We start from the raw sequence: 72,089 nt of genomic DNA, 5'->3' as shown, positions 1-72,089 counted from the left end.
ATCGGTAAATTCGGAAGTTTGGATGAGTCGAAATCTTTACGTGGTCCTGAGCTTTGTTCCATACAAATATATGTATTTCGACTCAGTCTCATGATGAGTCGGAATGGATGAGTTGAATTTTTGGTTGTTTTGAACCAAAAGTTGAGTTCTCAAGTATAACAAAAGCATATACACTGCATTTGTTCTGTCAAAATGATACACATATGTTAATTCATGACACCAGATATTTAAATGGATAACACAGTGTTATAATATCTGTCAAAACACTTGTAATCAAATTTCCGGACATTAACAACGGTTTAAATTTATGACGTTCATTTTCCGAGATTGTTTACATTTGATTTCTTGATCACCATAATAAATTATTAGTGATACATTGTCATAGACTATAAAAAGATATATAAAACGTTTTATAAAGTATAACCCGGAGTTAATGAACTTGGTTGTGCTAATTTTTTTTTTAATTGTCGGTTTATTGAAATGATAATTAGTTCAGCTACGAGTGGAGCTTTCAGATTGTTTGAAAGAAGAGGCATAATTTCCTACTGACATTTCAAACTACATTACGTCCAGATTGGACGAGTGATCTTTAACATTTATGTTTTTAAAAGGGCTTGGTCATTTTTCCATAATTCTTGAATATCATCAGAAATAGTGGATCAACATTATCACTGTTATCAACTTTCAACTGTTGGTTAATTGAAGTGATATCTAGTTTAGCTACGATTGGAACTTTGATTGTTTGACATAAGAAACATTCTTTCTTTCTGTTGTTTTAGACTAAATGTAAAATTAATTTACAGAATCATATTTTAAATAATTGAAATTAATTTGTTTTCCAACTGTTTTATCCTCCTTGTTATATATCGAATATATCGTACAGGTTCTTCAATTTTTCTGTACACATCACAGACATTAAATAGAGATGAATATGTAATATAGATACAATGAATAAGCGTTGATTCTTTGTTTTTCATGAATCAACGCTTATCCACTGTATCAATAACTTAAACTATTGTGTTAATGTCTTTTCAAAATTAAAGCCTTTTCTTAATTAGAAGGTATTGTAAGTGAGTTTAAATAACCATGGTGGTATGTTCAACTATGCATTACTAAATATAAGATCACAACTAATTGGTTAGAAAAATACAAATATAACACGTCTGCCTTTAAATTATCAGGCATCTGAATATTATCTGTTTTCACAAAATAAGACATATTCGAACTTATTTCTAATAAAATTGAGAATGGAAATGGGGAATGTGTGAAAGAGACAACATGCATGTTCATGACGAGAACAAATTAACAATAAATACACTAGGTAGATCCTGTAAAAGAAGCCGTTCGGGATGATTGTCGGGTTAATTTCGACTGCAACTCGAACATGGGGGTATTTTGGATAGGGACTAATTTAACTTTGTAACCGGTATCCTACGGACCCGCCAAAGAGTTCTTTGCAAGGTTTATATACATAAGAACTGGCACTACCTATACACGAGTGTCGGATTTAACGTCCTAATTCTGACCGAACTTCGCTGCAATTTTATACATTCTGCACAACCAAACGGACGCCCCATTTTGACAGTTGTTTTCAGTTCCTTCCGTTGGTTGATTACCTATGATTTTGTCAGTTTTGTATGGATAACTACCTATGATTTTGTCAGTTTTGTATGGATAACTACCTATGATTTGTCAGTTTTGTATGGATAACTACCTATGATTTTGTCAGTTTTGTATGGATAACTACCTATGATTTGTCAGTTTTGTATGGATAACTACCTATGATTTTGTCAGTTTTGTATGGATAACTACCTATGATTTGTCAGTTTTGTATGGATAACTACCTATGATTTGTCAGTTTTGTATGGATTTTTTTTATAATTTGAAGTTCGGTTTTTTTTGTTATACCTTTTATATGACATATATCACAGGCTCAGAAAGCAATTGATGTCGGTAAAAAAAATTACCAAAATTAATAAAAGCACACTGCTTATCATGCTTATTAACTGGAAAAAAATAGTCGACAGATACATGTACCAATGACACATCAAAATAGTAAACGTATGTGTATATTCATGAATATAATGTATTACATTTAAATGTTTACATAGATATAAGAAGATGTGGTATGAGTGCCGATGAGACAACTCTCCATCCAAGTCAAAATTTATAAAAGTAGACCATTATAGGTCACAGTACGGAGCCTTGGTTCACACCGAACAGTAAGCTATAAAGGGCCCCAAAAATTACTAGTGTAAAACCATTCAAACGGGAAAACCAACGGTCTAATCTATATAAAAAACGAGAAACACATATGAACCACATCAACAAACGACAACTACTGAACATCAGATTCCTGACTTAGGACAGGTGCAAACAAATGCAGCGGGTTTTAATGGTACCAAATCTACTTACTAGCTCTTGGTACTGTTGACATGCCGGCTTGATTAGCTATAGGAAATAGAAACGGAAATGAGATGTACAATTAAAAATGAAGAAAGTACAAAACACAGAAAGATGACTTATACCGGAAACAAAAACATGACCCGTAGCAAAAATTTATAAAACAAACACATCGAATTCTAAGGAAAATTCAAAACGGAAAGTCCCTTATCAAATGGTAAAATCAAAAGCTCAAATACATCAAACTATTTGGAAAAAAAGGCCAAATTTCTGTCCCTATCCAATTTCCCCTCATTTTCAGGTGGTAGTCACAATTTGATAGCTTACACATAGTGTTGCGGTTTTGTTGCAGGGTTTACGTATAGTGCTTGCTGTAATTTTTATACTCCCAAAGGGTGAATGGGGAACAGAAATATTACTCTTAGTCGTCCTCCGACCGACAGTAAAACACTTGCCAAAGCGTCCTTTATTAGTATATTAAACTCATTTGGTGAGCTATGGCTTATTTGGCCCAATGAAATTGTGAAAAGACGTAAAATCCGATACCTCAAGCATGCATGAAATGATTGCCACTGCACGTTTAGCAAACGACAATCAAATCAATATGTATTAACCTACTAACAAATCAGATTACATTTGTTTTTTTCACAGACGATCATGCATCGAATAATCTCCCTTTGACTGCTCAATCGGTAAAGTCATACTCATAAATGTAATGAAGGATGTTAACCAATACATTTTATTAAGTATGTTAAACTATATATTTTCAACAACCAATTTATATATATTTTCTATTTTTGGTTTTTGTGTTTATGTCCAATACGTTAATGTTCACAAGCAATATCAAACCACATTATATCAGGCCTATACTGTTGAACGCCAGACGTGCGTTTCGTCCTGACCATGCAGGAAATATTTTCCACTGGACGTTAAAGCAACCAACAATTAATCAATCTGCACAATACGTATAGGGAGCGCACGATTCAAAAATGATATTCCGAGGTTTCGTAGTATCTCCAGGATACAAATCCTGCCGTTATCCAATGCACCCTAGTTTTCTAGTGACCGTCTACAGTTCATGTCCTTCATCACTTTTCGCTGGCTTTGTCGCATTTCGAGTAGAATCTACTTGCTCTTCCGGAACACATGAGATGATCATCCCCGGATTTGTTATGTTGAAACTGTTTACTCCCGTAGTGGTATGAACCATATTTGGATTCACTTTGAAACTCAACATATTCCCTAATGACACTTACCAAGGAGGAAATCCTGGATAATCATAGGTTCCTTTGGAATTTCAACCATAGATGAATAACTGGATCTTCACTGTATTGGATACTTAAGCTACATAACTGTCCTTACAAACAACGTTATATTGCTGGGTCTTCCAAGTGATCCACGAAACCTCTTATCAAAATATTAACATCAATTTGATCAGCATTCAAAGCGGGGCTTCAAAGATATTGCCCCCAAGGGTGACTGGGGAATAGAAGTATGGTCACCATTGGTCTTCCTCCGACCGGCAGTAAAACCCGTGCTAAAGTGGGGCGTCCGTTTGGCTGTGCGGGATGTACAAATTTGCAGCCACGTCCGGTCAGAATGGGGACGTTAAATCCGATGCTTCGTGTAAAAAGAGAGCCACGCTCTTTGCACGTTAAGAACCCTTGCAACAACTCTTTGAGGGGTCCGTAGGTGACCTGTTGCACGGCTAAATTTCTGTCCCTATCCAATATACCCTCATTTCCCATGGCAGTCTAAATTTCTCCGACCTTAATCCCTTAATCTATTACATAACCTACCCATTGTATTTATTGTGAACTTGTTCTCGTCCTGAATATGCATGAAATATTTGCCACTGGACGTTAAGCAACCAACAATCAATCAATCAATCAAAGATATTGTGAAACTACCTATTCTAGAGGTGGTGTGAATCATATGTAAATTCAGAATTTATTAAGGTGAATAATGCGACTGATTGAGTATCGCAATGTTGAGAACTCGCATTCTGGTAACTGACACTTTTATTTGTATGCAGATTTTCCTGAAATAGCAATAATTAATCTCGCATCTTTGTGTATTCCTCAAAAATCGCAATAATAAATGCACGCAATAATTTCTGAATTCCGCTATATAGATCATGTTCAAAGATTCCAAAGATCTTTTAGAGTATATACAATCTAAGACTCTTTCATCTTGCAATAGTATTAAAACATTTGACTTTTCTACACTTTAAACAAGTCTATCCAATTCAAGGACAAATTGAAAGAGTTGGTCCTGTTTTGTTTCATTAAAAAGAATGGCCAACGTAGGTACAAGTATCTTGTCTAAGAGAAGGGATAAATTGTTCTGCGTAAAAAATTCCTCAAGCAAAAAATTCTCTGAAACTGACATTATCAAGATGCTTTATTTCTTGATTGACAACATATTTGTTACATTTCGAGGACGTGTTTTTTAATAAACAATCGGCAATCCCATGTGAAGTAACTGTGCTCCTCATCATGCCGACTTCATACAGGAACTTCATAGAAAGAAAGAAATGAAATAAGAAGTATCCTTTAACTTCATTTTCCGCTATATAGATCATGTTCTCTCACTAAATAATTCAAAAGTTGGTGACTATGTTCAACTCATCTATCCCATCGAACTTGAATTAAAGGATACAACAGATACAGTTAAGTCTGTCTCGTATCTTGACTTACATCTAGAAATTGACAATGAGGTTCGGTTGAAAACAAAATTTTACGACAAAAGAGATGATTTCAGCTTCCCAATTGTGAACATTTCTATGCAGCAACATTCCAAGGCTTGTATTTCCTATCATGATTTCTGCTCACAAGGAATCTATTAAACCAAGTGTTCCAAGTTGCAATCATCCCTTAGTAAATCTTGTGGACGCCATCACGCATTGGTTGACCGTTATAGAATATATGTTTCACAAATGACGACAGATATGTTCCAATTGTATTAACTACAATCTCTTTCCCGAATGTGACCTATCGAGTTAGACTTATATAACCGGGTTTGTACTTGCATGAGCTAACACGACGGGTGCTACATGTGGAGTAGGATCTGCTTATCCTTCCGAAGCACCTGAGATCACCTCCACCTTTTTGATGGTGTTCGTTTTGCTCCGTTTTAAGTTATCTGTGTTATGATTTGTGTACTGTTGTCTTTTTCTTTTTAGGCATGGTTTTGTCAGTTTATTTTCGACTTATGAGTTTGAATGTCCTTTTGGTTTCTTTCGCCCCTCTTGAATACGCATGAAATGCTCGCCATTAGACATTAAGCAAACAGTTACTCGCTCTATTTATTTATGAATAATGGAAAAAATAACAAGAAATAAATATTAAATATAAAACCCTAATCCAAGAAAAAACTAACCAAAATTTACGAAACAATTCCTTCTTTCAATTGGTTATTAAAATTGCACTTCTGTGTTACATACATTTATACTTTGAAATTTCATTAAAAACGGATCATATGGAATGGAAAGTTCACTTGCAATACTTTTTTTGTAAATGTGCAGCATTTGTTTTCACCTATTTTATGCCTCGAAGTTCCTAAAGTTTGGGTTTTACTCAAACTTTGTATACCGTTCCCAATACTTTGAATCTTTCTGAGAATTCAGTTATACCGCTATCGTACTGTATTTATACGGATAAAATCCCCATTGTATGACGTCCATTTTCACACAATTTGATTAGGGGCCAATCCCCAAGGGTGACTGGGGAATAGAAATATGGTCACCATTAGTCTTCCTCCGACCGGCGGTAAAACCCTCGCTAAAGTGGGGCGTCCGTTTGGCTGTGCAAATGTACAAGTTCGCAGTCACGTCCGGTCAGAATGGGGACGTTAAATCCGATGCCTCGCGTAAAGAGAGTGCCACGTTCGTCGCACGTTAAGAACCCTTGAAACAACTCTTTGAGGGGTTCGTAGGTGGCCTGTTGCAAGACTAAACTTCTGTCCTTATCCAATATACCCTCATTTTCCCGTGGCAGTCCAAATTTCCTCGACCTTCATCCCGGACGGCCTCTATTAAAGTACCTACCTATTGTATTTATTGTTGACTTGTTCTCGTCCTGAACATGCATGAAATATTTGCCACTAGACGTTAAGCAACCAACAATCAATTAATCAATATTTAGGGGCCAGCTGAGGACCATCTCCGGTTGCGGGATTTTCTCGCTGCGTTGAAGACCCATTAGTGGCTTTCGGCTGTTGTCTGCTTTTTGGTCGGGTTGTTGTCTCTTTGACATATTCCCCATTTCCATTTCTCAATTTTACCAATCAAGGTGTCGACCCTGTGGAAGTTATGGCATTAATCGGTACCAAATGTACTGAACAAGATGCAGTTTATGTCTTTTCAGCGAAGCTCGGGGCCTAAATATATGAAAACTGAAACCTAAAAAGAAGCATTGAAGTTAATATTACCAAAAAAATGCCAATTATCTCTAAGACGAATCAGAATCATTGATGGAAATTATGCATTCGTAAATCGCGTAAGATTTCCTTCATTACCGTTGTGTTGAACTGTTAAAAAACTTTTAGTTTTTATTAACCACATAATAGATTACCTTGGCAGTATGCGGGACAATTTTTTTTATATGCGATCAAAAGAAAATGGCCATCACGTTTTCCTTTAAACATTCATTGTCTTTCACAGGTATCATGTTCGATACTGTGTCTTAAAATTGGTTTAGCTTTGATTTATCGCTAACAAAGTTCAACCAAACCACGATTTAGATTTATGAACTATGAATTACAAACATTCATTTGTTTAAATAAACTTGTGTTTGTGGGGGCTCGTGTTGCTCAATTTAAGTTTTCTTTGTCATGTTTTTTTATTTGTTGGTTTTTTTGGTCGGGTTTAGTTTTGACCTTTGTGTTGTCTGTTTTACTGGACTTGTTTGGTCGACCCTCATCATCTTCTCTAATATATATTAATGTTCTTTGAATATTAAGCTTGCAGTTTCTACTACACCTTTTTTGTTTTTGTCGTCTTTGGAACGTTATTTTGTATGTGTGTTTGAATTTTTTATTCAGTTGTTTTGTATGTCTGATGTAAGTTTACACATTTTTGGCTGCTGGGTCCCAATTTATGTCACATTGACATATCATGTCTGGATTGCTCACCCAATTTTGTCAATATAACGGGATGTATAAATCCGTAACCGCGTTCGTTCTGAATATGGATGTTAATTCCGATGCACGATAAAAACACTTACGAAACTCTTTGAGGTGTCTATAGGTAGCCTGTTGGAAGGCACAGTTTCTACCTCTATCCATTATACCATTGTTTAACAGTGACAATCTAAATTTCTCATCTTCCAACCCGATCGACACTTATTACAGGACCTACTTATATTATTTATAAGTAATTTGATCTTGTACGGAACATACATGACATATTTGCCGCTACACTTAAATCAAACATTATCATGCTGATTTCTTGATAATATCTAACTTCAGTTAGAACCACTTTAAATTATTTATGAAATGTTCTTAATAGCCTTCCAATATTGACGTCAACATTGTTCTGTGGCGAACTACTTCAATAAATTATAGACAGAAAGTAAGTTATAGAAAATAACTTGGTGTTATCGTATCATTACTAATATTTCCAATAATTGTGAAATGCACTAGTTACAATGCAGTTGCAGTTTAATTTTTCAGAGGATAGAATATCAAAAAATATTTTACCATCTTCCATATTTTCTTCTACTCCCGTAGCCGTATAAACGATATTTACGTACATTATAACTAAATGCAAAGAAGGAGTTTTAGTAAAACCTGTATAAACCAGCCGGCTACTTGACTATGAAAAAGGGCCAGTTTGGACAGTGGGTAGGTTTATTCAGGTTTCCGTATTGATAGGAAGGTATTGACTTGTGATGTTACCTATTTTACATGCAAAAAGTAAAATAACAAAATTACCGAACTCCGAGGAAAACTCAAAACAGAAATTCCCTTATTAAATGGCAAAATCAAAAGCTCAAACACACCAAACGAATGGAAAACAACTGTATCATGTTCGATACTGTATTTTAAAATTGGTTTAGCTTTGATTTATCGCTATTGTAAAAGTTCTGTCTCATTGTGAAGTGTAAACTTATAAAAAACAAATACTGTAATAATCTATTTATTAAAAGTTATTTCACAATATATGTGAGACTACTGTGACAAGAATATTACAAGTGTTACCTTTTTTTTCACAATTTTACTTCACACGATAGTGTCTTTAGTCATCGTATTCATTGGCTTTGTAAAGGAGTAGGTTCGATAAGGCCCTAAAACGGCCTCTATTTCTAACTAAAATTTAAAATTAGAATTTATTGACCAATATGACAATGAATCATAGCTAATACAATATTAAAAATTAATATGTTAATTATCCATTTTTAGATGGTGACGTTCCCTTGTCACCATCATATGGTGTATATATCTTAACTTGTTCGATTCGCTTGTGTATGTAACAACGTAATTGATTTTAACGAAAGAAATCTCTGTATTACTGATGAATTATTACACCAGGGTTTTCGATATCACAAACTAGTCACAACATTTGCTAAATTTTATCATCGGTACAAGGACATCATTCGTAAATATAAATCAACATGCAGACATCTTATACGTTCAGGTATTTCACATCCAATATTTTATGGTAATATTCTTTACAAAGCACAAAAATGTCGGCATTCACCTCAAAAGCTAACCAAACCTTTAAACAGACTGATTCAGAAGGGATATAGTTACGATACTGTTGTCAGGTCATTAAGGATTGCATATTTTGGTATTGATATTGATTCACTCATAGGGTCTTTGCATCGGAAATAAACACATTTATTCTAAAACCAGTTGTTGGCATGATCCGGGTTATGTTTTTCTCATATATTTTACTATGGTATGATATTAAACCCCTGACGGGAGGGATTGTGCTTGATTTTCATATGATGAAGACATAATCTTTCAATTAGTATAATCGAGGTTTGGAGCTGGCATGTCAGCAACTGCTAGTAGTCCTTTGTTTATTTGTGTATCATTGTCATATTGCCTAGTTTCTTTTGTTACCTTTTCTGTCATCGGACTCGGACTTCTTTTAAACTGAGTTTTACTGTGCGTATTGCTGTGTGTTTCTTTATTCTACATTGGCTAGAGGTATTGGGGTGGGGGGTTGAGATCTCACAAAACATGTTTAACCCCGCCGCATTTTTGCGCCTGTCCTAAGTCAGGAGCTTCTGGCCTTTGTTAGTCTTGCATGTTTTTAAATTTTAGTTCATTTATATGTTTTGGAGTTTAGTATGACGTCCATTTTCACTGAACTAGTACACAATTTTTTTTAGGGGCCAGCTGAGGACCATCTCCAGGTGCGGGATTTTCTCGCTGCGTTGAAGACCCATTGGTGGCCTTCGACTGTTTTCTGCTATTTGGTCGGGTTGTTGTCTCTTTGACATATTCCCCATTTCTATTCTCAATTTTAATGACTAGATAGCAAATATGTCTTTTTGTTGAAAATTTACGTACTTTCGTTCTATTCATGACGTCACAAATAGCACTCATTTTGATTTTCCGCGAAAATTCAATGAAAACGGGTAAATTTCCATTGATTTCTTAGACAGGAAACAGAGCGCAGGTGTCGACAACAGAGACCTTTTAACATAATCTTTGTTATGACATTTTACATATCGGACTTAAATATTTAGTTTGTCGAAGCCTGCACTCTTTGTTTCCTAGGCCTAAATTTGGTTGAAATCAGTACGATATTGTCATCTTTCCCAAAAATCTCTATTTTTGATCTATTTAGGATGTGCAAATCAACGCTTCAAAACAAAACTTTGACAAGAAAAGTTCTTTTTAACTTTCTCACATGTCTTTTCGTCAATTTACCACATTTTTTATCTTGAAACATTGAACTTAATTATCGCGGCCAAATTTGGCCCTTACCGAACTTTTACCTTTCAGAAATCGAATTAAATAATATGATTACATTTGTAATTCTAGTTTTTTATTTAAGCCTATATGATTCGTCTATAGAATTTCTTTATGCCTTTGAGTTTTTCTTTGTTGACATAGTTGTTTGTTTTATAGTGAATAAGACAATGTTGACTGCTGTACCCCAATGTTTGACATTTTTAACTATTGTATCTGTTTGTTTTGTTCACACATTGTTGTCAATATAATGGAATTTTATGCGATTTTCATACATGTGAGAGGTTTAGCTAGCTATACAACAAGGTTTAATCCACCATTTTCTACATAAGGAAATGTCTGTACAAAGTCCGGAAATATGACAGTTGTTTTCCATTCGTTTGAGTTTGATTTTGCCGTTTGATAAGGGACTTTCCGTTTTGAATTTCCCTTGGTGTTCGGTATTTTTGTAATTTTACTTTTTTTTACAAATCCTCGTATGTAAATTCTGCCTCGATTGCATCAGTTTCCGACTCGTCCGTTTCACTTTCACTTTGACTTCATTGTTTCATTTGAATCAGAATCTGTGCTCTGTTTGAATTGTTCAGCGAGGTTTTTCTTTTTACTTCTATCGTTCATTTCCTACGGTGGTATAGCCGATTAGAAATAAGAATTTTATCAAAGGAAATGTCATCATGATCGTAAATTTCTCACACCGCGATTTAAAAATTGTATCTATGATACAACGTAATTTTTATACGAGATATATTCGGGGATGATGTTTTCAATTGTTTCTTTTAATGAAATCTTATCAGTGATTCAAGAAAAACAGATAACTACGGTTATGTCACATGGTTAAACACCTTGCTAACAGATTATAAAAAAACAACACTTTTTGTGTAATCAATTTTGTTTTGGTTGAATATCGATATTGTTATACATGTTGAATTAATTAAACAAATCGGTTTTGACAGATAATGATGATGATGACGGATGGCTGCTTTATGTTCAGCGGCATATTGTAATAATTTCTGTAATTAAGAGTAAAAGAACTTTTTAATTAGATCGGAATACACAGAGTCCGGTTTACAGAGGGTGTTTTTATAGAAACTTTTAAAGGGGAAAATGGAACTTCAATTTGCGGCCATAATGGAAAGGAAAGCGGTTTATTTAGGGTTCAGTTTACCCAGGTTTGACTGTATTAGGCTTACCTCATTTAGCGATGTATTTGCCAATAGACGTGGAAGTGGAAATTAAACTAGTATACGAAGCTGGACTATTATAATGTAAAGGGGTTGCATTAGTTGGAAATCGAGAAAGTTCATTTTACTTACGAATTGTGCGTGCAAGATACATACCGATTTTGTTAGCTTATATAATAAAATTCAAAGTTTCTTATTTGAATGACCCAATTTTTCAGGTAGAGAAATAAACGCAAAGTGCATGCAGACAAAAGAACGAGAAAACACAAGGATCCGGCTATAGCCTTCTTTAGTAAGTTGAAGAATAATTACATGCTTCCATGAGCTGTAATCACACTACACGTTATACTTATGACGGAATGTTCTGGACATGCTAAAAATATTTATCTTTAATTGTCTCCGGCTTAAAGGGGCATTAGCTACGAGATATTAAAAATAAAATATTTTTGTTCAATCATTTATGAAAGTGAAATAATAATTCGCTCTTAACAACCAGTTTTGTCAAAATAAGCAAAGAAACATCGCTAATGAATTATTCACTTGCAAGTGAATAATTCGACCTCATAGAATCCGTATTCATGTAAACTTTAATTGATCCCTATAGTTAGAGATGGATTACGCATGAACTAGGCGTGTTCAGTTATTAAATGGAAAAGAATGTAAACATTTGAAGTGAAACAAGGGTAAACCATTTGTTTTACTGATTCAATCTAGAAAAACTCATTCCTATACAGGTAAAACGATTATTAATATATTTTTTAACCTATAATATGAAATCAAACAGACCTAGAAAAATCCATTTGCACCAGTTCGCTATCTGTTTATATCTATGTTTATGTTTTTATCGGGTTATATGACCGTCGACAGTCTTCGGAAGTCACCTCGATGGTTAATTAGATGGCGTATTGACTAAAAAAAACACGAAATGCTGATACATAAAATCAAGTCTATGCATATTAAAATGTTTATTTTAGACTTTTTATAATTTGGATGTGCGTGTTAGTATGTTACAAGTCGAATGTAAGAATTTGAGTCAAATCGGTGAATATGGATTTGACAGCTAATGCCCCTTTAAGAAAGATTATAATAACGGTTAATAAACGATTTGTTTTGTACTAGTATTCTCGAGTCCAAAAGTCAGGAACTGCAAACCTTTAAACCATTGGAGAACATAGAAAACTTTAGATCTAAATAAAACCCCATTAAGGTTCAGTTAGCCTAAGAGTGTTGGGATTTTAGCTTTAGAGCAATATTATCGATTATTGAAGATTTAGAGTATTCTGTACTATGTTAATCTTGTCAGAACCGAGACACTGACTTATCAGCAGTAAATGAATGATACGTAGGCAATTTGTAAGTAAAATTACATACTGGAACTTTGGCGTGGCTCGGAACGTATGCATCCCGCCAATGTGTTGTGCTGTGGTAATTTTTTGTCTTCCTATCTTGCATTTTTGCTTATATATGTGCTTTGTCTATTTATCATTTTGCTTTTCTTTCTTGACATATTTGTTTGTTTTTATAGTGAACAAGACTATAACACAATGTTGACTGCTGTACCCCTATTTTTGACATATTTACCTATTATGTTTGTTTGTTTTGTTCACACATTTTTGTGAATATAATGGAAAGTTATGCTACTGTCATACAAGTGAGGTTAGACTATCTATAAAATCAGGTTTAGTCCACCATTTTCTACATAAGGAAAATGCCTGTACAAAGTCAGAAATATGACAGTTGTTTTCCGTTCGTTTGAGCTACTGATTTTGCCGTTTGATAAGGGACTTTCCGATTTGATTTTTCCTTGGAGCTCGGTATTTTTGTTATTTTTCTTTTTTTGTTCAACGACATTCCTCAATTTCAGGAGGAAAAATTTCACCTTTTGTAATAAACTTTAAATTTCTATAGAATAAGTAGAATATGATGATGATTATGATGAGTGGCTGTTTAAAGGTCAATATTCAGGACAAAACCAGATGGGTTCTTTATGAATCCTGCTTTGTACTAGACCGACGCACTTAGACAGATTTTGAATATTCTAGATAACAACCTACAGAAAGACATGTTGTCCTATCTGTTTGCACTAGCTAATTAATGTCACGTGCTTAGCGGAGAAGCAGCCAACTCTAATTTTTAAAGACTATGGTTTTATCAAGCCTAAGATCAAATCTACTAACTCCCACATTGAAAGCTAGCCGAGACCGCCTTCTTAAATGGATATATAGATCATTATCAATGTAACAGTAACCTAACAGCACAACAATAGGAAATTATTATACAATTATTGACTTTTGACGAGGCTGTTACAATGATTTATCAAATTAGGGATATGATATACACCGAGGGTAAATGTTTTATCTATGAGGTTGATAAATCATTGTTTCAACTGATACCCAAAGTCAACAATTGTTGTATTATCATATTTTTTATCCATCTCCAATTTCTAGTATTTGCTGAAGATATTTCACTGCTCCTTTTTTTACTAAATTTAGTATCTGCTTAAGCAGTTGCAAAACTTTTGTAAGTATGAAATATTTGATAGGATTTATTACAAAATAATAACATTGACATAAAGAGGAAGACAAACGAGATTGTGCATGACGTAATAAGCCTACGTTATTGACGTTGCCTAGGAAGCAAACTATTTATAGATACACGTTAGCTGTTCCAAATCTTATATTAACCTCTCGTGATTTTTCTCTCGGTGAATATAATGTTTTATCAAAGATTACCTAGGTTTTCAGCCAATGAGAAAAGATAATTTTTATAATCATATAATAAATCAGGTTATTCATTGTTGTTTATTGGTTATTCAAATATACACTTTACCATCCTCCCTGTTAATGTTGTATATTCTACTTTTGAATGCATTTTCTCCTCCTTAAACATACTTAGATCGTAATAAAAGAAACATTAATTAAAGTTATGATAATCATAATCTGCTGAGGTTACATAGTATTTTCGATATTTAAGATTCAGTTTTTTCCTTCTCATTCTGTGATCCTATGTCCTCTGTTAGCTCTGAAGGGAGGAGACTCTGTTAGCTCTTAAGGGAGGAAACTACAACTTCTTATCACTTTATTGGTGTCCTTTCTTGGTCATTTATTTCATAAAGAACAACTTCTTGGTCGTCTATTTCACTTTCTGTGCTGTGTCGTATTCCATATATAAAATAAACAATTATTCCTGAAAGAGAACCATCATGATTTTAATAAATGGAAAGAATCCAAGTCAGAGGCTTGCTATTTGGTGGATATTGTTTATTGCAGATTTCCTATTTATTTTTCGTTTCTTGTCTTGTACATAAATCAGGCCTTTAGATTTCTCGTTTAAATTGTTTTACATTTTCCATTTCGGGGCCTTTTATATCTCACTATTCGGTATGAGTTTATATCATTATTGAAGGTCGTATAGTGACCTATATTTGCTAACTTCTTCGTCATTTGCCCATTGGTGGAGAGTTAGATGAGTTTAATAACCTTTTTTTTCCAATGATATACATATCAAAAATTGTTTTTAAAGTATTTAATCAATTGGTTTTGATCAATATAGATGGCTTCACGTAATACTTTATAATTCAGTGATTTCGATTTAATAACCTAATGCAGGATTTTCGTCTTTTTTTTCTTCTTCAGACTGTTTGAAAAACGCAATGTTCATTTGCTAAAACGTAAATTCTGAGAAAACAATGTTCATGAGTGAAAAAGCAATATGCATTATTTATATCACAATGTACAAAGGTTAGAACGCGATGTTCATTAGTTAGAACGAAATGTTCATTATCCAGAACGCAATGTACATTAACTAAAACACAATGTTCATTTGCTAGAATTATTGTTGACTAATTAAAATAAAATAGCTAGAATGTAATATTCACTGTTCTTTATTTAAACCACAATGTCCATTAGCTAGAACGTAATGTTAACAAGTTTGAACGCTACACCGCAATGTTCATTAGATAGAGTGCCATGTTCACTAGTAAAAACGCAATGATTATTAGCTATAACGCAATATTCGCTAGTTAGAACTATATGTTCACTAGTTAGATCATAATATTCATTAGCTAAAACATGAGGTTTAATAGTTGGAACACAATATTCACTCGATAGAACACAATATGCACTCGTTAGAACACAATGTTTACTCGTTAGAACGTTATTTACCTGATTAATACGCAGTACTTAGAACACATTTTATACGTTACAACGCAATGTTATTCCTTTATATATTTATTTAGAATTGAACTTACCAATGAATAGCCATATACTGAATCGTAACCATGCTTTATATGATAATGATGACATCATTAACAAATTTATGAATATAAGAAGCAGCGGTACGAACGGCACATATGGAGTTTTAAACAGTAAACTGGTTTGATTCTGAGGCTGCTTTACAATGACTACAGTTGTTACTATTAATGTTATCACAGAAATTAAAAAACAAGCCGTAGCCCACCACGAACCAGTAAACAACGAATCACTGGCAAATATTACTATGAAGGAGAAAACAGTTGTTGCTATAATGAATATAATTAGTGCTATTGATGACGTCATTGACGTTGCATTTGAAGGTTCTATTGCAATTCCTGGAGGAATTTGAAACAAACTACTCTGACTTCCACTTGGTGTATCGTTTATTACACTATCCATTTTGTGATACGTGGTATCACGTGGTTTGTCCGGCATAATTAAATGATTTTTTGGATCTTTTGACAATCTGTTGAAAAATCCAATATTGTTTTTCTCAACAAAAGTCTTACTTAAATCGTTATTATTTTTGGGGTTTCGTGTAAATAAAGATGGATATACAAGTTCTGTGCTCTGAATAAATTTATCCTCATTTAAGTCTTCATATTCCTGGAAAAGTCCAACGTGTGTTGGTTGATAACGGACATGTAAAACACATACTGCTACGCAAGTGTATGAAATCAATGATCCTAATGCCAACATTTGAATTAACATATTCAGCGTCACAAACACAGATAATAGACTTGCTATCAACAAAGGAAATATAGTTAACTTAAAAACTCCTCCAGTGTCGGGATTCAGTAAGCAGCAAGGATATAATAACCGGTCCATTTTCATAGAAAACAACAACCTTGGTATTCCGTGTATGCTGCTGACCAAAGCAGCGGTTAGTCCTATTAATCCACCAATTGCAAAAACATAAAATGATCCATTTACTCCTTTATTTTGATAGACAGTAGGAATAGCCATAATGTCGTGTAGATTATACCAGGGATATGATAGTGTTACAGCCAAAGTCACACACATTATTATAACAAACGTTAGAATGTTGGAAGTTATGATTGCACGTGGGACAATTTTGATTGGTTCTCTTGTTTCTTCGCTCAAAGAACAAATACAGTCTATTCCAGTAAATATACAGAAAAGTGTTCCAGCACCAGCTATTATCTATCAATACAAAAATAATTAAATAAATAAATAATAATGATTGAAATTTATTGAAAAATAATTCAACAAGAATGTTTCCATAGTACACGGATGCCCACTCGCACTATCATTTTCTATGTTCATTGGACCGTAAAATTGGGGACAAAACTCTAATTTGGCATTAAAATTAGAAAGATCATATCTTAGGAAACATGTGTACTAAGTTTCAAGTTGATTGGACTTCAACTTCATCAAAAACTACCTTGACCAAAAACTTTAACCTGAAGCGGGACAGACGGACGGACGAACGAACGAACAAACGGACGCACAGACCGAAAAACATAATGCCCCCTTCTATCGTAGATAGGGCATAAAAACAGATTTACATTTAAAGTAATCCCCGCTTACGAAAATTATAAAAACGAGGGGAAAAATTGACGTGCTAAAAATTGCTTACGTCACAACAAAAATTATCTTCTATTGAGTCATGATATCGATTCACTTATTTCCCAAACAAAAAATATACGCAGTTCCGGAGCCTATGTTACTGTACAGATAGACTCCTGACAGCTATATAGTGTCCTAAATGCAGCTACAATTATATGTGTTATAGCTCCTCATGGGGTTCGTTTGCTCAGGAACGGTTGATATTTCATGGGGTTCGTGGTGCTCAGGAACGGCTGATATTTCATGTTCATCATGGGGTTCGTGGTGTTCAGGAACGGTTGATATTTCATGAGGTTCGTGGTGCTCAGGAACGGCTGATATTTCATGTTCATCATGGGGTTCGTGGTGTTCAGGGACGGTTGAAATTTCATGTTCATAATAGGGATGGTGTTGCTCAGTATTAAGATTTGTTTTTGTTGTGATGTTGCTTTTCTGTCTTTTTACTATTAATGGTTTGTATTGCTCCTTTTGTATTATATTCCTTTTTAAAAAAAATCATGAAATACGTTTGAAAGCAAGAATGGTTTATCTTAGTCAAACACACTAGCGTATAATTGTGAAGTCACGTGATATTTCATCAGTTATTACGTATGCCATCTTTCATTTGAGCTTTGTTATAAACTGAACCTATTTAGGTATCGATTGACGTCTCTAAATCTGTCATTATACTGACATTATGTTTAAGTGATAAATGCGTTCATTAATTATCTCTCGCAAATATAGAAATAATGAAAGCAGGGCAATGGACAGCTATTTCTTATCTTCAGAACAGCAACTATAAATCTTGACCAAATTATGACATGATCTAACCTTACTAGAATCGTTTAACTGATTCCGGCATTATCTCCTTGTAAATGTCAGTCCGTAATTGAATTAGTAGTAATGGATTTATTACTGACTCTCATGAACAGAACAACAGAAAAGGGTGTGTATCCAGTTTATATAACATTTAATATCTTTTAAAAATATTAATGAAATAAATAACTATGTAATACTAAAATGATTAATTGTAAGAACATAAAATAGACAGTAAGAAACGGAATTATTCTAAGTTATAAAAAAAAATATACGATTTCATTTTCCGAGAAATGCATTTCAATTTTTAGCGTAGGGTATACATGATTATTTGCCTTGCATCCTGTTTTCCTTTGTCTTGGAACCTATTTACCTTCCTTAGTTTAACGTCCTTTTTTGCTTTGTTGTACATCCTATTTATCTTTTGTTTTGCATCCTTCGTCTTGCATTCTATTTTCCTTTGTTTTGTAACTTTTTTTTGTTTTCCGTTCTATTTTCCGTTGTCTTCTGTCCTATTTACATTTGTCTTATGTCCTATTTACCTTTGTCTTTTGTCCTAGTTACCTTTGTCTTGTGTCCTATTTACCTTTGCCTTGTATCCTTGTTACCTATGTCTTGTGTCTTATTTACATTTGTCTTTTGTTTTATTTACCTTTGTCTTGTGTCCTATTTACCTTTGTCTTGTGTCCTATTAACCTTTGTCTTGTGTCCTATTTACCTTTGTCTTGTGTCCTATTTACTTTTGTCTTTTGTCCTTGTTCCCTTTGTCTTGTGTCATATTTACCTTTGTCTTGTGTCCTATTTACCTTTGTCTTGTGTACTATTCACCTTTGTCTAGTGTCCTTTTTACCTTTGTCTAGTGTCCTTTTTACCTTTGGTCTTGTGTCCTATTTACATTTATCTTGTGTCTTTCACTTTTGTCTGTGTCATAGTTACCTATGTCTTGTGCCCTATTTACCTTTGTCTTATGTCCTATTTACTTTTGTCTTTTGCCCTTGTTCCCTTACTCTTGTGTAATATTTACCTTTGTCTGTGTCCTATTTACCTTTGTCTGTGTCCTATTTACCTTTGTCTGTGTCCTATTTACCTTTGTCTTGTGTCCTATTTACCTTTGTCTTTAGTAAGTTACCTATGTCTTGTGTCCTAGTTTCCTATGTTTTGTGTCCTAGTTACCTTTGTCTTGTGTCCCATTTACCTTTGTCTTGTGTCCTATTTACCTTTGTCTTGTGCCTTATTTACCTTTGTCTATGTCCTATTTACATTTGTCTTCTGTCTTATTTACTTTTGTCTTGTGTCATATTTGCATTTGTCTTATGTCCTATTTACCTTTGCCTTGTGTTCTATGTACCTTTGTTTTGTGTCTTATTAACCTTTGTCTTGTGTACTATTTACCTTTGTCTTGTGTTCTTTTTACCATTGTCTTGTTTTCTAGTTACCTTTGTCTTCTGTTCTATTTACCTTTGTATTGTGTCATATTTACCTTGTATTGTGTTCTAGTTACCTTTGTCTTTTGTCCTATTTACCTTTGTCTTGTGTCCTATTTACCTTTGTCTTGTGTCATATCACCCCCAAGGGTGACTGGGGAATAGAAGTATGGTCACCATTGGTCTTCCTCCGACCGGCAGTAAAACCCTTGCTAAAATGGGGCGTCCGTTTGGTTGTGCGGGATGTACAAATTTGCAGCCACGTCCGGTCAGAATGGGGACGTTAAATCCGATGCCTCGTGTAAAAAGAGTGACACGCTCTTTGCACGTTAAGAACCCTTGCAACAACTCTTTGAGGGGTCCGTAGGTGACCTGTTGCAAGGCTAAATCTCTGTCCCTATCCAATATACCCTCATTTCCCGTGGCAGTCTAAATTTCTCCGACCTTCATCCCGGACCCCCCTATTACAGAACCTACCTATTGTATTTATTGTTAATTTGTTCTCGTCCTGAATATGCATGAAATATTTGCCACTGGACGTTTAGCAACCAACAATCAATCAATCAATCTTGTGTCATATCTACCTTTGTCTTGCGATATTCTTACCTTTTTTCTTGTGTCTTATCTACCTTTGTCTTGGGTTCTACTTATCTTTGTCTTGTGTCCTAGTTACCAATGTCTTGTGTCCTATTTACCTTTGTCTTGTGTCCTATTTACCTTTTTCTTATGTCATATCTACTTTTCTCTTGCGTTCTACTTACCTTTGTCTTGTAACTATTTACCTGTGTCTCATTTCCTACTTAGTTTTACGTCCTGTATATTTGTTTCACGTTATGTTTATCTTTGTTTTGCATTCTGTTGAACTTTATCTGACTTCTTCATTACATTTTTTATGCAATCTTTTTAACCTTTGTCACACTTCATTGTTTAAATTCTTGTCTTGATTCCTATTTATATTAGTTTTGTCTCACTTCCTATTTGCACTACCTTTGTTTTCTTTCTCCTGATTACTTTTAATTTGTATCCTGTTTTTTACTTTTGTTATAAGACCTGGTTATCGTTGTCTCGCGTCCTGTTAAAAAATGTCATGTTGATCTTTGTCTCACGTCCTGTTTACATATGTCACGTTGATCTTTGTCACACGTCCTGTTTACATATGTCATGTTGATCTTTGTCTCACGTCCTGTTTGCATATGTCATGTTGATCTTTGTCTCACGTCCTATTTACTAGTACATATGTCATGTTGATTTTGTCTCAAGTCTTGTGTACATTTGTCATGTTGATCTTTATTACACGTCCTGTTTACATGTCATGTTGATCTTTGTCTCACGTCCTGTTCACCTTTTATATCCAGCAAAATAGTATTGTAACACTGATTCAAACCCCAAAGGGTGATTGAGGAATAGAAATATGGTCTTCCTCCGACCGGCAGTAAACCACTTGGAAAACCGGGGCGTCCGTCTGGCTGTGCTGGATGTACAAGTACGCAGCAAGGTCCAGTCAGGAAAGGGACGTTAAATCAGATTCCTCGTGTAGAGAAAATGCCACGCCCTCTGCACTTGAAGAACCTTGTAACAACTCCGAGGGGTCCGTTGGTGGCCTGTTAAACATGCCTACCCAATATACCCTCAGTTTATAATGGTAGTCTACATTTCCCGACCTTTATCCCGGATGGACTTTTTTACTTGTTCTACCTAATGAATTTATTGTTCATTTGTTTTCGTGATGAACATGCATGAAATATTTGCCACTGTATGTTGAGCAAACAGCAATCAACCAATCAATCACTGACTCGAAAACGGTATGAACAAATGATTTTATACCTTGTCATGGCTATATCTAGATGTAACTGGTATCATCAAATAAGGCTTCATTATCTCCATTTCGAATTGGTTTCCTTCAATGTACCTTTGTTTCATAATCATTTATCCATTGCTGTATGTTTCAGTGTTCTGGCTTTAGAATAAAACGATAACCACCAAAAGCAGCGCAATTTCCTTATCTTGAATTTCTGTCAGAGACTTGAGCTTAGAATTATTAAAAGTTGAATTTTTGTTTTGAAGAGGATGGATTGTAAATATAAGATACATACCCCTGTCATACCGAACGGAAAAAAGCCTGGTGGATCCGTCCAATTCTCATGACGAACATGAAAGATACCATATAAGATACATACCCCTGTCATACCGAACGGAAAAAAGCCTGGTGGATCCGTCCTATTCTCATGACGAACATGGAAGATACCAAATAAGATACATACCCCTGTCATACCGAACGGAAAAAAGCCTGGTGGATCCGTCCAATTCTCATGAAGAACATGGAAGATACCAAATAAGATACATACCCCTGTCATACCGAACGGAAAAAAGCCTGGTGGATCCGTCCAATTCTCATGACGAACATGGAAGATACCAAATAAGATACATACCCCTGTCATACCGAACGGAAAAAAGCCTGGTGGATCCGTCCAATTCTCATGACGAACATGGAAGATACCAAATAAGATACATACCCCTGTCATACCGAACGGAAAAAAGCCTGGTGGATCCGTCCAATTCTCATGACGAACATGGAAGATACCAACACATATAATGCAGATAATTACTAATCCATTCAGCGTAGTCAGAATAAACGAAATCAGTGTGGACGCCTAAAATAATACAATAATTACTAATCCATTCATTGTCGTCAGGATAAACGAAATCAGTGTGGACGCCTAAAATAATACAATAATTACTAATCCATTCAGTGTAGTCAGAATAAACGAAATCAGTGTGGACGCCTAAAATAATACAATAATTACTTATCCATTCAGTGTAGTCCGGATAAACGAAATCAGTGTGGACGCCTAAAATAATACAATAATTACTGATCCATTCATTGTAGTCAGAATAAACGAAATCAGTGTGGACGCCTAAAATAATGCAATAATTACTAATTCATTCATTGTAGTCAGAATACACGAAATCAGTGTGGACGCCTAAATTAATACAATAATTACTTATCCATTCATTGTAGTCAGGATAAACGAAATCAGTGTGGACGCCTCAAATAATACTATAATTACTGATCCATTCATTGTAGTCAGAATAAACGAAATCAGTGTGGACGCCTGAAATAATACAATAATTACTAATCCAATCATTGTAGTCAGGATAAACGAAATCAGTGTGGACGCCTAAAATAATACAATAAATACTAACCCATTCATTGAAGTCAGGATAAACGAAATCAGTGTGGACGCCTAAAATAATACAATAAATACAAATCCATACATTGTAGTCAGGATAAACGAAATCAGTGTGGACGACTGAAATAATACAATAATTACTTATCCATTCATTGTAGTCAGGATAAACGAAATCAGTGTGGACGCCTAAAATAATACAATAATAACTAATCCATTCATTGTAGTCAGGATAAACGAAATCAGCGTGGACGCCTAAAAAAATACAATAATTACTGATCCATTCATTGTAGTCAGAATAAACGAAATCAGTGTGGACGCCTGAAATAATACAATAAATACTAATCCATTCATTGTAGTCAGGATAAACGAAATCAGTGTGGACGCCTCAAATAATACAATAAATACTAATCCATTCATTGTAGTCAGGATAAACGAAATCAGTGTGGACGCCTAAAATAATACAATAATTACTAATCCATGCATTGTAGTCAGGATAAACGAAATCAGTGTGGACGCCTAAAATAATACAATAATTACTAATCCATTCATTGTAGTCAGGATAAACGAAATCAGTGTGGACACCTAAAATAATACAATAAATGATTATAATACAGTTGATATAAAATGTGGTATGATTGCCAATGAGACAACTCTCCAAAAGAGGCGACGAAGTTAACAACTGCTTTTATAGGTCACCGTTCTCTGTGTCTTCATAAAACAGTTTTGTTGATCTGATTGTTGAGAAATATGTTTTTTTTTTGTATATGTAAGATAATGATACTCACACTCCTCATAATTAAGTACGAGCGTTAAAGAGTGAGGAAAGGTATTATCATTATTTTACAAACTTAGAGTATTAGAAAGTTCTATAGGATATTAAATGACTTCTTGGTTAGTTTTAATCAACAATTGTTTTCATGATCAGTGCAATGTTTAGAATTAATGGGTGACTTCCCTTTTATCCATTTTATTTATTGATTAGTCTACTTGATTTAAAAATTTCATACATTGTGTTTTATACATTAGATGACATAACAGTTCGACGAAATGGCAGGATTGTATAAGTTTTTTTAATTATGAGTATGAATGTAAGTCATGAAATCTTTTAGTGAGGAATTATCTTTTTGTTTATTTACAGTCGTTAAAATTTAAAATATAAGATACAACTATATTGTTTTCCACACTAGCACAGCCTATGCCCCTATTTACATAAAAATATTTTATTTTTAAATCAAAAACTTTTTTATTATTTGAGGTCATTAACTTAAATCTAAATGTTCAAATAAAAAAAGGTAATAATCGCCTTATGATAATATAAGAAATTCAAAAGTTAATATTGTAGAGATAATTCATGTTTTAATTGTATGATAATCAAAATGTTTTTTTTACCAAGCGTATTAGCTAAAGATTTAGGTTACTTTATTTAATTTACTATATTTTCCCGGTTTTTTTTTGCTTTGGTGATGTTTAATTTTTTGAATTATTGATATTCATATAATAACATTAACAGTGTCAATATGACTGAACCTGTTGAATTCAACTTTATATTCCGATATTTTGTTTTAAGTTCAATTTTTAATAATTATAAATCATATATTCTGCCAAGCTGACAAATGTGCTTTGGGACAAAAATTCATCAAATATGTCATGTTTATAACATTGTAATTCATTTATTGAAATTATTTGTTTTGAATAAAAGGATAATCCCTTATTAGAAACATGTTTTACCATTCATTATCCACAATTAAACACCAAAATCCTACAATTTCATTGGACGAAATCACTTTGTTACATTATAATGTGGTCTTACTATTTAGTTAACAGGCTGTGACATTTAATTGGGGGATTTTTGCTCATTAATTCAAAAATTGTCCAGTAGATCTTTCAAAAAATTATCGTGTAATATATAGAACGAACATGACCGTTACGGCAACTGTTCTGGAGGTATAATTAAAATTCTTTACATTACAATTCAATATGAAATAGATCGTAATGGTCAAATGTATGTCACTTGTATTTCAATGAGGGATACTGTTCGTGACATTAGCATGGCTGTTGTAATATGAAAACATTGAAATATATGTATCCAGCTTCAAAATTATGTTTACTGTGACTTTAATAGCCCATTTGTGAAGAATTATTGAAACGGACTATATATCGTGTAAATGCACAGGACAAAGCACTGAAAACAAAAAAAAATGTAGTTCCTGAGTGTTAAGGTTTCATTCTAGGACAAAGCATTGAAAACAACTGAATTGTAGTTCCTGAGTGTAAGGTTTCATTCTAGGACAAAGCACTGAAAACAAAGATATTGTAGTTCCTGAGTGTAAGGTTTCATTCTAGGACAAAGCGCTGAAAACAAATATATTGTAGTTCCTGAGTGTAAGGTTTCATTCTAGGACAAAGCGCTGAAAACAAATATATTGTAGTTCCTGTTTGTCAGGTTTCATTCTAGGACAAAGCACTGAAAACAAATATATTGTAGTTCTTGATTGTCAGGTTTCATTCTAGGACAAACCACTGAAAACAAATATATTGTAGTTCTTGATTGTAAGGTTTCATTAAAACAAATATATTTTCGTTCCTGATTGTAAGGTTTTATTCTAGGACAAAGCACTGAAAACAAATATATTGTAGTTCCTGATTGTAAGGTTTCATTTCATTATAACTATGATTAGATATAACATTTCTTCTTTATACAAGAAAGGCATTCTATTACATTTAGAATACTAGTATTATTTGTTTAAATAAATCATGGGTTTTGTTGTTTATTGCGTATGTTATTCACTAGATGTCATGAAGTATTTTTTAAATCGTTGTATAACTGTCTTATTGACTGCATCTTTTTTTAATCATAATTTTAATACCTTTCCTGATTAATTGAATAAGAAAAATTAAAAGTTTGTGATCATATTGATAACATATAACAATTTCATTATATTGATTACTATGAAAAGTTTTCCAGAAATAAATTGTATAAAATATCAACGAACTGTGAATTAAAACACTTTACCTTTGCGTTACATACGAACAGGAGAGAAGTTATAAACAAGATACCACACGATACAATATCTGGACAGTCGGTAAAAAATCCATCTCCCGTCCATTGTAAATAAGTACGGGTATAGCTGAAAGAAACAAAATAAATTATATATTTGATAAAAAACAAACTATGCGGAAACTCGTTCCTTTAAAATTGGTCTCTGTTTGAAATGATTGTACCAATTGCGTGATTCCGTGTTTTGTTAGATTTCTAATAAAGGAAGTAACAACACAAAAAACTCTGGTTATACACTTGTAATAATGTAATTGCACAATTTAGAACGTGTAGTAAAACACGTTATATGTTCGCCCGTGTGTGTTTGTTTGTGTGCAACTTTCATCATTTTGATTTTTTATGTACTATACTGGTTATACTGTTGTGAATTTTTGTAATTGTAAAATTTTTGACATGTTATTGAACGCATTTTCATCTTTCTGAAAGACTTTCATTTGAAACTTTCGTTTACGGAATAAGCAACATACTTATTTTCAAATAGATGGCTAGCCGATTGCACATGTAGATGATTTCTAGTGGATGTATGGTTCGACCTGCAAATGATGTCATGTGCAAGTATGATTCGACCTGCAGACGATGTAATGTGGAAAAATGATTTGACCGGCAGAATATGTCTTGGGAAGTATGATTCGTCCTGCAGACGAAGTAATGTGGAAAAATGATTTGACCGGCAGAATATGTCTTGGGAAGTATGATTCGTCCTGCAGACGATGTAATGTTGAAAAATGATTATGACCGGCAGAATATGTCTTGGGAAGTATGATTTTTCCTGCAGACAATTTAATGTTGAAAAATGATTTGACCGGCAGAATATGTCTTGGGAAGTATGATTCGTCCTGCAGACGATGTAATGTTGAAAAACGATTTGACCGGCAGAATATGTCTTGGGAAGTATGATTCGTCCTGCAGACGATGTAATGTTGAAAAATGATTTGACCGGCAGAATATGTCTTGGGAAGTATGATTCGTCCTGCAGACGATGTAATGTGGAAAAATGATTTGACCGGCAAAATATGTCTTAGTCCTGCAGACGATGTAATGTTGGAAAATGATTTGACCGGCAGAATATGTCTTGGGAAGTATGATTCGTCCTGCAGACGATGTAATGTGGAAAAATGATTTGACCGGCAGAATATGTCTTGGAAAGTATGATTTGTCCTGCAGACGATTTCTTGTGGAAGTATTTTTCAACTGAAGACTATTGCTTGTGAAGTATTTATTCGACCTGAAGACGATTGTTTGTGGAAGTATTGTTCGACCTGAAGACGATTTCTTGTTGAAGTATGATTCAACATGTAAACCTTTAAACGAAAAAGAATGATTCCACCTGTAGAACTTTAAACGAAGAAGGATATTTCAATCGCAGCTTTAAATTGTTTTATAATGTATAAACAAACAGGAAGAAACAGAGAAAGATAAAAAATGTACAACAAAAACACAACAAAAAACCAAACAGGCTGCGAATGTCTGTCTCACAATATAGAATAGGTATGTTTGGTATGATTGTCAATGAGACAACTATGCACTAGAGCCCAAATGCTGTACATGTTTCAAAGCCCATTAGTTGAATTAATCATGTTGAAGTTGGGGTTTCAAAATAGAAGTATCGGATCAGCTAAGATATATGAGTGCATATGATGATGCTGCTGTTATTTTCACTGTGTAGCATCACGACCGAATATAAGTACCCCCGAAGCGATGGAAAACACAAAAGTGAAGTCAGGAAAGGTCAAATTCTTCTAATTTTAATTATATTCTACGTTTTACTGACAAATAAAGTTGTATGAAACTAATTCCTAATAATATAGCTACTATTAAAGGCTGATTATGATACCCAGTTGGCTTTCTCTCTCTTCAGAGTCTGACCGGGTGGTACCTTTTAAACGAAGCGTATGACGAGTTCAAACTTGTAAAAACACAATCATCCTTCAACTAAAGTACTCACCTGTGTATTGTACCATTCAGCAGACCATCAAAATATTGACTCCATGCTTTTGCAGCAGCTGCAGCTAAGATAATGTTCTCTAGTATCATACTCCAACCAATGACAAAGGCTGATAGCTCCCCCAAAGAGGCGTATACAAAAACATACGATGACCCGGCTTGTGGGAGGCGTGTGGTGAATTCTGAGTAACAGAAACCTGAAATGGAAGAAGCAATTTCTTTAATTGTTTATATAGCAGCCACAAAATTACAATAGTCGCATGCTTTCATAGATGCATGTTTTGTATTATAAAGCTATGCATGTTTTGTATTATACGGCTATGCGTATTTTTTATTACCCAGCTATGCATGTTTTGTGGTATACAGACCATGTTTTTTATTAAACAGCTATGAATGTTTTGTACTATACAGAGAATTTTTGTACTATGGTCGCACGGTCAATTTTATTTTAAGCGTACTGAATGATGCCTTGTAGTAGCAGAGTAGACAGATGGCCAACATACACGAAGAGATATATTGTAAATAGCAAAAAAATAGTTGTAGTGTTTGAACTTTATTTTGTCAATATAACTAGTAGAAAAAAGTATGATTACGATGAAAGAATGATAACATCAAATTCTAAGTTGAAATGATTGTTCACGGACCCTTTAAAAAGACGTTTTATATTTTTGAACTGCCAAGTAAGTCGTGAAGATAAATTCATTGTAATACTTTACCCTGTATGTTTGATGTTAAACAGTCCCCCATCTGATAATATTATACAAGAATATACTATTAACCTGATTGAAGTTTTATGCAATATTTCACTACTCATGTTGTTGCAGCCGGAGATGACTTGACATATAACTATAATATATTAATCGATGGGATGCTTCATTTATTACTTTACACAGTCTGACTGGCGTTTCTTCACCTTAAAATTTATCAAAATTCTGCAAAAGCATGCATATGTTTGTAATGTATCTTCGTGAGGGAAAACCTGTTTGGCTTTTCAAAAATTACCACAAAAAATTGAAATAAAAACATATATTTTGAATATAATGCATATTCGTATCTGCAGATTTTTAATCAACGGATAAAACTAAGGTAATTTTTAGTGTACTGTGTGGACATGTTTTAAACAATCAATGAAAAGTAATTAAAACGATTTTTTTCGGTTATAAGAAAAAAGAAAATTATGGAAGAACAGTTTAAAAATCTTTTCTTTTTTTTTTGTCGTAATGCGAATTTAAGGGTACCGGGTAAATTATCTGTTTATATATATTTGCTTGTTATTTTTGTAAAAATTCTGATAGCAACTTGTGTTGTTGCATTAAAATAGTATCAATATATTACTCAACATTAAACAACATATTTCGAAATAACGGTAAAAGGACAATTTTGGTATACATCAACGATACAGCAATCCGACAACACATTTAGATAATAAAAATAAATCTTTATTTATAGAAAATGTGGAAGAATATAGCAAGGGAAATAAACAATATATAATAGGAAAGAATAGGAAGAAATATGAATAAATTGAGATCTTGTGCACATATCTTAACATTAACGGTACCAGTTTTATTGCTCCAGATGAGCATTTTGACAATAGATACCATAAGGGACTTACAGAACAACAGACGCAGCACTTGAAATTGGCTACTTCTAGGATGTACCATTAATAATTTAATTTCAGCAGCATAAGCACCGAGGTACTTGTTCCTCCTGATCAGATAGTGGAATAAAGAACCTAGGGTTCACAGAAGTAGCACGAAAACACTGACTACTGGTCAGATTATGGTATTAAGGTCCTACGGTCCACAGAAGTAGCACGCATACACATGCTCCTGATCAGATATTGGAATAAAGAACCTATGGTTCACAGAAATAGCACGAAAACACTAGTCCCTGTTCAGATAGTGATATAAAGGACATATGGTTCACAGAAATAGCACGAAAACACTAGCCCCTGTTCAGATAGTGATATGAAGGACATACGGTTTAGAGAAGTAGCACGAAAACACTAGCCCCTGTTCAGATAGTGATATGAAGGACATACGGTTTAGAGAAGTAGCACGAAAACACTAGCCCCTGTTCAGATAGTGATATGAAGGACATACGGTTTAGAGAAGTAGCACGAAAACACTAGCCCCTGTTCAGATAGTGATATGAAGGACATATGGTTTAGAGAAGTAGCACGAAAACACTAGCCCTTGTTCAGATAGTGATATGAAGGACATATGGTCTAGAGAAGTAGCACGAAAACACTAGCCCCTGTTCAGATAGTGATATGAAGGACATACGGTTCAGAGTAGTATTACGATAACACTGGCTCTTGATCAGATTTTAGCATTAAGGACCTACGGTCCACAGAAGTAGCACGCATACACAGGCTCCTGATCAGATAATGGAATAAAGAACCTATGGTTCACAGAAGTAGCACGAAAACACTACCTCCTGTTCAGATTATGGTATTAAGGACCTACGAAAAGTAGCATGATTACACAGACTCTTGATCAGAAATTGGCATTTAAGGACCTACGGTTCACATAAGCTGCACCGAGACACTGTCTCTTGGTTAAATGTTTATATTTATAACTGGCATCAGCGACACTGACAAAGATGTATTGATATAACGATATTAATGTCGATAAATATATTGATCACCAGCATTATCTATAACCATACATATTGTTACGGTTTTGTTGATTAATGGACAGATTCAATTATTACGCTAATAAAATTTATTATTGCCTTTTATCAGGATACTTTATACGGACAATGCCTTTCTCTGTTTTTAAGCTATTTGTTTTTAAAAGGTTTTTAATAAATAGAATGTTGTTACCGTAATCAGAAATGATAAATTTTTTAAACAAGTTTCAATACATGATCGTATCTAGTCAAACAAAATGGCGGATGATAATGTTCGACTTTTTACTGTGTTTGCATGTTTTTTTTATCTTGTATTCTGTGCATACTATAGTGTTGTCTTCTAAATTGAAACTATGATCCTCAAAAAGCATGCATATTTTACAAAGTTTGATGTTAAAGCTAATCTATTTCATGGAAAGCAGCAATATCATGGATTTAACACTAAATACATGAAAATAATAAACTCTCAAAAATACGAATTGATAATATGAAATAAAGTTTTGCTTCAATTGAATGATTCAGTATCAGATACCAAGGCTGCAACACCTGCTATTATAACAGACAACACTTCTGATGGACCGGCTTGATGTTTTATCAAACATGATATTACTATATATACTCCTTACCAGATAACAAGGCTGCAACACCTGCTATTATAACAGACAACACTGCTGATGGACCGGCTTGATGTTTTATTACATATGATAATACTATATATACTCCAATTCCTAATGAACTACCCATACCTGAAATGATACAGATAGTTATGGTATGATAGTCATCCTATCCAAATTTTCATTTCAAAAAATATTTCAAACATCTTCCAAACACCTCCTTTAGGAGCGTCTCTTAATTTCACTTGTTCTGTTGATCAATAGCGTTTGATTTTGGTCAGTTTTTATGGACTTCCTTTTTTTTATTTCGCCTTGGAGTTTAGTATTTTTGTTATACTGTTTTGATCACAATGGAATAAAGCCTTTGTAGATATCTCCTAATCATTATTTGTCAAGTTGATTTGACCTAAAGGTGCTTTTTTAGGACTTAAAACAGATTCAAGTTTTGACTTGAATATATTTTCATGCTTAAATATCGTTTTAAACAAAAATGGAGAAAGGAATCTCGATAGATAAATTAAAGATTCATTGTTATTCATATATTTGTTCAAGTTTTGGTGTCTCGTTCATAAGTTTTCCTAAATTTGGTCAACAACAATATTTTTTTGTAATACAATTATTATAGAAGCAATTATTGAATGTACTTCAATGAGGCAGCAACCAAACGAAAACAAAGAGATATCTTTAGGTGAACATACGGTCTTCCAAGTATTTATTAAAAATATTAGATTAAACACCACGTGGAGCAAGAACTACTTACGCTTCCAGTTCACCCCTGGGTTTTGGCACGGTTCGTGTCTTCCTTGAAACGGTTCGTGTCTTCCTTGGTACGGTTCGTATCTTCCACTCTGTACTTTTTGTGCTGTGTTTCGTTATCATTATTTTTTGTTTGTCTTTATGTATTTTGCTTTTAAGCGATGTTGTTGTCTGTTTTAATTGTACTGAGGATTTTTTTCGCCATCTTAGTATCATCATTATGTTGTCATTTTTTTATCGTACTGACGATTTTTATTTATCATCTTGGTATCATCATGGTGTTGTCTGGTTTTTTTGGGTTTTTTTTTTTTTTTTTACTGACAATTTTTTATTACCATCTTGGTATCATCTCTATTCTTTAAGACTGTATTTGATATGCAAAGATCAAACCAGATATATATTATTGTTGTAAATCTTAGTACCGGGTCATGTTCGATTTTCCTTTTGAGTTTTCATTTGGTACTTTTTTATATGAAACCATAAAAGATAAATTTGGACAAACATATACATGATATATTCAGGAGAAATATAATTTAGGGGTTGTAAAGCTTAAACGATTAATTAGAAGAAACATGTCCAGGAAACATTAATTATTGGTACTATCTTACGTTAGCTATCGTGTATATTCGATAATCCACAAGAAACACTTGTTTTATGATAAAGTATCTTGGTATCGGGTCATATAAGTCTTCGGGCGTTTTCAATTACTGACAGTTATAATTACAAATTGAATCTTTGGTAAGTTTTATCACATTAATGACCTATTTTTTTTCCTTTCCGAATTTGATTGATATTTACATATTTATTTAGTATTTCTTACATGATATGTTTATTTACTCACCTATTCCAATAAGGTCAAAAATATTTAAGTTTCTTCTAAAACGACTGACTAACAAATTCTTTGGATCGACATTCTTTCGTCGTCCGAATGCTTGAAAAATCCTCTTGCATTGTTCCATCTGAAATATAAATTGTTGATATTACAAATAAAAGACATTTTGGTTATTCATATTGTATGTGTCACATTTTACAATTTACAAACTTTTGAACATCCTTTGGATTTCTGGAAAAGTGTTGGCATGGACAAACTGTCAATAATCGCAAATTGTTTTAAAATTATTTCCAACATGCTTGTTCAAATTAGATATCATTCAATAGGTTTATTTTTATAAATTATAAGAGTGATTCCACCGAATTCTAAGATCAGTTCTTTCTGGATTTTTGTCTTTCTTTGAATGTACAACTGAATAAGCCAAAAATATCGTATTAATGATTATAATCATTACATGTTACGTTTGAGAAATGTTGTTTAACACTGATAAATTACTGTTGCCTCTTAAGTAGACGAATATATTCTTTTGTTGTCATATATCTGGAGGAAAATAAAAGTTTGCAAGAAAACATATTTGTTCCATCAATTAAAAAAAACTCGCTCCACTGAAAAATCTATAAATATTTCTTTTTTTATTCAGATGCCATGTATTTGGCAAAACTTTTAGGAATTTTTATTCCTCAATGCTCGTCAACTTTTGGCCTTTTTAACTTTTTTCATTCGAGCGTCACCGATGAGTCTTTTGTAGACGAAACGTGCGTCTGGCGTAAATAATTTCAATCTTGTATCTATGATGAGTTTATATATTATGCAGATACGAATAAAAGGAAATATGCAGTACCTGTCAATGCGACAGCTACTTAACGACACAAATAAGAAATGCTATCTTCCAAAATAGACATATCTCAATAAATGCTCTACATCGCCTTTGTGTAGAAAAATTTGGGATACATTAGCAAAAATTGAATATAACTGTCATTCCCCTAATGACAACACCCGCATAAATGGGGACAACCACTAATTATCGAGGTTTCTCATTTACTATATGCATATGAACATGGTGAATATATGCTTGGATTTACAGAAATGGAAACTGTTTTAGTGTTTAGATGCCAATTATCACACTGTAGTCTTTGTTACACTAATGGTTTAAGGTCTCAACCATCTCACTTAAATTTTGGTTATTTAAATAGTCAAAAGTACATACAATAAGAATAAAACATTTATATAAAAGGCACGGTATCTCATAATAATAGCTGTATTACAGAAAAAAACATATTTAATCATTAGACATCATTGATCAAGCAGTTTTCTTTTTTTTTGGTAAAACTATAAAATGTGTCGATTGTATGTTCATTTTATTGAGTTGCATATCTGTAATCAAAAAGTTTATAAAGCATCATAAAAGTTAGTTTGTGTTGTATCTAGAAAAAGCAACACTTCCAATAGCTAACAGTAACAACGATATGGATGCATCGAAGGTTAATAAAACTACAAAAACAAATAACAAAATGAAATGAAAAAGAAAAGAAACAAACAAAAGACATGTTTGACTACCTTGTAGAAGTCATCAATAATTGATTACTTAGTTATACACAGAGGAAATCATCAATAAAACATTAGACCTACTGTAAGATGTGATATCTTGCTCGTCAAGTTTATTGTTTTATGAAGTCAAAGCAATCGTAAAAACGACATGAAAGCATCGTAATGGCTGATTCTTCTACATTACCATGTTGTGGTTTGTATACAAAGTGACTGACTTGAACAGGGTTGATTTATGTCCACAATATATAATCTGATTGTCTTCTGGGGATTATTACAAACAAGGTCTACAGTAATGGACAAACATGAAGTGACAGCACGGAAACGATTATTACAAACAAGGTCTAGAGTAATGGCCAAACATGAAGTGACAGCACGAAAACGATAATTACAAACAAGTTCTACAGTAATGGCCAAACATGAAGTGACAGCACGAAAACGATTATTACAAACAAGTTCTAGAGTAATGGCCAAACATGAAATGACAGCACGGAAACGATTATTACAAACAAGTTCTAGAGTAATGGCCAAACATGAAATGACAGCACGGAAACGATTATTACAAACAAGTTCTAGAGTAATGGCCAAACATGAAATGACAGCACGGAAACGATTATTACAAACAAGTTCTAGAGTAATGGCCAAACATGAAGTGACAGCACGAAAACGATTATTACAAACAAATTCTAGAGTAATGGCCAAACATGAAATGACAGCACGGAAACGATTATTACAAGCAAGTTCTACAGTAATGGCCAAACATGAAGTGACAGCACGAAAACGATTATTACAAACAAGTTCTAGAGTAATGGCCAAACATGAAGTGACAGCACGAAAACGATTATTACAAACAAGTTCTACAGTAACTGACAAACATGAAGTGACAGCACGAAAACGATTATTACAAACAAGGTCTACAGTAACTGCCAAACATGAAGTGACAGCACAAAAACGATTATTACAAACAAGTTCTAGAGTAATGGCCAAACATGAAGTGACAGCACGAAAACGATTATAACAAACAAGTTCTACAGTAATGGGCAAACATGAAGTGACAGCACGAAAACGATTATTACAGACAATTTCTAGAGTAATGGCCAAACATAAAATGACAGCACGGAAACGATTATTACAAACAAGTTCTAGAGTAATGGCCAAACATGAAATGACAGCACGGAAACGATTATTACAAACAAGTTCTAGAGTAATGGCCAAACATGAAGTGACAGCATGAAAACGATTATTACAAACAAGTTCTACAGTAATGGACAAAAATGTAGTGCAGCCCAAAAGAGATTATTACAAACAAGTTATACAGTAATTGACAAAATGAAGTGCCAGCCCAAAAGAGATTATTACAAACAAGTTTTACAGTAATGGACAAAAATGAAGTGACAACACAAAATGGAGTATTGAAAACAAGTTCTACAGTGATGGACAAACAAGAATTTTACAGATCTGATGCCATAATGAATGATCCTATAACAACTTTACATATTTTTATTTGATGTCATAATGAATGATCCAATAACAAATTTACATATTTTTATTTGATGTCATAATGAATGATGCAATAAAAAGATAATGGTTCACATTTAAAAAATTGGATAGCGAGCATTTAAAGTTACTGAAAGGATTTAATGATATGCCTGTTAATACTGTATAACTTCATTAATATAAATTGAAATTAACACTATTCCGTGGGGGAGAAATTAAATATTCGAAGTGTACTGTAATTTTAACGGTTCAGGTTGTAAGTACATGATTTGTGTTACATGACGTTTCAGCATTCCTTTCTGGAAACTCAAGTTTACATTTTTATGTTGTCGGTAGCTTTTACTCGAAAAGCAAATTTCGAGCATGTGATTTTTTATGTAGAAAGTTGTGCACATTCTTGGAAAAGTCTCGTTAATTCCGGGCGAAGACTTGTTATTTCTGGGCGGACAGTTTTTTCCAGCAATAGAGTGAAACGGTAGCTCCACTTTGACATTTCTATTAAGTAGTTAAATCTGCAGAATATGTTACACCTGATAAAGGTAGGAATATGTAAACGAAGGAGTAATGTAAAGCTTTGCCGGTCTTTGCACTTAAGGTTAAAGAATTGGATCTTAATAAAAGGAATAGCGAGATATTTATGAATGTAACAAAAAACCAATCAAACGATATCATTTAAAAACAATGTAAATAGATAAAAGCAACAACAAAAACATATAAAATAAAAAAAAAGGACATCAGTTTAAAACGCCAGGCTCTAAATCGCTCCGAGTATGAAACAGATGTAATCGATTTCTGTTGTCCTCATATTGACTTACTTGACTCTTTAGTTATTATTTAAATTTTTAACTTTGCATATTGACTGCTTCTTATACCACTTCGAACATTTAATTACTACCCTCATGGCCTTAGTAATGTGTTGTACATTTGTGATTATAATTACTTTCGATATCGTCCTGTTGCTTTATTAGAAAAGAACCAATAAGCTGCACGTAATTAAAAAGTAAAACCAAATAAAAGTGATACTTGACTTGTCACAGCAGCTACGAAAATATAACCTAGGGGAAAATACAGAAGAGTTATTACCTTTTACTGTTCATTAAAGTCACTTAAAAAGTGAAATGAGGAATTTCCTCCAGAAATTTTATCTGTTGAGAAGGCAAGGATTCTCACACAGATCTCTATTAATCAATAATTATACTCAATAAAACATTTGTATCCAGATAGGTAACATGACAATAATAATAAAAGTAACATTAATAATAAAAATAACATTGATTATGAAAATAACATTAATAATTAAAATAATAATTATATTGATAATAATAACTAGAGGCTCTCAAGAGCCTGTGTCGCTCACCTGTATCTACTGTGGTTTTGTAAATCATGTAAAATAAGGTTAAAGACATATAGAAACCCTAATAATGATTGAGGCCAAGTTTTGTTTAATTTGGCCCAGTAGTTAAATTAAAAGCAGAAGATTTTTGAAAAAATTTACAAAAATTACCAATAAATTGCAGAAAATATCTTTAAAGGACAATAACTCCAATAAGATGTCAATTGCCAATTGATCATGTTAACGTATTTGTAGATCTTTCTTTGCTTGATAATTTTGCTGTTTACAGTATATCTCAATCTATAATGATATTCAAGATAATTAACGAAAATAAAAAAAATCCTTTCCTCCGCTCCAAATTTTTTTTCACCCAGGGCCTGTATAATGCTGAAAACGCCGGGTGTGGGGGGCATTCGCCCAATATAAGTATGCTGAAAGAAAAGATATAATAATGGTTTATAAAAAGTACCACTGAATAATTCTGAAAATTGAACATATCAAGGAGAAATAATTAGCACCCCACCCCCCCCCCCCCCTGAAAAAATTGCACCCCCTGGAAAAAAATCAAGTCATCCCATTGTAGTCTTACAATAGTTACTGAAGACCCTTTATCATTATTTAAATTAGTTTTCAAGTTGTGACCGTTAAAATTTTTTTTTACATTTTTCCCATAGACTTCTATAGTAAACCCCTATATTCTATTGTTACCAATGGGACCATCTTGGTTGTAGGGCAGGGTCATAGGACACATTTTTCAATCAAAATACTCTAATAATAATTGTGGCTAAGTTTAATTCCATTTGGACAAGTAGATTAAGATTAAGTAGGAGAAGATTTTTGTAAATAATTAAAAAAAAATTTACGAAAAATAGTGAAAAATTTACTTTAAAGGGCAATAACTCCTTATTGGTTCAATTGACAATTTTGGTAATGTTGACCTGATGAACTTTTTAACCCCGTTAGATTTGCTCTAAATGCTTTAGTTTCAGAGATATAAGCCAAAAACTGCATTTTACCTCTATGTTCATGGCGGCCATCTTGGTAGGTGGGCGCAGTCATCGGATACATTTTATAAACTAGATACCCTAAGGATGTTTTAGGCCAAGTTTGGTTTAATTTGGCCCAGTGGTTTAAGAGGAGAAGATTTTTGTAAAAGTTAACGACGACGACGGACGCCAAGTGATGAGAAAAGCTCACTTGACCCTTTGGGTCAGGTGAGCTAATAATGATAATAATAATATAAATACTAGTAATATAAATATTAATAATACTAACACTAACTAATCATTTAATTTCAACATAAGAATAACGTAGCTTTTAGCGAGGTTATTATAGTTACTATAATTTAAATTAGATAACGATTGTTGATATCAATCGATATCCAATTCTCACGAGTTTTTAAACATATTTCTCTTATGGTAAACATTCTCTTTGTAAGAAACCCGATATTCCGCGACTTGCTAATCTAGTAGTCCTTTGAACGTCAAATTATGACGTCAAATGTCCTGTTCCGGCGTTTAACTTAAACATCAGACATTTTAAAAATTTGTGTACGTTTCAGAATGTAATAAAATTTGACAAAAATAAGATGTTGAGGTGAAAACTGTGAATGATTTGTGTATGATGGAAGAAGTAACGTATCTCCGTTGTCATGGGGTAACCTTTCACTGTTTTGACCTTTGAAAGTCATCAATGACCTAACAAACAGTCAATCGAAATGTCGCAATAAAAAACAAAGGGATGTCGGATCGCTATGTCGCAGGCTCGACAAAGTGTCGATGTAGGATCTCTAGGTCACAGGCTCGACAAAAAATGTCGGATCGCTAGGTCGGAGGCTCGACAAAGCAATGAATAATCGCTATGTCGCATGCTCCACAAAGGAATGTAGGAACACTAGGTCGCAGGCTCGACAAAGGAATATAGAATCGCTAGGTCGTGGGCTCGACCACGGAATGTAGGATCGCTAGGTCTTATGCTCGATTAACGAATGCAGGATTGCTAGGTCGCAAGATCGACAAAGGAATGTCGGATCACTAGGTCGCAGGCCCGACAAAAAATTGTCGGATCGCTATGTCGCAGGCTCGACAACAAAAGGTCTCAAACATAAGACTGAATAATATTATTATTCTAAGTATAAGACTAATGTAATAGTTAAACCATACATTAATTCCTTGCTTATCATTCTTTTTTGCCAATTAAATCTTTATCTGAAATATCTGATTCATCTAGTGGTTCATTTTGAATATGCATGAAATAGTTGCCACTGGACAGGAAGAAAACAACAATCAATCTAACAACTAATTTTTGCGAACGATTTATTTTCGCGACCTCCATGAGTAGAAAAATAACGCGAATATAAATCGTCGCGAACATGTAAAACTTGGATCTTTCCTTATTAAACTACATCAAACAAATTTGAAAATCGCGAAATTGAATCGCCGCGAAATGGGCTAGTAAGGGCTAAACGCGAAATAAATTATCCGCGAAAATAAGTTAGTTTACAGTATTTGAACATTTAACTGGAGTAAATACTGGCACTAAGAATTATAAGTCATTCAATATAAGGAATTGTTTATTTCATGTAATTTACATTCATATATTTCTTTGTTTGTTTTCCCAGTGCCATTCTATGTTTGTTTTCCCAGTGCCATTCTATGTTTGTTTTCCCAGTGCCATTTTATGTTTGTTTTCCCAGTGCCATTTTATGTTTGTTTTCCCAGTGCTATTCTATGTTTGTTTTCCCAGTGCCATTCTATGTTTGTTTTCCCAGTGCCATTTTATGTTTGTTTTCCCAGTGCTATTCTATGTTTGTTTTCCCAGTGCCATTTTATGTTTGTTTTCCCAGTGCCATTTTATGTTTGTTTTCCCAGTGCCATTTTATGTTTGTTTTCCCAGTGCTATTCTATGTTTGTTTTCCCAGTGCTATTCTATGTTTGTTTTCCCAGTGCTATTCTATGTTTGTTTTCCCAGTGCCATTTTATGTTTGTTTTCCCAGTGCCATTTTATGTTTGTTTTCCCAGTGCTATTCTATGTTTGTTTTCCCAGTGCTATTCTATGTTTGTTTTCCCAGTGCTATTCTATGTTTGTTTTCCCAGTGTCATTTTATGTTTGTTTTTCCAGTGCCATTTTATGTTTGTTTTCCCAGTGCCATTTTATGTTTGACTAGTGTTGTTCTGATGATCAATTGCGCTTTCTAATATTAATTACTGTTTTGTCTATCTGTAGAACAGTATGTTATATGATGTATTGGAAAACTATTGCTTTTGTGATACGTCAATGAAATTCAATTAAACTAATAAAAAATAGCTAAATCAAATTTGAAAGACACTAAATCGCTAATTGTATTAAACAATGAATTCACATCTGCGTGCCTTTGTTTCTGCTCAAATGCATATCAGATTTAAATATCAAATACAATTCATTGTACAAATATAACCCATTTGTTCAGTTTTACATAAATAGCTGCATAATTCGATTAAAAATCGATTTTGGTTTCATTTTTTCCAACAGCAATTTGAATTTCTGAATCTCCATAAGTCTTATCTGGATTAAAACGACATTAAAATGCAATCAACTTACAATGACATCTATATGTAACATTCTTTATTTTTATAAATTGCTTTAAAATGACTTCAAGACCAGTTTGGTAAGTGAAACGTAAAGTAACTAGAATGATCAATTGGTAAAATACTACAATAAAGATACAGGAAAGACATTTAACAGTCAAAGAGATAAACAGGAAAGACATTTAACAGTCAAAGAGATAAACAGGAACGACATTTAACAGTCAAAGAGATAAACAGGAAAGACATTTAACAGTCAAAGAGATAAACAGGAAACACTTTTAACAGTCAAAGAGATAAACAGGAAAGACATTTAACAGTCAAAGAGATAAACAGGAAACACTTTTAACAGTAAAACAGATAGCAAAACATTCTTAACTATTTCAATATATAGAGATGCTTGATATATGTCAACGAGACGGCATCACGACAGCAAACAAACAAATTTACACGACATCGGAACCAACATAAAGTCGTCCACAAAAGACACGGCATCGAAACCAACATCTAGTCTTCGACTAAAGATTAGACATAAAGTCTAACATTAAGTTTTTGACAAAAAAACAATACATCTAGCACAACACTAAGTCTTCAACAAAAGACAATATTTCTAGTCCAACACTAAGTCTTCGACAAAAGACAAATTTGAAAATAATATTTTGGTCCCGAGTCTAGTAAAAATGTGAATGCGGTTGCAAAAACTGTATGTTGACATGTGGAGGTTTTTTTGTGTAATAATCGAGTTGCCTCCCTTGTTTTATGTCTTGTTTTATTCATACCCATAACTGTCACCCATTTGTCGCTATAAATAATCGAGTTGTCTCCTTTGTTTTACGTCTTGTTTTATTCGTACCCATAACTGTCACCGATCTGTTGCTATAAATAATCAAGATGTTTCCTCTGCCTTATAATAAGAAGATATGGTATGAGTGCCAATGAGACAACTTTCCATCCAAGTCACAATGTATAAAAAGTTATCAATTATAGGTCAAAGTACGGCCTTCAACACGGAGACCTGGCTCACACCGAACAGCAAGCTATAAAGGGCCCCAAAATGACTAGTGAAAAAAAATTCAAACAGAAAAACCAACGGTCTAATCTATATAAAAAACGAGAAACGAGAAACACCTATAAACCACACCAACAAACGACAACCAGTGAAAAACAGGCTTGTTTTATTCGTACCTATAACTGTCACCGATCTGTCGCTAGAAATAATCGAGTTGCCTCCTTTGTTTAAAGTCTTGTTTTATTCGTACCCATAACTGTCACCGATCTGTCGCTAGAAATAATTTAGTTTCCTCCTTTGTTTAAAGTATTGTTTTATTCGTACCCATAACTGTCACAGATCGGTCACTATAATAATCGAGTTGGCTCTTTTGTTTTAGTCTTGTTTTATTCGTACCCATAACTGCCACCGGTCTGTCGCTGTAAATAATCGAGTTGCTGCCTTTGTTTTACGTCTTGTTTTATTCGTACCCATAACTGTCACCGATCTGTCGTTATAAAGTCGTTAGAAATATAACTGTCACAGATCTGTCGTTAGAAATACAACTGTCACAGATCTGTCGCTAGAAATATAACTGTCACAGATCTGTCGTTAGAAATATAACTGTCACAGATCTGTCGCTATAAACAATCGAGTTGGCTACTTTGTTTTACGTCTTGTTTTATTCGTACCCATAACTGTCACAGATCTGTCGTTAGAGATATAACGTACAAATAAATGCTTACAGTTGCTGAAATAAGATCAAAGTATTTAATAATGTGTCATTGACTGCCAGTACTAGTACTATACATGTAATACTGAAGGAACTGCATTAAAGGCAACACCAAAATGGCAATTATAACCAAATAGAACTAAAGTAAAAATAGAAAGAAAAAAAAATCAAAAAAGCCTGTTGTTAGTTTTTAATTTTATGACTAACTAAAGTTAAAGAAATTGTTTATGGTTAATCTTATATCATTGCACAGCTTGTTTTTTTTTTCTTTTAACGCAGCTTTACAAATTAAACAAATTTAAAGGCCGATTCATTAATTCCTTTTTGAAAAAAAGCAAACGTTGAATTCGAAATACATTTTTTTTGCGATTGACGATCCGTCTTTAAGATAATTTTTAATTATTTTTATTTAGCCGCCGCTTATTTCAAATGTTATGTTGTTTCTGATGATGTCATAGTCAACGATAATTGTGAAGACTGCTGCAGTTTTGGACACACCATACAAAACTAATGGATTTAGAAATGTATACCATTGTTAAATGTTGATTTCCTTCACTTTTACGACATTTCTGTTGGTTTTATGCATTTTGTCGGGACTTTAGAGAAAATAAAGAGAATAGTGACGCTTCATTGTTACTCCATGGCCTTCCTTTTCCATTACCACTACCTAAAAGTTTAATAGTGATAATGTACAATTTCCTTTAATGATATTTCTATTATGATATAACCTATTTATTAGATAAAACTCACCCAGTTCTTATCAGTTATAAAAACTATATAAAAATACAATACTATTTCACATTTTACATTATCTCCGTAATCTGGTTAAAGATCAAACTAATTAAAAGTGTCTGATACCGGTATGTATATATATTTAGTTGTGTGTCTGATACCGGTATGTGCATATGTTAAGTTGTGTGTCTGATACCGGTATGTACATATATTTAGTTGTGTGTCTGATACCGGTATGTACATATATTTAGTTGTGTGTCTAGTCAATTAAGATTGGAGACGAGCGGAATTCGAATTCATAATCTCAGCGTTGACTGGCTAGTGATACAGTAGTTGGACTACTTGGAGCACTCGGCCACCGAGGCCCCGACAGATTAAAACATACGAGTTAATTTATAGCTATTCATAAATAAGGGGATCGGGTATGATTGTCAATGAGACAACTATTCCTCAAAGATCATTTTAAGTGGTTTTTAACAATTAATGGCAACCTTACGGCCGGTATGTACATATATTAAGTTGTGTGTCTGATACCGGTATGTACATATATTTAGTTATGTGTCTGATACCGGTATGTATATATATTTAGTTGTGTGTCTGATACCGGTATGTACATATATTAAGTTGTGTGTCTGATACTGGTCTAAATTTCACACGTTAAGATAGTCGGTAAGATAAATTCGTTACATAGTGTGCTAGTGACGTAATACGGTATATATGGGGTCAGTAAATTCCATATGGGGATTCGAGCTTCGCTCTCACCCAATATGGAATTAACTGACCCCATATATACCGTATTAGGTCACTAGCACACTATGTAACTAATAGTACATATATTTAGTTGTGTGTCTGATACCGGTATGTACATATATTTAGTTGTGTGTCTGATACCGGTATGTACATACATCTAGTTGTGTGTCTGATACCAGTATGTACATATATTTAGTTGTGTGTCTGATACCGGTATGTATATACATTAGTTGTTGAGTCAAAGGAACTTATGTGCAAGAACATGTTTATATTGAACCTAAGATTCGCCAGGTTTTTCAATGTGTTTATAACTGTAAAAAAGAAAAGTTTAGGAAAAGATGTAAACGTTATTTTGCAGTTTTCCACCGCGAACTCAACATGCTCAACATTGCTCGATAATAGATGTGTCAATGCATCGCAACTACATTTATTTAGATAGCATTGACAACTTTGATGTATGGGATGATGCTGTTTTGTATAAGTACGTGGTGCCCCTATAACAATTACTGTCTGTCAGTCTGTCATCCTTTTCATGTCGTTTGATAAGTCAAAATTCCCAAATCTGATATCAATCATTTTATGAACAGTACTTTACTCTATAAGAGGACGATCCTTTTCAGTTTTGTTTGGTTAGGGTTCTAAAAAATATTATTTTGAAAAGACCGTCAATATGCATGAACAATTTCATAGAAGAAGTGTTATATGAAATAATTCCTGGTTTAAACGTAACGTATAAATAGCGGCGGTGAAATAATTAATGTTACGATAATTAGAAAAACAGTCCTGTCTTAATTGTATAAGACAACAATGTATTTCTTCAGTTATGAACAGACTTTTCTGTAAGTTCTGTAAAGGATAAAAGCGCTAGACTCTTTACATATATGTTTTTATGTTTTTCCATTGTGAATGACCTTGGACAATGATGAAGGATGGCTGTTTAATGTGCAGTGGGAAATTAAATGCATATTCAGGACGGGTACATGCATGTTTATATGATATTAATATAATACCTTCTTTGTACTAGACAGACACGTTGAGTAGAATTTTTAACGTGCTTCCTCGTAAGTTAACAGTCCGCAGGTAGGCATGTCACTCTATCGACTAGTGTTATCCTAAAAGTGGCGTGCTTGACAGCGAAGCAGAAAATACCAATTTTAAAATCTTTGGTTGAACCCGGCCTGAGAGCAAACCCACGACCTTCCCTACCCAAATCGAGCATGCTACCAAGGAGACATGTATAGTAAGTTTTATATTTTATTGAGTTTTTTTAAACGTTTGGTAGAAGAAAGAGGTGTTGGTCAGTTATACCAGACACATTAACGTTGATTTACATTATTTAAGATATCTGATTAGATATATCGCGTTTCAATCAATTAAAGTACATCAATTGGTAATAAAAGAAGACTAATTTGCTAATGATATGAAAAATAAGATGTGGTATGATTCCTAATAAGACACTATCCACCAGAGATCAACGATATAGATAAACTATAGTTTAGTGCGCCGGTCATTGGTGAAAGTGATAGTAGTCCACCAGAGATCAACGACATAGATAAACTATAGTTTAGTGTGCCGGTCATTGGTGAAAGTGGTAGTAGTCCACCAGAGATCAACGACATAGATAAACTATAGTTTAGTGCGCCGGTCACTGGTGATAGTGTAGTAGTCCATCAGAGATCAACAACATAGATAAACTATAGTTTAGTGCGCCGGTCACTGGTGATAGTGTAGTAGTCCACCAGAGATCAACGGCATAGATAAACTATAGTTTAGTGCGCCGGTCACTGGTGATAGTGTAGTAGTCCACCAGAGATCAACGACATAGATAAACTATAGTTTAGTGCGCCAGTCATTGGTGAAAGTGGTAGTAGTCCACCAGAGATCAACGGCATAGATAAACTATAGTTTAGTGCGCCGGTCATTGGTGAAAGTGGTAGTAGTCCTTCAGAGATCAACGACATAGATAAACAATAGTTTAGTGCGCCGGTCATTGGTGAAAGTGGTAGTAAACCACCAGAGATCAACGACATAGATAAACTATAATTTAGTGCGCCGGTCATTGGTGATAGTGTAGTAGTCCACCAGAGATCAACGACATAGATAAACTATAGTTTAGTGCGCCGTTCACTGGTGATAGTGTAGTAGTCCACCAGAGATCAACGACATAGATAAACTATAGTTTAGTGCGCCGGTCACTGGTGATAGTGTAGTAGTCCTTCAGAGATCAACGACATAGATAAACTATAGTTTAATGCGCCGGTCATTGGTGAAAGTTGTACTAGTCCACCAGAGATCAACGACATAGATAAACTATAGTTTAGTGCGCCGGTCATTGGTGATAGTGTAGTAGTCCACCAGAGATCAACGACATAGATAAACTATAGTTTAGTGCGCCGTTCACTGGCGATAGTGTAGTAGTCCACCAGAGATCAACGACATAGATAAACTATAGTTTAGAGATCAACGACATAGATAAACTATAGTTTAGTGCGCCGGTCATTGGTGAAAGTGGTACTAGTCCACCAGAGATCAACGACATAGATAAACTATAGTTTAGAGATCAACGACATAGATAAACTATAGTTTAGTGCGCCGGTCATTGGTGAAAGTGGTAGTAGTCCACCAGAGATCAACGGCATAGATAAACTATAGTTTAGTGCGCCGGTCATTGGTGAAAGTGGTAGTAGTCCTTCAGAGATCAACGACATAGATAAACTATAGTTTAGTGCGCCGGTCATTGGTGAAAGTGGTAGTAGTCCACCAGAGATCAACGACATAGATAAACTATAGTTTAGTGCGCCGGTTATTGGTGATAGTGTAGTAGTCCACCAGAGATCAACGACATAGATAAACTATAGTTTAGTGCGCCGGTCACTGGTGATAGTGTAGTAGTCCTTCAGAGATCAACGACATAGATAAACTATAGTTTAGTGCGTCGGTCATTGGTGAAAGTGGTAATAGTCCTTCAGAGATCAACGACATAGATAAACTATAGTTTAGCGCGCCGGTCATTGGTGAAAGTGGTAGTAGTCCACCAGAGATCAACGACATAGATAAACTATACTTTAGTGCGCCGGTCATTGGTGATAGTGTAGTAGTCCACCAGAGATCAACGACATAGATAAACTATAGTTTAGTGCGCCGGTCATTGGTGATAGTGTAGTAGTCCTTCAGAGATCAACGACATAGATAAACTATAGTTTAGTGCGCCGGTCATTGGTGAAAGTGGTAGTAGTCCTTCAGAGATCAACGACATAGATAAACTATAGTTTAGTGCGCCGTTCATTGGTGAAAGTGGTAGTAGTCCACCAGAGATCAACGACATAGATAAACTATAGTTTAGTGCGCAGGTCATTGGTGAAAGTGGTAGTAGTCCACCAGAGATCAACGGCATAGATAAACTATAGTTTAGTGCGCCGGTCATTGGTGATAGTGTAGTAGTCCACCAGAGATTGTTGTTATTATTGCTGTTTATTAAAATGTGAAGGAAATTTCAGTGATAAAAAGTAAATTGTATTTTATTCTTAATTGCAAAGTTATCTTGTGACATTTTCATTTGTTATAAATGCAAATGCATATTATATAAAACTATTATTAATGCTACATCTAAGATAGCATCATAATGTAATTAGGTATGGATTATATTTGTTAATAAAGAAAATTCAAAACAAATAACAGCTATAATTGCGTATCTATTTAAATTCGTTAGAAAATCGCTGACGAGTTTAAAAAAGGTTAATTCTTCATGGGTAAAACATTGAATACGCTGATTCTTCATGGGTAAAACATTGAATACGCTGATTCTTCTTCATGGGTAAAACACTGAATACGCTGATTCTTCTTCATGGGTAAAACATTGAATACGCTGATTCTTCATGGGTAAAACGTTGAATACGCTGATTCTTCTTCATGGGTAAAACATTGAATACGCTGATTCTTCATGGGTAAAACATTGAATACGCTGATTCTTTATGGGTAGAACATTGAATACGCTGATTCTTCTTCATGGGTAAACCATTGAATACGCTGATTCTTCTTCATGGGTAAAACATTGAATACGTTGATTATTCATGGGTAAAACATTGAATACGCTGATTCTTCTTCATGGGTAAAAGTAATGTAAATTGTTAATTCTCCATGGGTAAACTTATATATATGTTCCGGACGATATGAGTAGTTGGACCATACGCGTATCGTCATGACTATATGCATATACTCGTATAAATTGTGTTTCCTGTGAAGGAAGTTATGATTTATTTATTAAATACCTACATGCATATGGTCTACATTTGCGAAAACTAGGTCTATACTTAGGATTATACTTAGACATACGATTACAGTTGACGAAAAACAAGTGGTCATCTCAAAATATGAAAAAACAACAATATAGATACACAGTTAAACCGAATGGTGTTTTTGGTTATGTAATTAAGTCTTTTCGACGAAACAATAATGCAGCGCATATGGTCAAAACAGACTTCAATCGTTGTATTCGATTTCACCAAAAAAAACTATGAATTTGATTTTTTTTTATTTTCCGATGTCGTGTTCAACCTCTACTCTATAGTGTGTAATAAATCTATTTAATTTTCTACACTTCCTTTACATATTCTGGGGTTTTCGAACGATCTGATGTCCTGTGTATATTAAAGTGTCAGTACTGGATGTCTGTTCGTATATATTTTGTAGCCTACATAAAACAGAAAAGAACCATTATACGCTTTCCCCGAGGAGTACCTCTCTTAATGTTATGGTTTCAGAATTATGTATTACCTTATTTATATATAGCGAGATCTACAAACATTTCTATCAGCGGATACTCTACAAACATTTCTATCAGCGGATACTCTACAAACATTTCTATCAGCGGATACTCTACAAACATTTCTATCAGCGGATACTCTACAAACATTTCTATCAGCGGATACTCTACAAACGGTACACTTGATACTCTACAAACGGTACACTTGATACTCTACAAACGGTACACTTGATACTCTACAAACGGTACACTTGATACTCTACAAACGGTACACTTGATACTCTACAAACGGTACGCTTGAAAATCACGGAGAAATGCGATCAGAAAGTTACACAATAATAATCATCAAACCCGCCGTAGAGCAGTGCCTTTGAAATATGTATGTCCTTCATTTTCACGATTACACTTTTTTTTATCTACAACTGCTCCGTCACAAATTTAAAGTGTGTGATTTTTCTTTAATACTTTCTTCTCGCCTAATATATCTTTGCACTTTTATCCCTTTTAGTGAACGGAATAACGTTACGGATAAACTTTGTGTGACAGTCATAAGTGCACTCTTTAGTCTCTGATTATGAGTTACTGCTTATGCTTCAAGTGGACCAGACCGATCCTAGTTAATGGGAGAGAACTATAGACAACATAAACAAACGTCAATATTCAAATGATTCTCAAGATGTCAATAAAAATTGCAAAAAAACAAACAACTCAGAACCTGATAGACTTTTTTTCCATGAAGCAGGTCTAGTAACCGCTCGACTCTGTCTGTCCGCCCATCTGTCCGTCCGTCCGTCCATCTGTCCGATAAACCTAGGGCAGAAAACTTTCCTCAAAGTTTTCTTGGCTTGTATGGAAGGGAATGATTTTTTATTTGGTCTGCAGCTTTATAATGATAAGTTGTAGCGTATAAGCAATGTTTACATCTGCCATGTAGCCACTATCTGTTTTCCGATAGTTTGACATTTTACAACACTCATTGCATAAGGAAAACTCTCGTCAAGGTTTTATTGTCTTCAAGAAAGGGAATGGTTAGTTATGCTTCGGTATACATCCAACCTAAATCAATTACTTGCAGCGACGCAGGTCAAGACCCGGTATTGGTCTTGTTTAGTTTGAAAAAATAGATTGTAAAATTCCAACTATTTGAGTGCACCTATTTTACATTTCAACAGAGTCTGGCGAATAGATTAAATTATACATTCTACACAAAGATCTTCATTTATAACGGTGTTTTGTTTTTCGTATATTTTAGATTTTTTTATACCATAAATGTGGACAAAAGGGTTTGCCCAATTCAGAAAAAAAAATTAATAAAAATATATCGAACGGCAAGTATAATGCCATGAAGAATAAATAGCTTTTTTTTAAACACCAATTCGCTGTATCCCTTCATTCTCTTTTTACAAAAATGGAAAATGTATGTCTTAGCTTAAACATTAAATATTGTCAACATGCTCCTTAGTTAATCGCCCTCTCTTAACTCAAAGTCTTGCTGAAATTAGTTCCTAAGTGTTCAAACCTAGCCAATGACGATTGCAATTTTTTTGCGAATGTGTAATTGTAATCCTAATCGTAGGTGTGTATCCTAATCGTAGATGTGTAATAGTAATCCTAATCGTAGGTGTGTAATTGTAATCCTAATCGTAGGTGTATGACAGTTTCCGCAAATGTCTAATACTCACATGGTCGGATTTCGAATAAATTCTAACTTCCTAAGAAAGCACAATTTATTCTCCAAATCCAAAACGGCACAAGTTACAAGTTGAATTCCTTTATCTTTTAAATATTTTCTTATTTGTGTGTATCTATTATCTTGGATTCGCTCTTCATCGCCTTCATCCTGTCGTCGTTTTCGTCCGTAAGTGAAACCACAGGCGTTTGGGGCTTTGGGGCTTTTCTTTTTTCTTGGTGTTTAAATTATCATTTTAGATACACAGTTTGTTCTAACTTCTACTTATTTTGATTTAATTGATGTATTATTGCTCATATGCATACAATCTTACTATTATTGTAAAATCGTATAATTACATTACATGTATGTTTCATTGGATTCCGTAATTTTTATTGGCTGACAACAATCGTTGGGCAATTTGATATGAAATTTTATGTCTGTATAAAATACAACAGCTCTGATTGCACGTGCTATTCGTTACAATGTTAACACAATGCATAGAAAATCAAAAGAAAAGCTTGACATTACTCTTAATTTCATGGTTGTAGCTTAAAAATGTAATTAAACGAATTCAATGTTTCTTTTTATAATTTTATAAGGTGTAAACGCGTTGATCGTGTGCACATTTTTAGAATAAGTGTTTCTGCGCTTCATACAAAATGTGCCTTAGTCAATGCATTTACACCCAAATAAAATTGTAAAAAGAAACATTCAATTCTTAAATGAATAGGAGTAAGAACACACAATTTGAAATATTTAAGAATTTTAAATTTAATAAAAGCAAATTATAACACAACAAATTTAAAAAAGAAAAGACGGTTGTATGATCAACGTCCCGTGGGTTAAGACTTGTTGGTTCATTTCATCCACAGATCGTGCTTCGTAAGGATAATCAGTTCATTTCATCTACAGATCGTGCTTCGTAAGGATAATCAATTCATGTCATCCTTCTTCTTCTCTAAGTAGATTCCTCCGATATCGGAGCACCCGTGTCACACGGTATCAAAAGCCCTTACTTTTACTGGTATAATTAAAAGGTTATCCACAGATCGTGCTTCGTAAGGATAATCAGTTCATGTCATCCACAGATCGTGCTTCGTAAGGATAATCAGTTCATTTCATCCACAGATCGTGCTTCGTAAGGATAATCAGTTCATTTCATCCACAGATCGTGCTTCGTAAGGACAATCAGTTCATTTCATCCACAGATCGTGCTTCGTAAGGATAATCAGTTCATGTCATCCACAGATCGTGCTTCGTAAGGATAATGAGCATGTAACACATAATTTACTATAATTCTTATTTGTTAGTAAAATTCACTTTATTTCTTTGATAATGTTCCTATGACTACGTATACCATATGATAAGTCAAACTTTCATTTTTATAATCTCTTAATTTATTGGACACCTTTTCAACGGTCATTATGTTAATAACCTGGACCATACGCGTATGATCGGACCATATTAGTATATATACGCATATGGTCGTGACCATACGCGTATGGTCCAAATACTTATATGACTCGGAACATACACATGTGTTCCATTATTTCACTTCAGTATAAAATAAGGAGAAGGCTTACTTGTTATATTTATTAATAGAACCGCACAGAAAGAGATGGAAATAAATAAAAAGAGATATATGTGTATACGTCATGTACACAGGAACCAAACTAAACAGAAAACCCAAAACACATGCAAAGGTCAGCATACGGGTCTTTAACGATAGACATGCAAAGGTCAACATACGTGTCTTCAACGATAGACATGCAAAGGTCAGCATACGGGTCTTCAACGAAAGACATGCAAAGGTCAACATACGGGTATTCGAAAATTGATTGTTACTTCTATATAAAAATAAGGAGATGTGGTATGATTGCAAATGAGACAAGTATCAAACAAAGTTCAAATGAAGTAGATGTAAGCAATTATAGGCAACCATACAGCCTTCATCAATGAGAATAACCTATACCGTATAGTCGGCTATAAAAGGCATCGACATGTGAAACATTTCAATTAAGAAAACTAACGGCCAAATATATAACAATACAATTTACGAATAAAACAAATATGACAGACATGAACCAACGACAACCACTGATCTACAGGCTCCTTACTTTGGACAGGCACATAAAGCATGAGGTGGGGTTAATCATGTTTGTGAGTGCTCGACCCTCCCCTAATCTGGAACAGGTGTGTTACAGAACAACATAAGAACAAACTATAAAAATCAGTTGAAAAGGGCTTAACTCATCAGATCGATACAAAGAAGAAAAACATCTAACAAAAGCACAGACCGGACGTGGCAGGGTATTAATACATCCCTAACAACAAAAAAGACACAAAGTACAGATCTGGGAGTACTCGCAGTTACTGACGGCTTATTCAAAGCCAATAACAACTAATTAAAAAATTATGAATCTAAGACTGAAATGTCAATCAGTACATGCCCAACATCCAATGGATTTTGTGGAAGACGTCATTACCAAGCTGATCCCAAAATATGAAAGATATGTCATTAACATGGAATTCTCTAAAAACAATACTAAGATATTGAAAAGACAACCACAACATTGGGACATGTACAAGTGAAATGGGTATACTAGTTTACCCTGTTCCTCCTATTCCAGGACAATCAACTAATAATTCTAACTAACGGTGTAAACACAACAAAACACATGAAAAACACATATTTATACATACTCTCTTTAAAAGTTGACTTTGTTTACTAACACGTGTTCTATCTGTTATTACATATGTATGGGAGAAACACTTCATTTTATGCAAGTTTTAAACAAACCAACTAAAATGTTTAGTGAGACCTGAACTCGTATGAAAATTACCAAGAATAACAACGATGAGTATCAAGAATAAGAAACTGTTTACGCTTGAGTATCTACAAATATGTAACTAATTGTTAACAACAACTGTTATTAAACAGGTGTCCTGCTTATTAGAATTTTTGTCTGAATCTATCCGTGTAGGCGTTCTATGTATACTTTTAAAAATTGCCTTTTTTGAAAAATATAATTATCAATATAAATGTATGTAAATATCACGAACAAAATACAAATAAAGAAAAATCATAAATTATTCATTATTTGCCAGCTTTTACTATAATTTGAAGTTAAATAATTTATTCTCTTGGCGACACCGTCAATGATTTTCTAATCTACGGGAACCAACATTATATCTGTTGCACGGTTTGTCACCTTAACAATCGAGACAAAAGCCGTCATCCGGTTAATGTAGTATGTATATCTGTATCGGTTATAAGGTTTCTACTTTAGACAATTCACCAGTCACAGTCCGGAACTAATAAATCAAACTCCACAGAGAACACAGAAACATTTGTCAATGTTCGCTCAATCTTGTCTGGTCCTTCAAGACACATTAATTGAATTTCCAAGATTAATTATAGTGTTTTATAGTTGTGCGTTGTCTCGATCTTTGCATCGCTTATTAGTTACAACTATTCAAGTCGTTTAAACTCTGCTTCTTACTGATATTTTCCCTAAACTTGTCTTTTACACAATCCTAGCTTGATAATAAAAATCTAAATTGATACTCAAAGCAGAATAATTAAAAGATAGAAAACAATATTAAAAAATACTTTTCACTAGAATAAGCAATGTAAAACCACCTTTACGTCATCAACGTTAGGTATTGTTTCTATTTATGTTCCGGTTTGCTCAGAACAAGTGAGATTGTCATTTAGTTATATGGCATTGACTTATACAACATACATAGATAAGAGAACGTTAAGTGAGTAAGCTGGACTGCCACAAGCCCCACAACTAATTAACATGTGATGTCCCCCTTTCCTGGTGTTACTTACGATCTTCTTGATTATTATCATTGTTCATTATGGCGGGAATTGATCGGTAAAAAACATGACCACTATTAGATTACAATATTTCCGTTGTCTCCCTACCCCCTCTTTTCTGATGTATATTGGATGTTACTTACGATCTTCTTGATTATTATAATTGTTCATTATGGCGGGAATTGATCGGTAAAAAGACATGACTATTAGATGACAATCTTTCCGTTGTTGTTAATAACAAACATCAATCGGACATATTAATTGATTTCTCGTGTCTATTAATCAAATTAAGCTGTAATCAATGTAATATTTACATATCGATGTTTTACATGCAATTTGTTGTTTGAAATGCAAATGTTTACTGAAGATATAATAAGCAATTTCTTTTGAGTTGGAATCATATTCTCAATTTATTGGAATTTTAATTGGAAGTTTTCTAATGAGGAAATAAATGCATATGGTATATATATGGTAATGTAAGAAAGGTACATGTAGGTGTCGTGGTGGTATAAGTTGGGATAGTTGGAGGTTTGACAATGAGTAAAACCCATACCGCATAATAAGCTATAAAATGACAAATGTGAAACAAAACATACGAGAAAACTGATATGTTTGTTTTTGATCATTGCGATAAAAGCGACTGAATAGTATTAGCAAAAACAGATATTACTGAAATCTCAATAATTTGAATGCATTCTTGCCAATTGTTGAACAATCGTACAACTATATGCACACACACACATTTCTGATTTTTCAGTACACTGGAGTTATTAGTCTAAAATGCATCTTCACCACTGAAGTAAAATGTCAATTAACAAGACAGTAATTGGTCGCATTCAGATTAACACCGATTGCTTATACAGCGTCATTTTCTATCATCATTGTATGTTGCTTGCAAAGTATAAAACTGAGGAACCAATCATAAATTGATGAACCGTTACAGAATATATCAAATCTAACAACAGATAACGTTACACACCATTTGCCACAGCCTGCATTCCGACCATCACACATGAATCAAGTTCGAAATTTGGGACGTCACGTGCATTCCATTGTAGGTAGAAAGTCACGTTCACTGCAAGATAGTAAATAAATCCTTGCAATACTTTCAGTGAGATGCAAGCCTAATTTCTGACTGCACCCAACATCCCTCTTTTCCAGTGGCAGTCTAAATAAAAAAATCAGGAAATGTGGTATGATTGCCAAAGAAGCAACTATCCGCCAAAGTTCAAATGAAGGAAATGTGAGCAATTATAGACAACCGCTCGGCCTTCAACAATGAGAAAAACAAATCTCAGTTCCTTAATACCAGTCACTTCACTATGCAAAATAGTCAGATTGGATTTATTGTTCATAAGCTCTCGTTCTAAAATGCATCAAATGTTTGCCACTGGACGTTAAGCTAGCAACAATTGATTATTCAGCATTCAATTATTATAACAGAATGCGTCTTATTCCTATGTTTTTAATATCATATATTACACAATTCATAATTAACCCCACGCCTGAATTTGAATGATTTAATAATTCTTATGCCCAACACACATGCACACACACACACACACACACACTTGATATTTAAATCCCTTGCTTTCGTTAATTTGCAACTTTCTTCTTCAACTGAATGCATGAAACATGAGGACATAGTGTTATTGATTTACATATCTAGTGATATTATACTGTAGCTTTTTAACAATAACTTATCAAATTTAGAATCCTAATGCTTTCCGAGCCATAACATAGTTTACCTTTTAAGTTAACGTTTGATCAAATTTACCTAGAATGTATAAATGTATTAACTTGATTAGACACTATTACATAATCCTTAAGGAAAAATCATTTAATAAAGTGCAGTCGAATCTTCAATACTAGCAAATGTATTTATTTAGTAGGACTTTAAGCTTTGTGGTCCTAGAGTTAGAATCTAGTTACCAACAAAAGAGTTGTAAAGACACAGACTAGTAAATTTGACTGATGTCTCTTCAATGATAAAATAAGAACTTTAATTTTACGGATGAATATTTAATACTCTGCAACAACGATGCAGTTTGGTTGTACGCTGTTATGAAATCCGTTTTAATAATTCAATCTCCACATTTAATTTTAGATGATCACTTTCATCCATCGTCTATGTAAGCTGTCATTGTAAGCCATTACCAGTGCAATCTATTTAATTTTCATTTTTTCCTGTATAATTGTGTGTTATTATACTGATCTAAAGCTCTATTAATTTCAAAGATAGTCAATAAAGTGATTAGCTTGAACAGAAACCGGATCGGATTTGCTTTCTTAATTCAACGATTTCTTCTTGTCTTACATATATTTCAATAAAATAATACATCTGAACAGATTAGCGGAATTACATATGTGCATGCGTTGTAACTAGATTTATCATTCTAGCACTTTTATAGAAAGCTTTTGGAGATATTTTAGTAGTAGCAGTAAGTTAACTATTACCTGAAGTAAACAGAGAGGTTTATAGATATTCTGTTATTTGGTTGAACCATTCTGTTATAAGAAGATTACATATTTTGCACATAAGATTACAAATAATAACAATAGTCAGATTGTTTCTACCATTATTTATCGTGATATATGAAATTGTATTTCACGTCAATCGAAAGTAAAAGAGGTGAATTGATTCCAAGGAGTTTACAAAAATCATATGCCGAAGAAAAAATGTATATTATAAATCAAGGTAGTTACGAAACACTGACTACTGTAAGAGTCGTATTTGTGTAGTCACACAGTAAACCTACAGCGGTACTGACCCAGTAGTACATATTTATGTAGTCACACAGTCAACCTACAGCGGTACTGACCCAGTAGTACATATTTATGTAGTCACACAGTCAACCTACAGCGGTACTGACCCAGTAGTACATATTTATGTAGTCACACAGTCAACCTACAACGGTACTGACCCAGTAGTACATATTTATGTAGTCACACAGTCAACCTACAGTCAACCTACAGCGGTACTGACCCAGTAGTACATATTTATGTAGTCACACAGTCAACCTACAGTCAACCTACAGCGGTACTGACCCAGTAGTACATATCTATGTAGTCACATAGTCACCCTACAGCGGTACTGACCCAGTAGTTTATATTTGTGTAGTCACACAGTCAACCTACAGCGGTACTGACCAAGTAGTACATATTTATGTAGTCACACAGTCAACCTACAGTCAACCTACAGCGGTACTGACCCAGTAGTACATATTTATGTAGTCACACAGTCAACCTACAGTCAACCTACAGCGGTACTGACCCAGTAGTACATATCTATGTAGTCACATAGTCACCCTACAGCGGTACTGACCCAGTAGTTTATATTTGTGTAGTCACACAGTCAACCTACAGCGGTACTGACCAAGTAGTACATATTTATGTAGTCACACAGTCAACCTACAGTCAACCTACAGCGGCACTGACCCAGTAGTACATATCTATGTAGTCACACAGTCAACCTACAGCGGTACTGACCCAGTAGTACATATGTGTGTAGTCTCACAGTCAACCTACAGCGGTAATTACCCAGTAGTTCATATTTGTGTAGTCACACAGTCAACCTACAGCGGTACTGACCCAGTAGTACATATTTGTGTAATCACACAGTCAACCTACAGCGGTACTGACCCAGTAGTACATATTTGTGTAATCACACAGTCAACCTACAGCGGTACTGACCCAGTAGTACATATTTGTGTAATCACACAGTCAACCTACAGCGGTACTGACCCAGTAGTACATATTTGTGTAATCACACAGTCAACCTACAGCGGTACTGACCCAGTAGAACATATTTTTGCTAAAAAAATAATTAAAAAACAAAAACGGCAGACAGCAACTAACTACAACTCCTAATTACAGGCTCCTAACTTGGGACAGCCAAATACAGAATGTGAAGAGTTGAGCGTGTTTAGAAATGCTAAACCCTCAACAAACCTGTGACAGTGGTATAACAGCACAACACAAGAACCTGTGACAGTGATATAACAGCACAACAAATGAACCTGTGACAGTGATATAACAGCACAACATGAGAACCTGTGACAGTGGTATAACAGCACAACATAAGAACCTGTGACAGTGATATAACAGCACAACAAAAGAACCTGTGACAGTGATATAACAGCACAACATAAGAACCTGTGACAGTGGTATAACAGCACAACATAAGAACCTGTGACAGTGATATAACAGCACAACAGAAGAACCTGTGACAGTGGAATCACAGAACAACATAAGAACCTGTGACAGTGGTATAACCGCACAACATAAGAACCTGTGACAGTGGTATAACAGCACAACATGAGAACCTGTGACAGTGGTATCACAGCACAACACAAGAACCTGTGACAGTGGTATAACAGCACAACATGAGAACCTGTGACAGTGGTATCACAGCACAACATAAGAACCTGTGACAGTGGTATCACATCACAACATGAGAACCTGTGACAGTGGTATAACAGCACAACATGAAATCCTGTGACAGTGGTATAACAGCACAACATGAGAACCTGTGACAGTGGTATAACAGTACAACATAAGAACCTGTGACAGTGATATAACAGCACAACATGAGAACCTGTGACAGTGGTATAATAGCACAACATAAGAACCTGTGACAGTTGCATAACAGCACAATATAAGAACAAACTGTAAAAATCAATTGAAAAAGTTTCATCAGATCTGCACGAAGCACAAACAGATAAAACAAACAGATAAAAGATACAAAGTGCCGATCTAAGAGTACTCGTAGTTAGAGAAAGTTAGTTCAAAGCATATTACAATTAAGTTTCAAAGACTGAAGATACCAATCACAGAATGGACGGTCCGTGTAAGTGATAAACGAGGCCTTTTGTTACCGACAATACGGTATGGGATTTTTTCATTGTTGAAGGCCGTACAGTGACCTATGATTGCTTCTATCAACTTCATTTGATCTCTAGAGGATAGTCGGTTTTATACTCAATTGTAATCATCGCATTAATTCAATATAGTGAGTTATGAGTACGCAACTTCTTTTTTTTTTAAACATCAACTATGGTAGTTTGAATATATCTTCATGTTTCAATACTATTGCTTCATAATGTATCATCTCAATCGATATCACTAGCTCGTTTTTCTCCTTATAAATAGTTTATTATATATATACATTTGTATATAAAGATAAATTCATATGTTTTCAAGTGTGTTAGTTGCAGGGTAATAATTTATTAATGCTTTTTGAGAGCAGAATAACATTATTTTAAGATATTAAAGAATAATTCAATAAAGGTTTGCTACTGTCAGAGAGATTTTAAAGAAGACTTGAGGTCAGAGGTCGGAGACATTCAATATTTATTGATTCTAATTAATTTTCAATATTACAAAATCCAATTCATATGAACATTGACTATTTGCGGTATGTTAAACTTCTTTCTAAGCGTCAACTCAAAGGCAAATCTAAGGTGAACACGATAATGGCAAATCTAAGGTGAACACGACAATGTCAAATCTAAGGTGAACACGATAATGTCAAATCTAAGGTGAACACGATAATGGCAAATCTAAGGTGAACACGATAATAGCAAATCTAAGGTGAACACGACAATGGCAAATCTAAGGTGAACACGATAATGGCAAATCTAAGGTGAACACGACAATGGCAAATCTCAGGTGAACACGACAATGGCAAATATAAGGTGAACACGATAATGGCAAATCTAAGGTGAACACGATAATGTCAAATCTAAGGTGAACACGATAATGTCAAATCTAAGGTGAACACGATAATGTCAAATCTAAGGAGAACAAGATAATGGCAAATCTAAGGTGAACACGACAATGGCAAATCTAAGGTGAACACGATAATGTCAAATCTAAGGTGAACACGATAATGGCAAATCTAAGGTGAACACGATAATGTCAAATCTAAGGTGAACAAGATAATGTCAAATCTAAGGTGAACACGATAATGTCAAATCTAAGGTAAACACGACAATGGCAAATCTAAGGTGAACTCGATAATGTCAAATCTAATGTGAACAAGACAAAGGCAAATCTAAGGTGAACACGATAATGTCAAATCTAAGGTGAACACGATAATGTCAAATCTAAGGTGAACACGATAATGTCAAATCTAAGGTGAACAAGATAATGTCAAATCTAAGGTGAACACGATAATGTCAAATCTAAGGTGAACACGATAATGTCAAATCTAAGGTGAACAAGATAATGTCAAATCTAAGGTGAACACGATAATGTCAAATCTAAGGTGAAAAAGATAATGTCAAATCTAAGGTGAACACGATAATGTTAAATCTAAGGTGAACACGATAATGTCAAATCTAAGGTGAACACGATAATGTCAAATCTAAGGTAAACACGATAATGGCAAATCTAAGGTGAACACGACAATGGCAAATCTAAGGTGAACACGATAATGTCAAATCTAAGGTGAACACGATAATGGCAAATCTAAGGTGAACACGATAATGGCAAATCTAAGGTGAACAAGATAATGTCAAATCTAAGGTGAACACGATAATGTCAAATCTAAGGTAAACACGACAATGGCAAATCTAAGGTGAACTCGATAATGTCAAATCTAATGTGAACAAGACAAAGGCAAATCTAAGGTGAACACGATAATGTCAAATCTAAGGTGAACACGATAATGTCAAATCTAAGGTGAACACGATAATGTCAAATCTAAGGTGAACAAGATAATGTCAAATCTAAGGTGAACACGATAATGTCAAATCTAAGGTGAACACGATAATGTCAAATCTAAGGTGAACAAGATAATGTCAAATCTAAGGTGAACACGATAATGTCAAATCTAAGGTGAACAAGATAATGTCAAATCTAAGGTGAACACGATAATGTCAAATCTAAGGTGAACACGATAATGTCAAATCTAAGGTGAACACGATAATGTCAAATCTAAGGTAAACACGACAATGGCAAATCTAAGGTGAACTCGATAATGTCAAATCTAAAGTGAACAAGATAAAGGCAAATCTAATGTGAACACGATAATGTCAAATCTAAGGTGAACACGATAATGTCAAATCTAAGGTGAACACGATAATGTCAAATCTAAGGTGAACAAGATAATGTCAAATCTAAGGTGAACACGATAATGTCAAATCTAAGGTAAACACGACAATGGCAAATCTAAGGTGAACTCGATAATGTCAAATCTAATGTGAACAAGACAATGTCAAATCTAATGTATACACGACAAAGGCAAATCTAAGGTGAACACGATAATGTCAAATCTAAGGTGAACACGATAATGTCAAATCTAAGGTGAACAAGATAATGTCAAATCTAAGGTGAACACGATAATGTCAAATCTAAGGTAAACACGACAATGGCAAATCTAAGGTGAACTCGATAATGTCAAATCTAATGTGAACAAGATAATGTCAAATCTAATGTGAACAAGACAAAGGCAAATCTAATGTGAAAACGACAAAGGCAAATCTAAGGTGAACACGATAATGTCAAATCTAAGGTGAACACGATAATGTCAAATCTAAGGTGAACAAGATAATGTCAAATCTAAGGTGAACACGATAATGTCAAATCTAAGGTAAACACGACAATGGCAAATCTAAGGTGAACTCGATAATGTCAAATCTAATGTGAACAAGATAATGTCAAATCTAATGTGAACAAGACAAAGGCAAATCTAATGTGAAAACGACAAAGGCAAATCTAAGGTGAACACGATAATGGCAAATCCAAGGTGAACACGATAATGGCAATGTAATCATTATTGATGAAAAATTATAATAATCATTGAATGTTTAGGCTGTAAGTCTTGTTTTAAACGAAAAAAAACCATGGTAAAAAACAGCAGCTCAAACGGTAAAAACAGTAGCTCAAACGGTAAAAACAGTAACTCAAACGGTAAAAAACAGTAGATCAAACGGTAAAAACAGTAACTCAAACGGTAAAAAAACATTAACTCAAACGGTAAAATACGGTAGCTCAAACGGTAAGAACAGTAACTCAAACGGTAAAAAACAGTAACTCAAACGATAAAACACAGTAGCTCAAACGGTAAAAAACAGTAAAAAACAGTAACCCAAACGGTAAAAAACTCAAACGGTAAAAAGCAGTAACTCAAAAAATAGAAAACAGTAATCTAAACAGTAGAAAACAGTTACTCAAATAGTAGAAAACAGTAGTGGTGATGTACTTTAAACTATTTGTTATCCGATAAAAGGCTTTACAATTAACTGTACTTATTGTTTGGTATTACGATGAGATGCTTTTTTACACTGTTTTAAACTGCCCAAATATTGTTCCTGGTTAGTTTTCTATAAGTTTCATATTCATGCATCTTATTTGCACGATTTCAGATGTGTTCTTAAATTGAAATGAATATCTTCGTTTAAAGGCTTAACAGACACCAATGGCTTAACTGACCTAAATAGATTGTGAAAAATTAGAAAAAAATGCAAATTGGATGATTTATTGAGAAATTTCAAATTTGACTAAGCTGATGAGGTACATTGAAGGGACCTTAGCTTGTTTACCAATAGAACAGATAGTTATCAACATTTTTATACAATCACTGCCGCTAGGGTGCAAATAAAGACTATGTGGCGTGTTAATTTCGATCTATATCACTTGTGAAAGGAGTTTTTATTCACTCGCTTAAGGTTGTGTTTTATTCATTTATTTATTAATTCATCTGTTATTTTTCATTTATTTACTTATCTTTATTCCTGTTTCTTTTAACTACAAAAACATCGTCAACAAGTTGATCTATAATTACTTCGTAAGAATCCGTATGTACGATTGGTAGAATGACGAGGAGTTCCAAAATCAAATTGTTTTTCTCAATAAAAAAGTAATATTAATATTAATTGTAGAATGTTAGTATCTATAGTATATCTAATCGCCGTAGTAGAGATTTACAATAAGTGTATGATTCCGACCCGAGTCCGAAAACGAGTCAGATCACTGTGTATCATCGCCACCAGAAATTGGGTACCAACGAAGCGAAAACAAAGGAGAAAAAAATGAAAAAGGTAAGAAATCCTTCAATTTAAACCATTTCTACTATGTTGATGAGATTCCCGCTTATTAAACGATTTTCAAACAGATAATACTTTAATTTCTTATGCGGACAAATAGCAAACAAAAACAAGATGTTGTGTTAATATTCTTCAAAACTGTACATTTGGTACCAGAAAATTTCGAGGTTAATCGCCTTCCGACGTGCCGATTGCCAGATATTCGACTGTTTTTCATTTTTTTCCCAGACAATTTAAGATAGTGTGACTTCATATTTACTGAAATTCGCTATCAAAACGATGTTTTCTAAAGAACCAAAACAGTAATTGTTTACTGTACGGCGAATTGCAAAATAAAAACTTTTTTCTATACGGCATCTTGCAATATAATGACATGTAAAGATGATATTTTAAAATAGCTATATAATATATAATAACAAGGGTGATATGGTGAAAATATCAACGCGTTGCCAGCTTACAAATATGCGAAATAAACTACATAGCAAAAAATATCGTAAAATACATGAAGTTAATTCTATTTATATCTCATCAATTATTAGATGTTGTTTATTGAAAGAAGAAATGGTTACTTTAACCTAATCATCATAATTTATTCAAATGTCTTTATACTACTAACAACTGTTGTCTTATTTGTTGTAAGGTCGAATTTTCAAAAGTTTAATAAAACACCTACCATTCATCTTTGGTGGGGGAGTTTTGTTTTAATATATATTTTTTAATCTTATTTTAAATAATTCCTTGTTTAGCAAGAAAGTGAACAAAATATTTTGTTTGCAATGAAAATTAATAGATAAATGAATAATTCATTGCGTTTCGTAATAATTTTCTAGTTATTGTATGGCATTGAGATATAACTTCTTTTTTTTTTTAAGTCGGGAAAAAAAATGTTTGTCACGAGAGAAAAAATTGTGCCCCCCCCCCCCCCCCCCCCCCAAAAAAAAAAAAAGAACGATCAGTGCCTAAATTATAATTCAATAAAAATAAACTCTGGAATGGGATCGTCAACTTAAAATATTTAGTTCTCTTGTATAGGACGTTTAACATCCAAACTACTATTACGGCAGACTATAAATGTGCTGTAACCAAATACAGATAGTCACATATAATCGGGAAAAAAACACACATTTTTATTTTCAAGATAGAAAAATACAGCTTTTTTTATTTTCAAGTCTTTTTGTTTGGCCTAAACTAAAGGGAGTGGTCTGAGAGAGGGGTAGTGGGGAGCGGGGTATATTCGCCCGACATCTTTTTTTGTAGTACTTTTTCACGAAAAAGACTTTGATATTGTGTAAAATAAAATGATATAATTCAATACAAGCAAGACTTGCTATTGCACTAACAGTTACAGCAGCACGTAGTTATCTTGTTTTCAAACACACCTTCTCTGTTTTTAAAATTTACGAGATTGCAATTTGATTTTCTGGAAGGCGGCAAGAGCATAATGAAAGATAAATAACTTGGCCGGGTTAGAACTGAAAATAAATAACTTTGCATAAGACCGGATAAAAATGAATACTCTGCAGCTCAAAATGCCGGAAACAAATGTGTACAAAAAGGCGAGAAAAAAAATAAGCGAATAAGTGATCAATGAAAAAAAACATCTCGTCCCCCCTTTTTCCAAAAAAAAAAAGAATAAAATGGTCTGGTCGTGCCTTTATAAAGGTATAGAACTCGACCTATTTCAGCAATTATAGGTCTCCATATGACCTTCAACAATGAAAATATTCCATACCGTATAGTCAGTTATAAAAGGTCCCGACTTAAAAAAACGAAAATAACAATGGTCTGATTTATGACAAAACAATAAACGAATAACAAATATGACAGACAGCAATCTACAATAACTACTAAATTACAGGCTCCTGACTAGGGACAGGCACATATAGAATGTGGTGCAGTTTAACATGCTAATGAGCGCTCAAAACTCCCCTCACCTAGGACAGTGAATATCACAACATAAGAACAAACCGTTTTCTTTTTAAGAAAAAGATAGTTAACTAGTAATTTATGTAAACGGTGTTACTTAGTAACTAAAAATATATTTTGTGACCTGGTCTTTTTTTGGCGAACTCAATATATGTTTAAAGAGAGCATATGGGGAAGACATGTTTCCAAGTAAACATTACGATGATATATGGGATAATCAAAGTGTTAGGCGAGTCATTCTTAAGTGTGTATAGAAAGATTTTTTCACAAGGTTAACAGAGTTCAATTAGTCTAGTTTACATAAAAGGTGTGTGTGAAATATCATTTGAATTTGCTTTGCTAAGGACAGCTATCATTTAACCATACAAGTAGCCTGTCAAAGACACAGCAGAAGTGTAAAAGGAAGTCAAAACATTTGTCCGCTGTCGTATATAACGCATTTAAATTGTAAACGCTTAATTAATTTAATCTGTTTAATATTATAATTGTATGTATAAACTAGCAAGTTGCCATACAGTTGAAAACAAGTTGCCGTACTGTAAATCTGTAAACATCAGCAAGTTGCCGAACGCTACGCGTGATTGGTTTTTACCGATATTCTTTAGAAAACATCCTTTTAAGGTGGTACAATGTACATAACACTACAGGGAGATAACTCTGTAAAAATCAGCTGAACGTTTTAATCAAGCTCTGTTGTTAAGGAAATATTAAGCTTCTCAATGATCTAAATTAGTGTTTGATAAACTTCTATATAGCCAATGAATTTTTTCCGATAAAGTGTGTCGTTCAAGTTTTTTGAAGTTTTTATATTTTTTTCAAAGGGTCAAAGTAAATATTTTGTCAACATTTTATGAAAATAAAACGAGCCAAATTAATTTTAGTCAAGGTGTTTGGTACCACCTTAATAGCGAATTTCAGTAAATATGACGTCACACTATTATAATCTAAAAAGTTGTCAGGAAAAAAAATAAAAACAGTTGAACATCTAGCCAGCGGGACGTCTGAGGGCGATTGACCTCGAAATTATCTGGTACCAAGTGCACAGTTTTGAAGTATAACACAAAATCTTGTCTTTGTTTGCTTATTGTTGGCATAAAAAGCATAGCACTATCTATAAGAAAAACGTTTCATAAGTGATGACCTCAGCAAAACAGTAGAAATGGTTTAAATAAAAGGATTTCTTACCTTGTTTATTTTTTATTTTCTCCTTTCTCTCCGCTTCGTTGGTACCCAATTTCCGGTGGTGATGATACACAGTGAGGGTAAGACAGTTTAAATGATGGAGGTGATGATACACATCGAGGGTAAGACAGTTTAGATGATGGAGGCGATTATACACAGTGAGGGTAAGACAGTTTAAATGATGGGACGATAATACACAGTGAGGGTAAGACAGTTTAAATGATGGAGGCGATGATACACAGTGAGGGTAAGACAGTTTAAATGATGGAGGTGATGATACACAGTGAGGGTAAGACAGTTTAAATGATGGGACGATACTACACAGTGAGGGTAAGACAGTTTAAATGATGGAGGCGATGATACACAGTGAGGGTAAGACAGTTTAAATGATGGAGGTGATGATACACAGTAACAGTAAGACAGTTTAAATGATGAAGGCGATGATACACAGTGAGGGTAAGACAGTTTAAATGATGGAGGCGATGATACACAGTGAGGGTAACACAGTTTAAATGATAGGACGATAATACACAGTGAGGGTAAGACAGTTTAAATGATGGAGGCGATGATACACAGTGAGAGTAAGACAGTTTAAATGATGGAGGCGATCTCAAAATAATTAAGATATTATAAACACTGTACTTTAAACATTGTAGTATTAATTGAGAAGTCGTTTTCGGCGATTGACAAACCAATGATTACCAAAATCTTTTACTATGATTTTAAGTGTTTGACGAAGAAGCTTTCAACGTGTTCCAAAGACTTTATAGCATTTCAATTCAACGGAAACTCGGTATTCTGCAATGAGTCCGTTGAGCCTCCAACACTTTCTTCTTTTTTTTTTCTTTTTTTTTTTGTATTCCAGCTTTCTGGTTTACTGCTGTCTGGGGTATGTCGTGTAGGCTGATGAAATAATTCAACCTCTTTCTCGTGACGAGGATTAGCAGTCACCCACTCCTGTATAAGCAGTAGAGGAATTTCAACCAGTGAATAATGGGCTTGATAATAGCGATATAACTACAGTAAAAGTTGAAGAAATTGTCACAGATAATGCTACAGTCAGAACTGCAGATAATATTTATAATGCTCTTGTAAATTAAGCTGCGAGAAAAGAACCAAAGAATCGTTAATGCAATTGGTTCGTAGTAACCATGCAAGATATGAAACATTTAGTACAAAACAAGTTCCAAAATTGTTTAAAAGCCTCGGAGTTGATTTGCATTCATCTGAAAATGATTAGTCTGTGTTGGTTCAATGATGTCAGATCATGCTCCACATGTGACATCCGTAAAACAATCAAAATCAACAGGCCCCAAATAAAAAAAGAAAAATTAAAAGACTGAACAATAATTATCCAATTCCCTTTTAAATAATATTTAGTTAGTTATTTCACTGTCTGTCCTTTTTTGCGTATGAATATATGTGTATTGCACACAGTTGTCAAAATGACAGAGATCGTCATTTCGAGAAGATTGATGCAGATTTTACAGTTATTGCGAAACAAGAAGTTGTTTTAAAAGTACCCGGACTATTCATTGTTGATATGTGAAACACTTAATAAGGTACTTGCAACCTTAGGCTGTTTGACGTGTAATCTCAAGTGAGGGTACGGTGGGTAAAGTCTGGAGAGTGAAAATAAAAGAGTTATTTCATATAAATCACCCTCATCTATATAATAAAAGAATTAAATGCTTATTTTTGTAACTTTATAGGGTTAAAAAAATGATGCACGTGTGCACATTTTAGCACTTCATACGGTCAACGCTTTTACACCCCCGGATAAAATTATAAAAAAAACTTCAAGGAGACATTCAATTTTTAAAGAAAGAAATAAAATACTATATAGGAGACAGATTCACGCATAACATAGGTTAAATAAATTAAAGTTATATTGATATTATAAATTCAAATAACATGGGTTAAATAAATTAAATATATATTTTATTATAGATTCACATAACATGGGTTTTATATATTAAAGTTATATTAGCATTGATTCACATTAAATGGGTTAAATATATATAAGTTATATAACAATAGATTCACATAACATGGCTCAACAATAGATTCACATAACATGGCTCAACAATAGATTCACATAACATGGCTCAAGTAAATTAAAGCTATATTGGTATCATAACTTAAATGTAAACACATTTCTAGCAACAACAAAATAGACAAACGAATAAAATAATGAGTATATACATTGGACCAGGATATTTTCTATATTCAAATTTTTTTTTTATAACTATTATTGTTATTCGGCGAAAATTTTCATATTGCTATATGAATTCATTTAGAGATCTTTCCTCTTAAAGCATCTTGGAAAATATAGTAACAGGCGTGTTAAAAAATATAATGAAAAAAAAACCAAAAAAACATCTGTTATATTTGGTGGATAGAACCTTCCAGCAGAACAATTCAGTAACATTTATTTAAATCCATTGAAAGCCTCGACAATGTGAAAGTCATTTCGTTAACTGTTCATGTTACGTTAAGACATTTTACACCTCAAAACGGCAATTATCTTTGCATGTTTCATTTTAATATGGTAAGGTTTATTAACTGACACGAAAGTTGATTTGAAACCGAGCTGTTGTAATTGCCTTAAGAACATTTCAAAAGCAAAATTTATTTTGACCTTTTCCGAATGACAGCTGTAATTCGTACTTTGAAGCAATTACAAGACAATTGTATTTCAAATTTGTTCGGCAGATTGTCGTAAAAGTGTCCAGTCGGCGACATTGTTCATCTTATTTTCTCTGATTATAGAGATTTACGGTCTTATGAAGACACATACAGTACTATAAAATCTCACGACACATAAAGTACTACTATATCATGGAGTTCTCTCAATTACTTTCATGGTTTTGAAACAGTCATGTTTGGTCTGCGGTATGCTTATTTCAAACACCTTGCGCTTATATTTTCAGAGAAATGATATAATTTTAATATAACATTAATAGAAAAAGTGACATTATTTAGACACTTATTTTGATCGCATATATAAACAGATTTGTTGTCTTCTCTACCTTTATTTCATATTTTTACATATTTAGCAACTTCAGTAAATTTAATTTCGAAATGAGTTAATATTATATACACATGAAAAAAGTAAAATAACAAAAATACCGAACTCCAAGAAAAATTCAAAACGGAAAGTCCCTTTTCAAATTTCAAAATCAAAAGCTCAAACACATCAAACGAATGGAAAACAACTGTCAAATTCCTACAGCCTTTCTATATGTAGAAAATGCTGAATTCAACCTGGTTTTATTTCTAGCTAAACCTCTCACTTGTATGACAAAATACTGGTCCCTGACAGGACGCTACTTCTTATTTCTTGCCTTTAAAAAATGAAAACAACACGTTATAAATCTCATGTGTCCGACGTGCTTTTCTGGATTGATTTTCCTTCTCCAGGAACGCTCAAAAGTCAAGGATGTATAAGAACCGAACCAGTTGAAGAGTTATATGACCAATGTTGCTATATTCATTATCAATATGATAACAATTGATTCGTATATATATTCATTGCCTTTGGTTTACTTCTTTCTAAATGTTTCCTTAAAGACTAAAAATTGTGCACTCGGGAATATGTAGACTGCTTGTCCGCTGTTTATGATTGAAATAAAATGCTAAGTATGTCAGTCAAAACACACACACATACACACAAACATACCCACAAATACATGACAACCTTATTATATTATTCAAACTGTTTTTGATTTTAATCGTTAATGAAAAGTTTTATTTATTGCATTGATTATCTCTTTAATCCACATTTATTTTTTTAATTATTAATCTTTTAAACAATATTCACTATATAATATTAATGTTATGAAATTTACAACAGTATCGTAAGAATTCTTTGATATTTTATTTTCAGTATCAGATGGTGGAGTCAGTAGTCATATCCAGGGATTCCGACCTAATATAACAAGTATTTGCTTACTTAGAGATAGTGTTAAATCTACATACAAACAATTTAATTAGCCAATTAACAGATATTTGTTGGATAATTGAAATGAACTGCTGGTTAATCTATAATAAAATAATTGTCCTACCTTGTTGTAAGTAGTTTCCTGCTTGGAGTTACTGATTAAGAATATTGTTGATCGAACTAATCACTTCACTCTGTGTGAAAAACACTCATTGATTTTCCTATAAAATGGTATTGAATGCAATGCATCAGTTTTTGTACAATGAGAATGTTCGATCATCCTTCTTTATGCATCTTTTTCTGATAATCACTATGTTCTGAACCAATCACCGCTATCTTGGAGTTTAATATCCGAATCTATTTCTTATGTTGATAGTCAATAAATATCAGGCATTATTTTTATTCACGTTGTTATTAAATTTAGAGTAGAGAAACAGATTCCAATTAAGTCTTGTGCATGAGACAAATACAAGAAAACAAACCCAATAATCGTTGAACAGCCCTTGGATGTTTTATTAAGCGAACAAGTGGCATGTTATATTGTCTGAAGAAACTTAATTATTCTGCTTGATTTGAATGAGACTTGATGAAAATCTTCAACAAAGAATAAAACTAAATGTAATGTTTTAGAGAATAGAACTAAATATAATGTTTTAGAGAATATAACTAAATATAATGTTTTAGAGAATAGAACTAAATATCATGTTTTAGAGAATAGAAGTAAATATGATATTTTAGAGAAATGAACTATTTAACACATAATGTCGTAAGTAACTTCATTCTTGAATTATATTTCTGTAAATATAAGAGTAGCTTGTATTTTGTTATAAATATTCCCAATAATGGAAGGAAAATTAAACATGGCGGCACTCCTATTTTGAATTCGTTTATAATGTTGAACTTAGAGAATGATTAATTGTATTTACCGTTTAATTTAATAAACTATTCATTTATTCTGATTGCAATGTAAGATACGTTTTCAACACAACGCGACTAGATATCGGTTAGCCTAAGAGCTTGTGCTGTCCGTAAGACTTTCTCTCTTCATGTAAGACAAATAACTTTTTCTATGACCATTCCTTGGTGGAAATAAATTCAGGAGAGTATACAAAAGGAACAAAATTAGACAACTCCATGACTAACAGACAAACAGACAAACAACAGTCTACAAAGCAAGTCGGAAAAAGAGAGGCGAAAGATACCAAAAGGACATTCAAACTCATAAGTCGAAAATAAACTGACAACGCCATGGCTAAAAAAGAAAAAGACCAACAGACAAACACTAGTACACAAAACACAACATAGAAAACTGAAGTGTCGATAACAGTAATCGGCTTATTCCGAACGATTGTTTCGTTGTCTGCAGTAATGACGTCAAACAATAATGGGCTTTTTCCGAACGATTGTATTTCTTCTGTAGTGACAAATAGTAATGGAATTATTCCACACGATTATATCGTTGTCTGTAGTGACGATATCATAAAGTAATGGGCTTATTCCGAATGATTGTATCGTTGTCTGAAGTGACAAGCAGTAATGGGCTTATTCCGAACGATTGGATCGTTGTCTGAAGTGACAAACAGTAATGGACTCATTCCGCACGATTGTATTGTTAGCTGCAGGAGTAACGACATCTAACAATAATGGTAATATTCCGAACAGCAATATTGTTGGTATGGGATTTTCTCATTGTTGAAGGTCGTACGGTTGCCTATAATTGCTTACATCCACTTCAATGGAACTTTGGTGGATAGTTGTCTCATTGGCAATCATACCACAACTCATTATTTTTATATTATTCCGAACGATTGTATCTTTGTATGGAGTAACGATATTGAACAGTAATTGGCTTATTCCGAACAATAGTATCGTTGTATGTAGTGACAAACAGTAAGGGGCTTATTCCGAACAATAGTTTCGTTGTCTAGAGTGACGATATCTAACAATAATGGTCATATTCCGAACAATAGTATCGTTATCTGAAGT

The 72,089-nt window shown here is 33.7% G+C and overlaps 2 protein-coding genes across 2 annotated transcripts; both read right to left on the bottom strand.

The window, feature by feature from the left end:
- Positions 1–14,297: 14,297 nt before the first annotated feature.
- Positions 14,298–22,079, bottom strand: LOC127732429 (cationic amino acid transporter 3-like). The gene is made up of 3 exons (XM_052241466.1): positions 22,002–22,079; positions 15,760–16,927; positions 14,298–14,696 (listed from the first exon to the last, which is right to left on the bottom strand). The coding sequence occupies exons 1-3, from the start codon at positions 22,008–22,010 to the stop codon at positions 14,584–14,586; spliced, it is 1,290 nt and encodes a 429-aa protein (XP_052097426.1). The 5' UTR covers positions 22,011–22,079; the 3' UTR covers positions 14,298–14,583.
- Positions 22,080–22,223: 144 nt separating this feature from the next.
- LOC127732371 (high affinity cationic amino acid transporter 1-like) lies at positions 22,224–70,418 on the bottom strand. Its single transcript, XM_052241404.1, has 6 exons — positions 70,228–70,418; positions 32,611–32,728; positions 31,026–31,145; positions 27,767–27,962; positions 25,777–25,891; positions 22,224–22,289 (listed from the first exon to the last, which is right to left on the bottom strand). The coding sequence occupies exons 2-6, from the start codon at positions 32,726–32,728 to the stop codon at positions 22,224–22,226; spliced, it is 615 nt and encodes a 204-aa protein (XP_052097364.1). The 5' UTR covers positions 70,228–70,418.
- Between the last annotated feature and the right edge of the window lie 1,671 nt (positions 70,419–72,089).

The sequence above is a fragment of the Mytilus californianus genome, unplaced genomic scaffold (genome assembly GCF_021869535.1).
Source record: "Mytilus californianus isolate M0D057914Y unplaced genomic scaffold, xbMytCali1.0.p SCAF_24, whole genome shotgun sequence".
Lineage (NCBI taxonomy): Eukaryota > Metazoa > Mollusca > Bivalvia > Mytilida > Mytilidae > Mytilus > Mytilus californianus.
This window is presented reverse-complemented; position numbering and strand designations above follow the sequence as displayed.

Excerpts from the sequence above, each read along its gene's own strand:
- LOC127732429 (XM_052241466.1), bottom strand. Across the intron at positions 14,697-15,759 it reads CAGTATATGGCTATTCATTG|GAATAATTGTTTATTTTATA; the intron begins GTAAGTTCAATT and ends GTTCTCTTTCAG.
- LOC127732371 (XM_052241404.1), bottom strand. The coding sequence starts at position 32,728 with ATGGAACAATGCAAGAGGATTTTTCAAGCATTCGGACGACGAAAGAAT. Across the intron at positions 31,146-32,610 it reads TTTTGACCTTATTGGAATAG|GTATGGGTAGTTCATTAGGA; the intron begins GTGAGTAAATAA and ends GTATCATTTCAG. Across the intron at positions 22,290-25,776 it reads TGTTCGTATGTAACGCAAAG|GCGTCCACACTGATTTCGTT; the intron begins GTAAAGTGTTTT and ends GTATTATTTTAG.